The 67,515-nt window shown below is 47.4% G+C and overlaps 3 long non-coding RNA genes across 4 annotated transcripts; all 3 read right to left on the reverse strand.

Annotated features, from left to right (window-relative positions):
• Positions 1–42,815: 42,815 nt before the first annotated feature.
• On the reverse strand, positions 42,816–46,328 carry LOC116553759. Its single transcript, XR_004269896.1, has 2 exons — positions 44,249–46,328; positions 42,816–43,662 (listed from the first exon to the last, which is right to left on the reverse strand). It is a non-coding gene; the product is annotated as an uncharacterized LOC116553759 (long non-coding RNA).
• A 339-nt stretch (positions 46,329–46,667) lies between these two features.
• LOC116553678 lies at positions 46,668–48,866 on the reverse strand. Its single transcript, XR_004269861.1, has 3 exons — positions 48,413–48,866; positions 47,786–48,316; positions 46,668–46,897 (listed from the first exon to the last, which is right to left on the reverse strand). It is a non-coding gene; the product is annotated as an uncharacterized LOC116553678 (long non-coding RNA).
• Positions 48,867–54,034: 5,168 nt separating this feature from the next.
• On the reverse strand, positions 54,035–57,983 carry LOC116553760. 2 transcript variants are annotated; one of them, XR_004269898.1, is made up of 3 exons: positions 57,872–57,983; positions 55,942–56,022; positions 54,035–54,764 (listed from the first exon to the last, which is right to left on the reverse strand). It is a non-coding gene; the product is annotated as an uncharacterized LOC116553760 (long non-coding RNA). The 2 variants fall into 2 exon arrangements; XR_004269897.1 differs by lacking the exon at positions 54,035–54,764 and having other exon boundaries at positions 55,866–56,022.
• Positions 57,984–67,515: the final 9,532 nt, after the last annotated feature.

Genomic DNA, 67,515 nt, shown 5'->3' on the forward strand with positions numbered 1-67,515 from the left:
TTTGGGAACCCCATACATTTTTGAGGGACTTTTTGCATCACATATGAAGTAAATCTCATTCTACCAGCTTTGCCTCTCCCACCGAACAGGAAACTAAACTGGTTTCCAAAGCTTCCATTGAGGGTGGGGAGCATAGGAGCCATAGACCGGCACCTGGGTGCTCTTGAAACACTCATGTGACACCTCAAGCCTCAGCTGCTCATCTGTAGACTGTGGTGGCTGTGACACCCACCGACCTTACCTACTGGGGACATTAGGAGGTGCAGGCAGAGAAAATGATGCCCATGTGCTTTGGAATCTGAGAGGTGGAGTTTAAAAACTCTGACACCATAAGATACCCCGGGCTGCACCAGGGGTCAGATCACTTCCCGCCCCCGCAAACAGCAGTTCTATTTCATCCTAGACATTCCAAAGCTGCTGGAATAACAGTCTGCTCTTCAGAAGGGCCATTCAATAGCTGTGGCCCTGACTGCTGGCTCTTCCCATAAGAAAACAAACAGGAAGGCAAGTTGGCAGTAAACAGAGTAGGGACCAGGGGCCAACAGGCAGCCTCAGGGGGTGCTGATGAGCCAGATGTGGAAGTGTTACTCCAGGCAACAGATGACCCGGCTGAGCAGCCGGGTCAACGAGTCCCCCAGGAAGGTCACCGGGAGGCCAGGAGCTGTGGCTTTGCCTCACAGTGGACTCAGAGAGCATTTCCTCTCTGCCAGATGCCAGGTAACAGCATGGCTCACGTGTGGGTTTGTGTCCACCTTGGCCCTATTTCTGGAGCCTGAAGTTCTCAGGTCACCCCAGGGAGCTTGGTTAAACAACTTCTTTTCCATCTGGGAGCAGGGCATGCCCCAGCCTGGCCCTGTGGCCCCAGCTCCCAGACAGCTGGTCTCCCAGCTGGAGCAGGCAAAGGTGCCAGAGCAGCAGAACCACTCAAGCAATTGATTTTAAAGAGAGAACTGGAGGTTATGCGCATCCCATATGTACCCCTACCCCCACCCGCCACCCACCCCGCAAGCTGTTCCCTGTAGCCAAACATCTCAGCTCAGGGGAGTGCAAAGCTGATAAAAATAGATTTTAGCCAGAGCAGCAGAAATGGGAGGAGAGGACGGGGGCTCAGCACCCCCCTCCTTCCTGAAAAATCAGCACAGGCCATGTGCTCTACCCTGGGTGAGAGGCAGGTGCTCCTTACCATCTTCCATCTCCAAAACCACCGTTTGACAGTACCCAGGCCACGGTCCTCATGCAGGGAGGGACAGCAGGGTGAAGAGGCTTGTGTCCAGAAGGAGGGGTATGTCATCACTTAATAGAGGGCGAGAGCTTGGCTGTCAGGAATAATAATAGTGATCATGGTAATAATAGTAGTAACAGCTAACGTTTCTTGAGCTCCGGCTGTAATGTTAGGTACCGCTACATGTATTATTTAATTTACTCCTCTTCGCGAAAGTCTAACAGTTATGGTGTCATCGTCAGTTTAGGTCACCATAAAAAGATACCATAGACTGAGGGATGGGGGTTGAGGGCTTATACATTTAGTTCTTGAGGCTGGAGGGTGCTGGCAGAGGATGCTCATAGAAGGTAATGCTCTAGATGTGGACAGCTGACTTCTCATTGTGTCCTTGCATGGTGGAAGGAGAGTGAGACAGTAGCTCTCCGGGGTCCTTGGAGAAAGGCGTTTGTCCCACTCACAACGGCTCCATCCTCATGATGTAATCATGCCCCAAAGTCCCCACCTCCTAATGCCTTCACATTGGGGGTTAGAATTTCAACAGATGAATTTGAGGGGAAACAAGCATTCAGTCCATTGCATTTTGTCAGCTCCATTTCCCAGATGAGAAACCAAAGCTGAAAGAGAGTGAGTTCCCTGCTGGAAGCCACCCAGCTGCTCTGTAGCAACGCCAGGATTCAAACGCAGGCCTGTCCAACAGTGGTGCTCACATGCCTAGCCATGGGGCCGTGTGGGAAGTGGGCCTGCCTGTGGGGCTTGTGGATCCAAGAAGTGCAGAGGAGAAGCTGACCAGCCAGGGGCTCTGGGGGACAAGGGCACTGCTTAAAGCAGTGGGGACTCCCCGCACCCTTAGAGTAAGTGCAGACTCCTTCCGTGGCTGTCGAGGCTGCGTGGCAGAGCCCCTGGCCATTTGACCTCACCCCTCCAGCTTCCTTGTCCTTACCAGGTTCTATCCACGTTGCCCTTCTTACCTCTGAGCCTCCAAACGTTGTGGTCCTTCTGCCCTGATGGGTTTCCTCCCAAGTGTGGTGGTCTTTTCTATCCAGTCCTAAGTGATGGGAACTTTCTCAGACAGGCTTTGGACCCCCTATCTGAGATGGACTCCCTCACCCTCTACTCCCACAGTTGTTTTCCATCTCAACTCCTTGCTCTTCTTTCAGGGCTCTCACCAATATTCGTAATGTTTTGCCCCCACCGCTCCCAATAGACTATGTACTCCATGAGTTCAGGGACACGTCAGGCTTGTTTACCTGTGTATCCAAGTACCTGCCATTTGGTTGGCACTTGATTGTATTTGGGGTGGGAGGATGTGGGGAAACTGCTTCAGAAAAATCTCTTTGGAAACTTTCTGAAACATTTCCTTTAACATGGACAGTGATGGGAAAGTAGGGAAAATCCACATCACCTCTGGTTTTGCCGTCCAGGTCTGAAAAAGATAATGGGGTGGGGAAGAGGAGGTAAGTTCTCTGTGGTGCTGAAAAAGATAAAATAAATAAATACAGAAACAGTTAACAGGTTATCCTTCCTCAAGGCTTTGCTTCAAATGCCACCTCCTCCAGGAAGGCCTTCCTGATCACCACCTGCATTGGCCAGTTGGGCGTGATGGCTCCCACCTCTGAATTTGTGCTCCCCCTTTGGTGTGTCCTCTGTGGTGCTTATCACACACTGCCTGGATTGTGCTGGGTTGTGTGTGCATGTCTTATGTGTTATATATGTGTTTGGATTCTTCAGGATGCTTTTGATTGCAAATGACAGAAACTCAACTCAACTAGCTTAACCCATGAGGGTTTTATTAACTCATGTAGCTAGGAAGAAAGAGGCGGTGCTAGCATCAGAGGCGCTGGATGGATCTGGGGCAACTCTGGTGAGAGCCCCTCTCTCTCTCTTTTCCTACCTCTGCTTTTCCCCACTCCCCATCACTTCACCTCCTGGCTCTTCTCATTGTCTTCCATCAAACAGTTCTCTGTGTGGTAGGAAATGTGACCACGGCCCGGCTCCAGGTTTATCACGTCACTGGTCAGTACCATGGCAGCTGAGCCTCTCTCCCAGTCCTCGTAGCAGATCTCATGGGAGTGTCCCACTCTGCCCTGCTTGCTCATATGCCCAGCCTTGGGCCCCTCACTCTGAATGGGAAGGAAGATTGCCGAGGCCTCGTTAGGTGTCCATCCTCTTAACCAGGACACAGACCACTGTGATTGGCAACCTCACTGGAATCATAATTAGAGAGAGGGAGGAGTAGTTGCCAAAAGACAGGAACATGAGAAAGGGGTGCTGGGCAGATAAACATAATAGAAATTTACTAACTTATAACAGCTTCTATTTTTAAAGTACCTGTGTGTTAGACTTGGTGTAAGACCTTTTCCTTTTAATTGCCAGTCAGGGTGGGTGTGTTAGGCTGTTCTTGTGTTGCTATAAAGCAAGCCTGTCCAACCACGGCCCAAGGAGGGCTTTGAATGCAGCCCAACACAAATTCATAAACTTTCTTAAAACATTATGAGGTTCTTTTGGGCAGGTGTTGTTTTTTGTTTGCTCATCAACTATTGTTTCTGTATTTTATGTGCGGCCCAAGACAATTCTTCTAATGCAGCCCAGGGAAGCCAAAAGATTAGACACCCCTGTTATATTTCTTATACCTGAGACTAGGTGATTTATAAACAGAAGAGGGCCAGGTTCAGTGGCTCACACCTGTAATCCCAGCACTTTGGGAGGCCAAGGCAAGAGGATTGCTTGGGTCCAGAGATTCATCACCAGCCTGGCTAACATGGCGAGACTCCATATATACAAAAAAAATACAGAAAGTAGCCAGGCATGGTGGTGCTCACCTGTAGTCCCAGCTACTTGGGAGGCTAGGGTGGGAGGACGGATTGAGCCCAGGAGATCAATGTTGCAGTGAGCTATGATTGTGCCACTGCACTGCAGCCTGGGTGACAGGGTGAGACCCTATCTCAAAAAAATAAATAAAAGAGGTTTAATTGGGTCAGTTCTGCAGGCTTTACAGGAAATGTGGCGCCAGCATCTGCTCAGCCTGTGGGGAGGCCTTAGGAAGCTTTTACTTATGGTAGGAGGGGAAGCCAGAGCAGGCCCATTATATGGCAGGAGCAGGAGCAAGAGTCGGGGTAGGTGATCCCCGAAACACCAGATCTTGAGAACTCAATCACTATCATGAGGACAGCATGAAGGGGATGGTGCTAAACCACTCGTGTGAAATCTACTCCCATATCCAGATACCTCCCACGAGTTCTCACCTCCAATACTGGGGATTACATTTCAACATGAGGTTCCATGGGCACGTATATTCAAACTAAATCAGCGGGTACTATGCATCTCATTTTTAAAGATGAGGAAAACAAGTTCAGAGAGGCTAACTTGCCCAAGTCACATAGCTAGTAAGTGGCTAGTCCAGGATTCAAACATGGGTGTGTTTATCTCCTAGGCCCAAGCTTGTCCCACCACACTGACATTCCTGGGGACAGAGATAATCTATTACTAGAAGTAAACAGATGGATGATCTCACATATTCATTCTCACTTGGGAATTGTATCAGTCAGGATAGGCTTGGTTAAGATACAGTAACAAACAGCCCCCAAGCTCAGTGGCTTAAAAACTACAAAGTTTTCTTTCTTACTCAGTGGACATGTCCAGGATAGGTCAGTAAGAGACCTGTGCTCATCACAGCAGCCAGGGAGATGGGCTGCGGGAAGAGCAACCATCTGTAATGTTGCCAGTCATCGTGCCAGAGGGAAGAGGAGCTCTGGAGGGCCCAGAACCTTCCACTCACAACTTGCTGCACATAAGTAGCCACACAAACTTGATCCACCACAGGGGCCCGAAAAAGTACAAATCTGTCATGAACACAGAAAGAGGAAAACCGGAACAATTTAGAGAACAACGCTAATACATTTTTAACAACCATTTTGTATTTTTTGTGGTGTGTAATAGAGTGATTTTTAAATGTAATAATGTCATTTTAGATCAGTATATTATGATCGACTGTAAGGTGTATTCTCATCACTCTTTATTATAACCATAATGCATAAAAATGAATTTGAGCGTTTTGCTCACTGAGGAGGTGATAAATCCTATTTAATTTAATTATGCAAAAAGGGGATTTCCTGACAGATTTTAATTTAATATGTTATATGTTTCACTTGAGGACCAAATTTATTTTAAAATGCAAGTTGTAATTATAAGTTATAGCATAAAAATGCTTTTAGGAACTCATATTTGAACTTAATGAAATTTTTGTATTTCAAAAAATTAAGTTGTTTTTCTAAATGTAAAGGATTTTCTCCCATTGGATATTGAGATTAAGAATATGAAACCTCTATTTTTGTTTTGTTTTGTTTTGCTGTGTTGTGTTTTGAGACAGAGTCTCACTGTTTCCCAGCCTGGAGTGCAGTGGTCTGATCTTGGCTCTCTGCAACCTCTGCCTCCTGGGTTCAAGCAATCCTTGGGCCTCAGCTTCCACAGTAGCCGGGATTACAGGCGTGCGCCACCGCACCCGGCTAATTTGTATATTTCTAGTAGAGATGGGGTTTCACCATGTTGGCCAGGCTGGTCTCAAACTCCTGACATCAGGTGATCTGCCCACCTTGGCCTCCCAAAGTGCTGGGATTACAGGCATGAGCCACTGCACTGGGTCAGAAACTGCTATTTGTAAGCATTTCTCAAAAATACATTACAGGAATGGATCATCTTTATTCTTAATAAATAAAAATGCCAAATTGCCCATAATTGCTGCTGTGTTTTCTCTTTTCAGCATTGGTTTATGGAGTACTAGAAACATTTTTAGAATTATTCTATTTTTTATGTTCCTCATTAACTTGATAGTGTATTTGCATCTCAGTGTTCCTTATGCTTCTTGTCTTAAACCAATGGCCCATCTATCCTGGGTGTAAATTAAATTGAGTATGACTAAAAATAAAAAGAATTTAATGCTGCGTGATGGTGAGACCCATCTGGATGGTTAGCGGTGTTCGGCTGAGCGCCGAGCCAACGGGCTGGACACTGAGTCACTGCCAAACTGAGCTCCACTCCCAGCGAAGGTGTGCTCTCCTGGCATGCCTTCAGAGCACTCATGCCCTTCCATTTAGAAAAGTAACTATTTTATTATTGATTTAGAAGATAAATGGAAACATACTCTCATTGCCTTGAAGCACGCAGATCCTTGCAATGTCTTCAGGAGCCCTGGAGGATCACAAATAGCCCACTGGGAAATGTTTCACAACACCAGCTTCCACCGACTGTAGGTGCCTGGGGATACATCCGAACTCAGTCATCTCTGCAGGTGACAGCCTCATGGTGCCCAGCCCAGTGGGTTTTGCATAGGCTTACATGCTTGCTATTTGTAGATTGTTGCTGATATTGCTTGATATTTGGAAGGGCAAAGAAAAATAAGGAGAGAAGAATGATTACCTCCTCTTGAGTATATTCTTCTTCCCAGTTTACAAGGGGGCTGACTGCACTGCCCAGGTCTGGATCGTGTCTAACACAGCCCGAGAAATGAGAGGTGGTGGTTGGCAGGATGTACGCAGGGCTGGAAAGAGATGCAGACATCCCCCGGAACCAGTGTGTGAACTCTCCAGCCGAATCCTCCCTGCACCATGAAGAGCCGAGATAATGAAGACAGAACAAGTTCAGAGCAGGGCAGAGAAGCGATCCAGGAGACATGACTTACGGGAGGAGAGTTTAATTGGTTTAGCCTAAAAAGCCCATTACGCTCTCTGGTGGACACGGTAATGCTATAAATATCCACAAGGTGACAACAAGGGAGAGAGGATGAAATCCGTCTCGCTGATAGACGGTTAAGACCTGAGGCTCAGAGGGGAGGCAGGACCCGCTGGGGGCTTGAGCCCATTTCCGGGGCTTGGAGATGTTTTTACAGTCAGAATCCTTTGTTCAAATGAAAGCATACACAGAACTCTGTTACATGAGACAGATGGATAGCAAAGCTTCTCTGGGTCATTCTCTGCCCCAACCCCTGCAGATACCTCATCCCACCCTCCCCCTGGCATCTCCTCTGGGCTTAGTTGGAAAAAACTCTAGGTGAGCTACTCAGAGGCCCCCACGTCTGACAATCTTTGCTGGGGAGTGGCCGTATCTAAACAGGAGATGAGGGTGGGGCACCTGAAAAGACAGGCTGAGGGGCTGCAGCTGAAAGCAGGGGCCCTGGGTGGAAAGGGGTTTTGGCTGGGATGAGATCCTGGGAGTGGTGAGACAGTACCCATCAAGCCTCGGGAAGGATGGAGCTTATTAAATCACGAGTTTAGCTCACTGGCAGCTGCAGTCTTGGGAGCAGGCATTGGCAATTGGACCTTGTGAGCAAGCGCATGCCTGTGGGGGCTCTCACATGGTCCGGAGGGGAGCTCAGCTTTCAGGGAGCATCTCAGCGGGTGCAGGTGGGAGGGTGTTAGGGGGAAGGAGGCAGGGTGATGAGCACGGGAGTCCCAGACCCAGAGTGTGGAGGCTGAACTCCGATCCTACTCTCTAAATCTGCCATGTGACCTTGGGTTGTTTGACTCTCAATTTCCTGATCTGAAACACAAGGTTGGATAAGAGGGAGTGGGACGGAGACAGAAGCTGCGGCCACCCATTATCAGCCCTCTTCCGCCCTCTTATGGCCACCCCTGAACCAGCCTTTGCTCAGACACTTCCCAGGGCCTCCAGGGCCTGTGAGCCCAGCCTGGGAAAACTGGGCTTGGCAATGACCCTGGCAAAGGCACTCTGGGCCCTGGCTCCTGGATAAGAGAGACAGAATGAAATCTGCCCTGAGGGGAGGGGAACTGGGAGAGCTCCTTTTCCAAGGGACCATACCAGGGGCCATCCTTTAACCTCTTTCCAACGAGGAACAAAGACTGCTCCACAGAGGGACTCCCCTGCTCAGAAACACAGCTCTCTGCTTCCTGGAAATCACAAAAAGATGCCGAGTGATAGGGGAGCCCTTCTACGCTCTGGTTCCCTCCCAGTTTCTTTCCTCCCAATTTCTCTCCTCATCCTCTACGCCTCTATTTAGCCCTCATGATGTGACAGTCCCCAGATCTCTGCTGGATGCCTCCCTTTACCTGAAATGCTGGTTCCTGCCTCCTGCCCCCAACAGGGAACAGGTGTTCACTCCTTTCTCCCTGTGAGACACAAATTAACTCTGACATACATTTTGAAATGTGAAAATCAGCCACAAAGCAGGCCGGGCATGGTGGCTCACACCTGTAATCCCAGTACTTTGGGAGGCCAAGGTGGGAAGATTACTTGAGCCCAGCAGTTTAAGACCAGCCTGGGCAAAACAGCGAGACTGCATCTCAGAAAACAAACAAACAAACAGCCACAAGGCCCAATACTCATACCTGTAATTCCTCAATAGGAGCCATGGTGCACCTGGCCTTTTGTTCTTGGTTTTTCGTCACTATATATTTTTTCCTGCTGCGCCATAATCCTTATGAGAGTAATTTAGCGGCTGCATAATTCTTCATTATACAGACTGGTGGCTGTCAATCTGGGTCTAGGGGCTGGCCAGGTGATGGTATCCAAATGCTCCTTTGACCTTTGACCCCAGGAACTCTGCTTTTCCCTTTTTCACAGCATCATTGTCTTGTTGTCACACATTGGGGGTTCAGGAAAGATTTTATTTGGAAAAAACTTCTGTGATTTAAAACACTTAAAAATCATGGAGGTAGATTAACAAACGTGCACATAACCAAATGCATCATTTCGAAGACTGATTTTGCACATGCAGTCTTTCCCTCTCTTAAAAGTGTCTTGTCGGCATTTTTTTCTCCCCTGCCTGGTGTTGTCCTCTGGAGAATGCGTTTGCCTCTTCCCTTAGATTAGAACAGGACTCGTGAGAGTCAGGGGCTGGGTCCTGTTCATCTCAAAGCCTGGCAAGGTGCCTCGGACACGGTGTGCGCTCACTTGTGGGACTGAGTGTGAAGGTGGCTCCGCAGCGGAACTGGGTGTGCCTCTGATGGATGGGCAAGAAGCTCCTGTTCAGAATTTCTCCACACTCCAGGGAATGGCAGAGGTTCTCCAAGAGAATTTTTATTGTCAGGGTAGGGCCAAGACCACCTCCCTTGCCAGGTGGGGGACTCAGAGCGTGGTTGCCCTGGGAGGGGTTTTGTCAGGAGCAGCAGGTGAAACAGACCACGCTGGCCTCCCTCCAGGGCTCAGGACAGGCCTCAGCCTCGGCCTTCAGCACTGGAGCCTTTCCCACATCCTCCACTGCACACTCAATGGTCTGCGCCCATCACTGCACCTGCATGTCCTGCTGGTAAGGCACCTCACTCTGCTTGGAGGAATAGCCCTGGCCCCATCTCCTGTGTGTGACCCTCCACACCTGACCTCAAGTCATTCCCACAGGAGGAAACGGCCAGCCAGTCTCCAGCAAGGGGGAATAGTGAATCAGAACACAAAGAGGCTTTTGGCTGGGCATGGTGGCTCACGCCTGTAATCCCAGCACTTTTGGAGGCTGAGGCAGGCGGATCACTTGAGGTCAGGAGTTGGAGACCAGCCTGGCCAGCATGGTGAAACCTTGTCTCTACTAAAAATACAAAAATCAGCCAGGTATGGTGGCGGGTGCCTGTAATTCCAGCTACTTGGGAGGCTGAGGCAGGAGAATCACTTGAACCTGGGAGGGGAGGTTTCAGTGAGCTGAGATCGCGCCATTGCACTCCAGCCTGACACAAAGAGGCTTTAATGAGCCGGCCCACACCCTCATTTGTTGATAACCTAACAGGGCACAGGCTGGCTTAAGGCGGGGCCTAAGGTTCCCAGAGCCTTCCTCAGCATCTCAGCGTTAGGTGTGGCTCCTGATGCCTTTTCCTTGCATCTCTCAGTGGACAGGAACCTGAGAAAACCACCACCAGCCTAGAACTTGGGCACTTGGGTTTTTAGAGATCCCCATCTGGGTGAACTTGGAAACAATACCTGGGCCCTCTTTCTGCCTTAGCTTGTTCAACTATAAAGCAAGCGAGTTGGACTAGCAGGTCTCCAAGGGGGCTCCCAGGTATGGCATCTGATCATTTACTGGTGGGAAGTGGGATTGGGAGGGAGTTGCATTTCCTTGGCTGTGGCCCCAGGAAAATGTCCTAAGTCAGTGTACCATGTGAATTATCATCCAACCTGGACACTTCTGAGAGTAAAAGGGAGTTTTCTTTTTCTTTCTTTCTTTCTTTTTTTTTTTTTTTGAGAAAGAGTCTCGTTCTATTGCCAGACTGGAGTGCAGTGGTGTGATCTTGGCTCACTGCAACCTCCGCCTCCTGGATTCAAGCAATTCTCCTGCCTCAGCCTCCTGAGTAGCTGGGATTACAGGTGCATGCTGCCATGCCCAGTTAATTTTTGTATTTTTAGTAGAGATGGGGTTTCACCAGGATGGTCTCGATCTCTTGATCTCATGATCCACCTACCTCGGCCTCCCAAAGTGTTGGGATTACAGGTGTGAGCCACCCCGCCCGGCCAGGAGTTTTCCTTATAAATACATAGGGACAACAGGTGGAAACCAGGCAAACTGGTGCGTACGGGTGCCTGGTGATAGGGTGTAGGTTAAGCTACAAGCACCTACACAGCTCACCTCCTGAAAACCCTGTAGGTTGCTTGCTCACAGGTACAGAACAGCAGCAAGATTAGTAAAGCCAAAGACGACTTGTTTCTCTCTCCTCCCATTTGAGGCATTGGCTGATGCTTCGAGATCCATTCCAGAGAGATGACCCTCCTCCCACGGGGGAGTCCACGGGGAACATCGGATGCCCTGGGCACATCACTGGACTTATTCCAAGAAATAGCACTATGACCGCTTCTCTCTGAATGGCAGCGCCTCATGTTGGTTTATAGTGCTTTCATTGTGCTCTAGCTCATTTCATCTTTATGGCATTCTCAGCAGGGAGCCATCATGTTTCCCACTGTACAGGTGGGAAAACTGATGCTCAGAGACATTAGCTTGTCCCAAATCATATGGCCATGAGTGGCCAAGTCAGGCCCCTGGGTCAGGTGTGTGGCTGGCTCCTGTGCCCCTCCGCAGTCCACCAGACCCTGCGGGCCGTGAGCTGCGGATACACGGCGCAGGCGTAAGTGCTCAGGACGGGAAGCAGAGTTTGGCGATGGGGTTATAAATTATTTGCTAAGACCTCAGGCTAAGTACTAGGCGTTCTGTGGTTTTGACTAAGTGCAAATGCCTTCCCTCAAGCAGAGGACCTCTGTAAGCTGGGCTTGTCAGCCAGGAATTCATCTCGGGATTCTGAAGACAGGTATAGCCTTGATGTTTGTGGAGTCCACATTGTGAGCCCTTCCTTGGCGCTCGTAATAACTGTCCGTTAAAAGTCTGCATCCCCTCTGCAAGGGCCCCTCTCCCGCCTTTTGGGTTGAACGTGTCTCTGTACCTTGTTCAGGGTTTTGGAAATATAACAAGGGAAGGAATTACTAGTGAGGAAGCAATTACCATTTGCAGGATCCATCACTTCTGTTCACTAGTTAAATCCTCAGAGTGAGCCTAGGAAGCATCAAGCTAATTTTCAGGTGTGAAAACAGAGTCTGTGATTTGGCAGAGTCACTCTAGGGAAGGGAGAAGCTGGTTTCTTGAACCCTTGTGGAGCGGGTTGCTTTTCCCTTGCCTATAGGGGTGAGGACCACCAATCTTAGGGAGCAGTTCTCAGAAGCCAGTGGCATCTTAGACAGGACTTTAAGCTACAGTTAATTGAGGCCAAGGTAGAAGCTGTTCCAAGAACTCAGGGACACTTGGGAGCATTAAAATCTCTTTCTAGAATTTCAAGGACAAAGACCTTGGAAAGCTGCTGACAAATGCCCATTAAAGGGGCTGGAGAATTCAATTAAACCCAATGGACTTTTATGGCTGCCTCCTATAAGCCAGGTGCTGTGCCGGGTGCTTTGGGGAAGCAAAGCTGAACAGGCAGGCCTCTGCTTTTATGGAACTCCCTGGATGGCGACACTGGCATTTCTGGCCTCAACACACAGCAGCCTCATGCCACCGAGATGGAAGAACAGAGAGTCCTCTGGCAGGGAGAGTCAAATGTGTTTGCGAAGCGTTGAGTTCTGGAACTTTCTTCTGTAGCCCATCCACATTGGCATTTTCAAAGGATTGAGAAGGAAGGACATTAGTTTAACTTTCTTTAGCGTTTCCTAAACTTATCTGACAATGGAGCCCCCTCCTCCCATGTCCTCTTGCCCCTGGTGGAATATTTGCTAACATGCTCGGGCTATTCCCTGGAACACATTTTGGGACACAGCAGCCTGGGAGGCTAATGGACACATTCTCTTCTTTTAGAATAAACCGTTTGGGGCTGTCAGTGTTTCTTACTCTTTGCTCTCTTGGACAGAAGATGCATCTGCAGATGCTTGGGTTTGGCTTTGGCAGCTTCCTTCAAAGGATATCTTTCAAAATTGGGGATTACCCAGGCCTCTCAGCCTTTTAGCTAAAGAGATCCCTTGGTCCCAGCCTGATCAGCTAAAAAAAGAAAAAAGAAAAAAAAAGAGATCCCTTGGGTCCATATACGAGTGTTTGGGGCACATGAACGTAGTCACAGCTTTCATAACATATGCAAGAGCACAATTTCCAACAGGGGATTGATGCAGCCTAAATTTTAACAGAGAAACACTGGAAAACACAGGGGGAGGGGCCATTTGGCCTCTAGCTTGGGGGCTTTGGTCAACAGAGCTCCACTTTCACCTCTACTGAGGTTGCCCTGCCCACTGGCCGGACTCCAGACTTTTATTTGCAGGATGAAAATGGGTGGGCAGCTGTTGACAGCATCATAGCATCCAAGCCTTGGCCTCGTGTATCTGTGGCCTCTTCTTGGAGGTGACACATTGACAAAGCTGTTTACGTGGCAGAGTCAGGGCAAGGAAGTAACTTAGGTCCCCAAGGCTGTGGCACAATTAAATGCCTTCATGGGTGTGGTGACATTTTTCCTTGGTTGAGAAATAGCCTGGCACCAGGACTGGGGGATGTTCTCCAGTGTCATGCAGGCTTGGCCCTGCCTGGGGCCTGTTGTGCAATCTTTCTGACCCTTGGGCTTTTCTGTAAAACAAGGACAATTCCTACCTTGGAATGTCCAGTTCTTGATGAATTTAAAGGCCCCCTGGGGTCTATCTTTAGGACTAGATGGTCAAGTCAGTGTGAAAATGCTTTATAAACTGTAAAGCTCTGTACAACTGGAGAAGATTGCAGCCAAACTTTCCTGAGTACTCACAGTTTGGCACGGTCTGTTCTCAATGAGTTACATGTATCATCTCATCGAAGACTCACAACAACCCTACAAGGTCAGATACTATGATTCTCCCCGTTTGACAGATGAGAAAACTGAGCCAGAGAGGTGGAATAATTTGTCTAAGGTTACATATGATAGAACTGGGGTTTCCTCTCAGGTCTGTTTCCTTGCAGAGCCCCAGACCTCAGTTCTGTAATCCTTGCTGGAGAAGAAGTATTCTCCTACTGGGGGCTGGTGAGGGGAGAGGAGGGGTCTGAACATTCTGAGGGAGCCACAGGATGTGGCTCCAAGTCCTTTCCTGGAGTCTTTTATGTCAGGTGCCCCCAGAGAGAGGAACAGCCTTCTCATCCCGGCCCCTGCGGGTAAGAATCCTTCCTTTTCTCCTGGTGATGAGGTGGGAGATGGTGAAGGCACTGCTTCTGCTGCTACTGTGATGTTACTGGTAACACGGACAGTTCTGGAACCTTTTATCTTGTTTCATCCTCACAACAACTATGAGGGAATGACAGCACAACACCTCACTTATAGTTGGAGAAACTGAGGCATTGAGAAAACTTGTGCCTGGTAAGCTCCAGAGCTCAGACCCAAACCCTGATGCTGGCTCTCGAGCCTGAACTTCTCCTCCCCTAATGCTGGGGTCTCAGACCCTCTGGGAGGCTCCAAGAGGAAGCACCTCCTGTGGTCCAGTTCCCAGGCCAGGCGTGGAGAGAAAGAGGTGGGCTCTCCACATATTTCCATCTCACCGATCTTTGCAACTAAGGTTCGTTTGACTGTGCTGATTTCACGGGTGAGCAAAGGCAGACTTAGTGAGTTTACAGAGATGTGTCCAAGGCCACCCAGCTAGGAAGGAGTGCCAGTCTGCTGGGCTCCAAAGCCCACCTTTGTCCCTCAACATCTCAGTCACCCTTAGGAACCCTTCTGCTCTCTGAGGTTCTCGTCCAAGCACACTGTGCTTCTCCGTGGGGCATCCATGGGACGAGGACTCTGGGCATATTTACTTTAGGCCTCTTTCTTGGCAGCTCAGACCCAAAGGCAGGTGGTAAGAAGAGAGGGGAAAACATGGTAAAGGGGGGATCCAAATTACCCATCTTACCCCTGTGATGGCCATGCCCATAAGAGTCTCTGCAGGTAACTTTGGCCTCTGGATGGACATTTCCCTGTTTAGAAATCATGACTTGCTCTTCTCCTCCCGGAATCACACACTCCTCAAGGCACCAGGACCAGGGACTTACAGCAAACCTTAGGCACAAGGTCTGAGCCACGGTTGCAAGATCCAGGCGCAGAGTCACTGTGCCGTAAGTGCTGATGGCGGGAGGGGTGTCTGCACAGGCTGAGCTGGGGCAAGCAGGGACAAGGCATGCATTTATTTACTTCTTCATTTCACTATGCTTTATCAAACACCTACTGTGTGCCACGCACCTTGATGAGTGCTGGGATAAAGAACAGAGGCACTGGATTGGACTGAATTCAAATTCCAGCCGCATCCCTGGGCAAGTCACTTAACCTCACTGCTCATCAGTACCCTCAGCTACAAAAGGGAAACCGTGGCAGCGCCCCACTCACTGAGCGGCGATAGGGATTAGATGAGGTGATGTGTGTTAAGTTCTTTTAGAAGTGCGCGGCACACAGTAAGAGCTTAATAAATGGTAGCTATTAGTGCTATTATTATCTCTGTCCTTGGGAGTTCACAGTCTGGTGAGGCACAGGCATTAAAAGAAACAGATAATTTCCTAATGACTTGGGCCAGGAAGTGAGTTACACTAAGTAATGGTGTTAGAATTTCCTGCCTCCCTGCTCTCTATGAAATGCGCTGAGGTCACATTCTGTGCTTTGTTTCAGGCTGGGGTCTGACTGGAAGTACTCCCTCTGCCCTGGGCTCTAGGGCACTGGGGTCCAGAAAAGGGGTCCTTGCCATCTTCTCTTGTTTGGTTTCACCTTCTGAAAGGAAAGAAAAACTGTTGGGATTGGAAGGAGTAACCGAGGTACCTTACAATTCTGTACTGCAGACAAGACACAATGAGATGGAGAATCCAAATGGCCAAATGAACATATAAGAGCAGGGAGTTTAACAGCCTTCGTGACAAGCAGCACATGAAATGATAATCCCCTGGCAGGTGACAAGCATTTTGGAAGCAACAAAGCAGAAAGGGATTAGTGGGGTGAAGTGAGGGACCCTCACTCCCTGGTCTGGCGTAATGTCTCTGGGGGAAGGCGGGCCCACGTCCACTGTCTGAACTTTGCAGGGGGGCTTTGTCACCTAAAAGGATCACCCAGAGGCCTACTATTCTCAAGCGTCACCTACTTTTATTATACTCATGAACTTAAGGACAATATTTGCTCCGGGACAGAAGGAGCTAGACTTTCCAGGGGCCCCAGAAAGACTCAGTTTTCATCAAAACGCTGATCACCTTCCTCTCAGATCCTGAATGTAGAACACACACATTTTATTTTGTTCTTTTGTATTGTCAATTTCGTACCCTAAAAATCGTCTCTCAGGAGCTATCTTTAAAAGGATTTTTAAAAAAATTGATGTCTCAACTTAGAGTCAATCATAGTCTGGACAGAAAATTCTCTTTCCAGGATGTCAGGTGGGCTGATCTTAGGATGAGATAGAACTGAAGCTAAATGTGCCTCTGAGGTTTGCCAGCTGGTGGGGCCAGTCCTTGGGGTGGTTGCTGATAGAGTCCAGGCAGGTTCGAGGCCCCACAGTTACATTAAGCCAAGACTCTGGGCAAGAGTCAGACTGAGGAAAAGGGACCCCCAGAGGAGGGATGGGCAGGTGAACCAGCATCATCCCAGGTCATGAGACTTCCCACTCGGGATGATCTTGTCTTTATGGGTATAATAGTGGCCCCCAGATATGTCCACACTCTAACCCCCTGGGACCTATGAATGTGACCTTATTTGAAAAATGGTTTCTGCAAATGTGATCAAATTAAGGATCTCGGAGGAGATCATCTGGGATTATCTGGATGGGCTCTAAGTCCTTATGAAAGTCAGATGGGAAGGGGCCATGTGAAGACAGGCAGAGCTGGAGCTGTGAAGGCAGAGGCAGAGCGGGAGTGAGGCAGCCACAAGCCAACAGGTGCTCGGAGCCACGAGGAGCTGGAGGAGGCGAGGAAGGAGTCTGCCCTAGAGCCTTTGGAAGCGGGGAGCCCTGCTGACACCTTGACTTGGGCCCTGTGATATTGATTTTGGACTTGTGGCCTCCAGAATTGTGATAGAATAAATTCTGTTGTTTTCAGACCCCACGTCCGTGGCCATTTGTTATGGCATCCATCAGAAATGGATCCAGTGGAGACAGAACTAAGAGATGAAAACATCCATTGAAGAGCTGAGCCTGTGAAGACCGTGGCTAACAAACAGGCAGGAGGCCCAGGGTGGGCTGTTGGAGAAAGAGAGGAAGAGGGGTCCAGAACCTCTCATCCTCATCCTTGGCCAGCAGAAGCTCAGGCCAAAGATGAGCTCATCCCGAAGGCCCCGGGCAGGCACCGTCCTGGGTGACGTGGGCGGTCGTGGTGCCTCTCTCCTTGAATCTTGCACCGACAGTTGTGATGCCTCTCTCTTTGATTCTTGCGTTTCCATCCTTCCCATTATGCCCACTGGCATGCCATGGTTACAAGGAAGAGATCTGCCCAGGTGATTTAAGAATGCATGAGAACATGCGGTCCAGGGATACCATCTCAGCAGCAGCCAAAGTCACACTGGAATCCAGCACTTCAACCAGATGCCAGTGGCTGCTGGGCTCAGTCCCATACTCCTCTCTGGGACACTTGATACCAGAGTCCCACATCTGGGGAGCTGGAAGGGGCTTTCTGAACTCTCATGGACTGGATTCCTACACACAACGGCTCAGTCTTCTCACCCCAGATCCCTAATTTTTGATACATACTGGTCCTCCAGTGCTGGGCAGCCTTAGGAGTCCACAGCACGAATGAACAAGCAGCAAGCAGATGCTAAGAGAAACTTTGCACGCAGCCAATCTCAGCTTGGCAGCTTATTATTTTTTTTCTAGAACACGTGTGTTTGTGGTTGTGATATTATATTGCACACATTAATATAGTCATATTTTCTGCTAGTAAAATTGTTCCTGGCTCATATAATGGGATTAAATATATCAGTATTTCATGGTGCTCCACAAAAAGCCCCATAACTTCCAGATGCTCAGCCACATGGGCAAGTTTGAGAACCACTGATCTATAATAAAGGGTAAAATCATTGAACACGTAAGTAAGCAGGAGGTTTGAAAGAAGCCATTTATTACCAATCCGTCAGCATTCTGGGAGGTGGTAATTATCCACATGTACAGGCAAATTGATGAATGTTAAGTTATTTAAATTTTTCAAAAAGTATTTGATTATACTTTGTGTCTAACAGAATCGCTACGAAACACTGAAGACCTCTTTTGGCTTTCAGGGCCAAACCAGAAAATCAGCCTCATGACTGCATGAAATAAACATCACCTTGTGATTTCATGGCCACACTTTGATTCGTCCATTTCATTCTGTCCACGCAAATGGAGGCTGCATGTGTAAAAGCCACATCACAGACACTGGCCCAGGCCCCAGAGTTCATAGGGTCCGCAGCTCAATCAGTTGACTTGCAAAGCGCCCTCAGGAGAAAGGAATATCCTGCATCAGGGCCATTGTCTCCCGAATCTGCATTGAATCCTATTGAGCTATCAAATTAAACCTATAAAGGGTCTTCGAGTCCCTGCAAACTATTCGCAGCAATTATTTGCAGGAAGACATTCTCTAAACGCCAGGAAGCCTGAACGTTGTTGGCCTCCTGCTAGAAGACATCACAGATCATTCCGCTTCTGGCGGAACCCAGCAACGGCCTGGCCCCGGCTGGAGCGTGGAATGCATGTTAGTCACTGGGCATCCTCGAACTGGACACGGTTTAGAGAAGGCTGCTGAAGACCCAGGGCGTCATGAAATAAAAAAAAGAATAATCATTCAGTGGTAATAAAAATAAAATAAGCCTCTTTTAATAATAATGTAGTAATATCATATGATAAGGATGAGAAAGAAGAAACTGGCTCAGAAAAAGCAGGTTAAACCACCGATGCACGTTAGGCCTGGAAAGCGTGACTCCGACTTTGGCAAAAGGAAATGTGTCTTTGTAAGATGGAGTTCATGATAAGAGAGGGTAGCAGAAAACTTAACGAGAAAAAAACAGATGTAGCAAAAGCCCCCTTTGTTGGATCCACAGCTGGCTCTTAAAGAAAATTCTGAGTTCAAGGCCAGGAGCTGTGGCTCACGCCTGTAATCCCAGCACATTGGGAGGCCCAGGTGGGTGGATCACCTTGAGGTCAGGAGTTCGAGACCAGCCTGACCAACATGGAGAAACCCCGTCTCTACTAAAAATACAAAATTCGCTGGGTGTGGTGGTGCATGCCTGTAATCCCAGCTACTCAGGAGGCTGAAGCAGGAGACTCACTTGAAACTGGGAGGCAGAGATTGCAGTGAGCCAAGGTCACACCACTGCACTCCAGCCTGGGCAGCAAAAGCAAAACTCTGTCTCAGGAAAAAAAAAAAAAAAAAGAAAATTCTGAGTTCAGCTGCATGTTGTTCATTACGTGATAATCTACTCAGTCCCTGTCCCTACTGTGTGTTAGGCACTGGGCTGGGCCCTGCAGAAACAGCTGTTCAGAAGATAGCCACTGTCTTGCCCTTTAAGGAATGAGCTCTTCAGTGAGGAACCCATTAACACAGATGGTAATTACAATGTTAAGTGATAAGGGCTATCGCTAGGAACCCAGAATCTGATCAAAGGAGGGGCATCTCCCCCAGTTCAGGGGAGCGGGGAGAAGGGTGGCCATCCCTGTGTCTCTGCTACAGAAGGAACCTGGCTTACCCAGCTCTGGGCAGTGTCTCTCACACTAGGACACATCACACTCCCTGGAGAGCAGCTGCCAGGAGCACAGATTGTTTTGAAAGCATTTTAATGACTGGGTCCATTCATAATGCAGCTGCTGCAGCCCCAGAAACTCAGACAATGGGCAATACGATGGAGTCTACACTATTATAAATATTTGATCTCCTAAAACAATATTACCGTAAATATTATTTGCTGCCCTGAAAAGCTTTAAGCTCATAGTTTAAATTTCCCCCATTAGGAGCCTAACGAAGAGGATTTCAAAGTGCACTCTCTGGGGACAGGGCTTCCTGGCAGGCTCCATGCTAGGCCCTGGGGAGGGAGAGTAAATGCCGGCCAGGTGGTGCTGGCTGTGGGTGAGGCAGTCAAGCAGGCTCAGAGGGAGGAGTACTGCAGGTGTCAGTGGATGAGCCTGCACTGGGGCCCCTGGGGACCTGGGGGACCCTAAGGGAAGGCTGCACTTTATCCAGGGTCCCAGGGAGGAGTATGGGACTGCGGCTGGCTCTGCTTCAGATTCACTGGGTGGCCTCAGGCTCGGTACAAAGTCACCTCATCTGCAAAATACAAAGAATACCCAGCTCTACCTTCTAGGTTGAACGTGTGGGAGAATGTGTGTACCTGGCACAGGGCTCTGCACGAATTAAGTGCATAGGAAATACCAGCTGTTAGCACTGCAGTGAGCACAGCTCCTGCATTCTGCCAATACTGCTGCTGCGAATGGACAGCCCACACACCCTTCAGGTTACAACCCAGCCCCATCAGCATGGCCCTGCAAGCTGCTCCTCTATCTTAACCTCCTCTCTGCTGAGACAGGCCCCAGCAGACACTTGCTGTTGCCCCTCATGGCACTTGCCCTCCTTGCGTTTCCCTTGTTGCTTGCTCTCTCTGGCTGGAACACTCACGTCCCCCTCCGCCTGGCCAGCTCCTTCAGGTCTGTGATGCTTTCACTGCTGATGCCTCCTCCATGGAGCCTTCCTGACCCTCTGGCACCTGGGAGACCTCTCCTGTGGGTTCCCCGAGGGCCCTGACCCTCTGTGATAGGAGCTTGCTGGCCAACTCCCTCTCCATGCAGCCACGAACCTCTGGCAAGCAAAGATGGAGCCTCACTCATCTTTCTATTTTGAGGGTCCAGGAGAGTGCTTGGTGCATGGGGCTCATAGTTGCTTGTTGAATGAATGAATGTATTACACAGAGATTTACAGTCTCCAAAGGACTTTCATACCTGCTATGCGTTTGCTCCATGAAAGTTCCAGGAGCATCGTGGTGCTTCTCAGAGGCTCAGGGAAGCTAAGTGACTTGTCCAGATATACTTAGCAAGTTAGGAGGCTCCTCCGTGGATTGTTCCTGACCCTCTGGCACCTGGGAGTCCTCTCCTGTGGGTTCCCCGAGGGCCCTGACCCTCTGTGATAGGAGCTTGCTGGCCAACTCCCTCTCCATGTGGTCACGAGCCAATGGCAAGCAAAGATGGAGTCTCACTCATCTAATAGTAACTCAGGTTGCATCTATACCCTGAGCCCAAGGTCCGCTGAGTGATTACAGGGTGTCTGGGGCCTGGGTTGTATGAGTGGATGCAGCATCTTTTTCTGACGCTGACTCATTTAAGAGGTGAAGATTCCTACAGAACTATTATTCCTGGGTCTCCTACAGTTCCAGATCATTGGGGGTGAGGTGGAAGTGGAGGGGCTCTTCCTGGAGCTAGAAGCCATCAAAGTTCTCAGAGTCATCAGCTCCTATGACAGGCCTCTTGGAAGAGGAAACTGAGGCACAGAGAAGTTGGTTTACCTGCTCAAGGTCACACAGCTAGTCAGCGGTAGAACTTGGCAAGGAGCTCAAGCTCTTATCCACTGTTCATTTCCCTAGGTCTTTGACACAGAGATCACTCCAGGGTCTAAAACAAATCTAGCCCCCAAGATAGCTGGTGCTGATGATTTAAAGAGCCCGGCAGTGCTTAATCTTTCTGCCCGGCTCCCTCATTTTAGAAAATGTTGAGATTTAAGAGCTCATAAAACTGAGCTATAACAGTGCCCTGCCAAGAACTCTGCACAGGGCTTTCTATCCGGGGCTGCCCAGCCCAGTGGTCTCAGTCTTGTCCCCAGTCACCCTGGGAGAGTTCTGTAGTTGATTACAGCTGCCGGGCTCCTCGGGCCCTCAGGAGGCCCATCAGGTCATCTCTGCCCTTGCCAGGCTAGAATGACACACGGCGTGGCAATGTGCGCAGTGACTGGCTGAGTTCATAAATTGTTTGGGACTCTGGCAGCAGTGGCAGCAAGGCTGGGCACCAGGGTTCAGCCTGTCACCAAAGCAAGTGAGCACTGATAAGTGTTTACACAGGGACCACCACCTTTCTGTGGCCACAGCAAGGCAGAGGTGACAGACGCCCATGGAGGCAGCTCTGTGGGCACGTGCATCCCTCCTAATCCATTTCGATGGTGGTTTTCTTCTGGTTGAAACCCCCATCAAAAGTCTAGGGCTCATGTCACTAATATATACATTCTCCAGCCATGCTTCCAGCACTTAGCATGGTCCTGTCCAATAGCACATATCCAATCAATGTGTACTGGGTGGAAGGATGGATGGAGATAAGGAAGAGAAGGAAAGAGGAAGGGAAGGATGGTAAACTGATTAAGAAAATGACTCCATTTCTTCATGTATCTGTGTATCCACACCGCTTGCAATGCGACTTTTCAGCTCCCTGCATGAAGAAGTGGAGGGCTTTCCCCCATCCCTTAAATCTAAGTTGCATTTGTGACTTGCTGTGGCCTGTGGAATGCAGTGGAAGTGACAATGTACCAACTCCAAGCCAAGCCCTCAGGACCTCTTGCGTACTTCTGCTGTTTCTCTTGGCACCTGGCCAAGCCAAGAACTGACTAAGCATGAGCTGGCCAAGTGCATGATGACAGGCACATGGCCTGCCACCCCTCCACCCCTCCACTGCGGCCTGTGGCTGGCCATCCCCCAAGGCACACGCGTGAGGGGACTCAGGCTGCCCCAACAGCTGACCTTCAGATGCAAGAGTCCAGTCGAGGTGAAACAAGCCTGGTTTATATCTTCCCTGTGGAATCACAGTCTCATGAGTGATAATAAATGCTTGTTGCTTTCAGGCTACTTAGCTATGGGGTGGTTACTTCTATAGTGACAGCTAACTGATACCATGTAGAAATCTTGGGAAACTCTACTCTCCGGGTTCAGCAGAGCCCCAGTGTCTCCTTTTCAGAGGCCTCTTCCTTGTCCCCTTTTGTCCTTTGCCATCACCTCCTGCCACATCCAGCCAGAGCCTTCCATTCCATATATTTGGAGTTTCTTCTTCTAAGTCCATATCTAAGATGTTGTTTAAGCTCTTTCAATTCAATTCAGCCAACATTTATGGAGCACCTGCTATGCAAAAGACATCATACCAGGTGCTGTGGAGATGGGGAAGAATAACACACGACTCTTGCTTTCAGTACATTCAGTGGCCATAACAGCAGCAGCACTGACGATAACTGAGAATTTGCACAGTACTTGACACTAAAAGCGCTTTCACATGTTATCATGTATTTGAACTTATGATTTAGGGGGTGACACAGCAGGTCAAATGCAGATTCAGCTATTACTGAGTAGCTACTGTGTATGCAGCACCCCGACAGATGCTGGTGAAAATGAATGCCTCAGGGTCACTGTAAAGCTTCGAGCTTCACTCAGTGCTGGAGCGGTTATGGCCACTCCATTTTAAGCTGTATCGCCGCTTGTAGAGGAAAATTGAGATGCAAACCAAAGACTACAAGGAACACATGTAAATCTCCACCTTGAGGTTCAAAAAATCAATTTTGCAAGTGCAGTTAGGGGATCCATGGCTTAGCATCAGTCCCTGTGGAAAAGATCCGAGAGAGGTTTTAGTTGTCATAGCAACTGAAAAGCCCATTCTGTTTTAGATTACAGAATGAACATGGTAGTCATGCTCTAGGACTCTGGCTCATGCTACATCCAGGCCCAGGCCCAGCTCTACATTCTTTTTTTTTGAAACAGAGTCCCACTCTGTCACTGATGCTGGAGTGCAGTGGCGCGATCTCAGCCCACCGCAACCTTTACCTCCCAGGTTCAAGCAATTCTCCTGCCTCAGCCTCCTGAGTAGCTGGGACTACAGGCACATGCCACCATGCCCAATGAATGTTTTGTATTTTAGTAGAGACAGGGTTTCACCATGTTGCCCAGGCTGGTCTCAAACTGCTGAGCTCAGGTAATTTGCCTGCCTCAGCCTCCCAAAGTGCTAGGATTACAGTCATGAGCCACTGTGCCCAGCCCCAGCCCCGCATTTGAAGGAGGCTGTTAACTAACCAGAGTGTGGTCAGAGGGAAGACTGGGATGAAGAAGTGTTAGGAAACTGGGTCTGGGATGTTTGAGGGAATTTGGGATATTTAGCCTAGAGAAGAGAGGGTCCGAGAGAGATGGGAGGGCAACTTTAATTGTTTGAAAAGCCTGTTGTGTTCAAGAAGGCTAGACCTTCAGATTGCTACCAGTGGAGAAAAAAAAAAAATAACAAGGCTAGACTTCTCCACTGTTGGCCAGGAGAAAAGAATGAACAAGGTGAGAGGTGGAGGAACTGTAGAGAAATAAATTTCAGTTCAACTTAAGAAATAACTTTCTAATCTCTGGAACCATCCAGCAGTGAAACAGTCTCTTCCTTGCGCGGAAGATCTTCAGTATCCATTGACTGAAGGTTGCTAGGCTTGGTAAGAATTTGGGTTCAATGACTTCTAAGGTCTCTTTCACTTCTGAGTTCCTGTGAAGAGCTCTGCAAATGTGGCTTCTGAGCGCCCCGGGTTCAGCCACATCCTTTTGTAAGGACAGCTAAAAGGAAGGCTAATTGGAAGAACGCTTCCATGAGCACGCTGGGCTCTGGTGGGTGCTGAGAACGTTTGAGAAATTGGTCTATGCCAGGAGACTGTACGTTAGCTTTCCTATAGGAAGCCATATAAAGATTTCATCTATGTAACCGTTCATATGTATATGTTATGAAAATGTGTCCTAAAATTATATAGCTACATGGCATCTATATAAATGTGCTGTTTAATTCTGCTCTGAAGAGATGGGAGTGAAAGCCTGGCTGGGCCCCTCTTTTCATAATGATGAGGAGCTCCTCTCTGCCAATTAAAGGGTACAAGAATATGAAGCCACAGTGTTAAGCAGAGGGAGCAGGAGAGGAAGGCAGACAAGGGAGGGAGCTGACAGGGAACACCAAGCCAAAGGGGTGGTCAGATTGACAGATGAACTGTGCTGCGGCAGGAAGACACATCAGCTGGGTGAGGGTTGAGGTGGGGCTGCGTTCACTCGCTTCCTGCATGCAGGTTTGGGATGTTGCTGTTGTGTGAGATGGAGTCTCACTCTGTCATCCATGCTGAAGTACAGCGGCGCGATCTTGGCTCACTGCAACTTCTGCCTCCTGGGCTCAAGTGATTCTCGTGCCTCAGCCTCCCTAGTAGCTGGATTACAGGAACCCGCCACCATGCCTGGCTAATTTTTGTATTTTTCGTGGAGATGGTGTTTTACCATATTGGCCAGGCTGGTCTCAAATTCCTGACCTCAGGTGATCCGCTCACCTTGGCCTCCCAAAGTGCTGATTACAGGTGTGAGCCCCCCAGCCCGGCAGATGATTTTGTTGATGACAATAGTGCTAATAGTTGACATTTCTCAAGCACTTACTGTATACCTGGGACTGTGCTCTACACAGCATCTCATTTAAACCTCACAACAAGCCAGTGCCGTAGGTGCTCTATTTTAGAGAAGAGCAATTAAAGTACAGAGAGCTTAAGTAACGTAGCCAAGGTCACACAGCCAGGAAGTGGCAGAGCTTGCATTTGAACCTAGATTGTCTGACTAAAGCCTGCACGTTTAGCCTCTTCCCAGTCACATCTTGTCTGTCTCTGTAGTGCTAGTGGAAGGTTGTCCATCTGTCTTTCAGGCATCTGCAGTCCCTAGGGTGTGATAGGACGGCATCAAAAAGCAGTTCAAGAGTGCCGAGCAATCCCAGCACCTCAATATATTGATTCCTCCTCTGCAATGAGACAGGAGAGAAAGATGAGTTCTGCCTGGTGGCATAAATTAGCTCCATGCCCTTGAGGCTTTGTCTCACCGTGCTGCTGCCTTGCCGTTCAGGTGGCAGGCCGGCCTGCAGCAGAGCTGTTGCTAGAGCGATTTGCGGCCGGCACATGGCAGGTGCCGGGACAGCAGCTTCCACGTTGAACCTGGACAAATGGCAGAACAGAGCAGAGGGCAACGCAATTTACAAGGAATCTTAGCAACCAGGCAAGGGGCAATAAACCAGAAAATCACTGAGGAAACTCAGCAGAGCATGAGCTAAACGAATTGCAGGATTTGTGAACCAATTTACACCCATCAGAGGAGGGGCGAGAAGGGTATCGGGCGGCTCCGAAAGCCATGGCTGGAGAACTGCCAGGCTGTCACCCGCAGCAGACTTGCTGAAGGGCAGTGAGGACACACAGTCCCTGCTGAGGGACCACTGGGCAGTGGTCTCTGGGGACATTGTGAGAGGACCTTGGGCTGCCCTCTCTGCGAGAGACCTGGGGCACCTCATCCCATTGTGGAGGGATGGATGTCAGGGAAGGAAGAAAGGTGTGAATGGAGAGACCCTGTTCCTTGCTCCCAGAAAACTGATGAAAGACAGATGAAGTGTTCTGGACCTGAAATGAAGCCCGCCTTTGGTTTCCATTCTCAGAAGTAAATCCTCTGGGAAGTGAACACCATTTCTCACATGAGGCGCCCCGATGGGAGGTGGGAAGAGGCTGGTGAGGACGTGGAAAACAAGCAAAGCAGCAAGCAGCACTTCCTCCTCCCGGTGACGGTGGCACACGCCTGCGCAGAAGCACATTCCCACCTGGGAGAGCTCTGGGAGGGACAGATTCAGCTGTGCCTGGACCTGTGCAGGAAGGAGGGCACAGGAGGAGCCAGGTTTTCCCATATAAATGTCCCCACCTAGTTATACCAAAGCTCCATGAGAACATGTGAGGCAGACGTGTCCCCTTCAACCACACAGGGTCCAGGACCAGCTCTGGGCCCTTGGTGGCCTGGCATGTTCAAGACCCAGGTGAATGAACAAGCACTCTAATAGTAATAAATGTGCAAGACGCAGAATTGGTATTAAGGGCTAGAACCTCAAGCTAAAGACAACAGTGTATAGATAGTTTAATAAGGAGACCAATACATGGCCCTAACCACGTGACTCTCACTGACACTCCTGGGAATGGTAGTTAGACACTGCATTGCAAAGAAACAGGCCTCAGTCTCCCCATTTTTAAAGCAAGTTGGCACCTTGAAACCAAAGCTCTCTAGGGCCATCTCCAGCTCTGCGTTGCTATGTTTTTGTGATTCTCAGCAGCACCAGGGGACGGGACTTTTCCCTGGAGGAGCAGTATGATCCAGTCTTCCCACAAGCTGCATGGTGCTCCCTGCAGAAGCTTCTGGAAAGCCTCTCTGGTCACCCCACTGATCCCCTTCCTCTGACTTCTCAGCTCCACTGGCCACAGAATGGCTCCCCAAGGCTTCTCTGCTGCTTAGCAGGACACAGCACAGGGACTCTGTCCTTTTCAGGTTCCTGCCACATTTCCTGTCTAGGAATCCACCTGCAATGTGGGGCCTGGGCTGGCGGGAGGGAGCAGTGGCAAAAATGGCAGCCACCAGTGACCCAGGACCTATCTCTCTGGCCCTGAGCACAGATGGGGAGAGAGAGACCAGCTGTGATTGAAATCACCTTTTTTGCCAACCCAGTGTACAAGGCACTGAGTGATTCACACAATTTAGGTCAACACAGGGCAGTGGCATGGTGTGGGGTCTGGAGCCGGACATGACTGGGTTTGAGCTTTCCCTCCACATGGCTGTGAGGCTCAGGAAAGTCCTCTGAGGGGCATCAGTCTTTTTGTGTGTACAAGAAGCCTGTAGAGTACCCAAAATAACACACATGGCTCCTTAGTCAGGGGTCTGGCACATTGTTAGTGTATGCTCAGTAAGTGTTAGCTATTTTTAGTGTCTATAACCCAAATCCCAGTGACTAAAACGTGCATGTTCTATTCCTACTTGTTGTTAGGGCATCCTAGAGATTCTAACCCTATGGGACAAGCTGGAGGCCCAGGACTGTCACTGAGCTGAGGTCCTTGGCACAGGCTGGGACTGCACATAGGAGTGGAGGCTAATTTCCAGAGGACTTAGGAGCTAGCTGAATGGGCCAAAGAATCAAGACCAAATGGATAAGAATCAGTTCTTCCAGGAAGGATCTGTTACAGAGTGTATCAGTCAGCTTTTGCTGCATAACAAACATCCACAACATCTCAGTAGCACACAACACTAAGCATTTATTTTACTCATGAATCTATGAGTTATCTGGGGAAGGTCTGCTTCATATGGCCCCAGGCTGAAGGAGCAGCAGCTACCCAGCAGAAGCTGTGCTCACAGCTGTGGCAGAAGCATGAGGGAGGAGGCAGAAGCTTGCCAGAACACTTAAGGTTTAGGCTTGAAGCTGGCACACTTATTTCTGTTCCATTCTTGGAAAGCAAGTTACTGAGCCAAGCTTAGAGTCAAGGAGCAGGAAAGCGGCTGGGCACGGTGGTTCATGCCTGTAATCCCAGCACTTTGGGAGGCCCAGGCAAGTGGATCACTTGAGGTCAGGAGTTCAAGACCAGGCTGGCCAACATGATAAGACCCCATGTCTACTAAAAATACAAAAAAATTAGCCAGGCATAGTGGCACATGCCTGTAATCCCAGCTGCTTGGCAGGCTGAGGCACGAGAATCACTTGAACCTTGGAAGGCAGAGGTTGTAGTGAGCCAAGATTGCGCCATTGCACTCCAGCCTGAGTGACAGAGTGGGATTCTGTGCATCCCCCCCCTTCCCCCACAAATAAAAGGAAAATATACTCTGCCCATGTGGAGGCTACAGCAAGGATGTAGTTACAGGGAGGGGTGAAGAACTGTGGTCTCTAATTTGATCTTTCACTTAAAGAGTGGGCCCTGGTGGAGAGGAGTAGACACTGGAGGCAGGGAGATCCCCAAGGAAACAGAGACCAGAGAAGGTCTGAGGTGGGGCTTAAGGAAATGTTAAGTGGGCAGAACTGCTTCAGGCAGAAACAACCGTGTCCACTTCCATGGGTCCTAGTGCGCTACCACAAAGCCCCACTGGCCAGAGCTCTCCATTTTACTTTATCAGTTGCCAAATGGGCTGGCATAGAAATGGAATGGCTCACATCCTTGTAGGGAAATTGCCCAGCGTTATATCAGAAAGAGACTGTATTTGATCAGAGACTTATCAGGATTTCAGTCATACAGGAGAATGGCGAAGTGACGTCGCCGCGTAACAATTCATTCCTTAAAAATTCCATTCCTTTCGGGCAGGCCGAATGTGCCCAACTGCATCTTAAAATGGCTTTGAACTTACGCTTGCCTGAAAATGCCAGGAGAGAACCTGGTATTGGTGACGGGAATCATTAATTACTAAGGCAGGCATGGCTTTAAAGAGATGGCCTAGGGGTCATGCTTATTTTTTAATTTATGATTCGTATTCCTCTTAACTTCCAAACAAATTCGAGATGACTGACAATTAAAAATATGGGCCCCAGGACAGTGAGATTAAAGATAAAATATCCAAAGTCATAGGGATGAAGGGAAGAAATGATTAAACCAGAAACCTAGCAGAAGATAGTTACTGCAATTGCACATTAAATTGAGCTAAAGCGAAAGGGAAAATATGGTGAGTTATTGGATAAAGGGAAGTATAGCTATTTGTCAGAAGAGCCAAACTTTTCCCTGACACTCAATGTGAGCACAGATTTATCATGAGAATCTCAATAGAGGGGGACAGTGAGGCCCATGCCAGACACTCTCTTCCAAGACTCCTGCAAGATGCAGAAGCATTCTTCAGATGGTCGTTTATTACATCGACCCTGGATAAAAGCTGAGGTCTTCGGGATGAACCCTTCTGGATTTAATATAGGCCCGGCTAATGGCTTATAGATTGTTGAAGAGACAGGCCCGTTAGAGTGTTAGAAGGTCAGCCTGGAGCAGAGGGCAAACACTGGGAGCGATATGTGGCTTTCCTTCTGGAGCCAGGCCGAGAAAAGACTCCCAGATGGGCACTGCATGGCCCACGTCCTCTTGGAAGCACGATTGCTAAGCAAGGCAGAGTCCCGAGTGGGTGAAGAGCAAGAAAGCCCTCGGTATAGGAAGAAACATGGAAAATCAGACTGTGAAATGGACGACAACTATCTCATTTCATTTATGTGGACAAAACATATATGCAAAGAGAAAACACTAAAAGGAAATTCACCAGCATGTTAATAGTGGCAAACTCTAGGTTGTGGAAACTTGGAGGATTCTTTCTCCTTATAATTTTCTTTACTTTTCAAATCTTTTAAAGTTGATTGAACTGGTATAATTTTATGAACAGAAAAAAAAAGAGAAAAAAGATTTCTTTTATAAATCCTGTTTCTGAGGTCTTCAGGTTGTAGAGAGGAATCACTAGCAATGGTCCATGTCTTCCTGGATGGACGTTCTTCCAAGCAGGTGGGAATAAGATGCTCAGAGCATGGAAGTCTTCATTCCTGTCTCTGCTTCTCTCACAAGCTACTAAACCTAAGCCTTCCTTTCTGCATCATGTGGTTTCACAGAGAAGGAGGATGTGGGTGGAGCTTGGCAGCTCTGACCTTTGATCCTAAGAATGTTTTGCTTTATTGGCACAACCTCTCTGCCAGGAAAACCGGCAATATGTGGCAAAACCTTAAAAATGTACCTACCCTTGCTACATTGATTTTACATATGGAAACTTATTCTAAGGAAATACGGCCACATGGGAAGATTGAGCTGTGAAGATATTCCTTACCACATTATCTGTATAGCAAAATGTGGGGAAACTCACTCCACATTTAGCGAACCTAAATATTCACCATTAAGGATGTAGTTCAATAAATGGTGGTCCTAAGGAACACAGTACAAGCTTCACAGAGGACAGTCTGGGAGGATGCATAGTGGCAAGGGGCTGTTTTACGGACCTCTGTTAAATAAAAAGTGTAGGTTTCAAAAGCTCATGTACAGGACCACTCTATTCTTGGAAAAAGGAAAAATGTGTACATCAGTAGGATTATAGATGATTTTCCTTTCTCCTCCCTATTCCTATTTCTGGTCTGTCTGCATTTACTAAAATTTCTATGATGACTATTTCTTTTGGTAATTAAAAAACGATCCCAGCACTTTGGGAAGCCAAGGTGGGTGGACCACAAGGTCAGGATTTCAAGACTAGCCTGGCCAAGATGGTGAAACCCCGTCTCTATTAAAAATACAAAAATTAGTCGGGCGTGGTGGCAGGCACCTGTAATCCCAGCTACTGGGGAGGCTGAGGAGAGAGCTGCTTGAATCCCAGAGACGGAGGTTGCAGTGAGCCAAGATTGCACCACTGCCCTCCAGCCTGGGTGACAGAGTGGGACTCCATCTCAAAAAAAAATAAAGAACGAAAACGCACTTTTGTTTTGTTTTCAAAGTAGTACTATTTCATAGTTCTGTTTTCTGAGGAAAGATTAGAGGAATACCCATAATGTCGGGCTGATCTATAAGGATCCTACTGAAAACAGGCTTGCCCTGGTTTCTGGATAGGACGTTGGAGCTGAACAGAATGAGGCATCTCTGGGCCATTTGTCTCTTCCGTCCTTTCCTTTGTGTCCTTCCCTGGGTTTGAAGCAATTCCGTGAGAGCGCAGCAGGTCCGCCCTTCCCTGCTCTTTCTCCCACTCCTCGGGTAGGAGATGATTATGGGGCTTGCTCTGAAACAGTGGCTTGTGGGTGATGCCCCCTACTGGAGGTGGAAAATGCCGGGAAGCAAGAACAAGAACAATCGCTAACCCTGACGCCAGGCTGGCTTTTGAAAGATAACATGTTCTTTTCAGGGCAGACCCGCTTTAAGAGACAGGGACCCAAAGCAGTGCCCCTGCATCTCATGTGTACCCTGCATGAGATTTGTGTGGCTTTTTGCTATTCAGTTCAGCCCTTTGGAAATTCATCCCGGTTCAATTTCTTCCCATGTTGCTCCTCTTTGCGGACAGGCTAAGACAGATGAACATTTTTCTTCGTGGTCTCCCTAGATTATAAGTCACAAAAGTGAAGGGATATGTCTTCAAGAGAAAAGACTGCATTGCACATGTCACAAATGTTACCCAGCCTTTGTGCCCTGAGATTAAGGGATGTCTGGTTGAAATAAAGACAGGTAGAAAAAAATGTCATAAGACTGAAGGAAAGAAATCACAGGCGACAGGAGACTTGGATTTGAAGAGACCTAAATGAGGCTGGTGACATGTCTCCTTGTTAGGATGGTTTCTACAGTGTGGTCTGGGGATGTGGGTGGGACATGTGAGTTCTCCATGTGTTTTATAGAAAGGAAGGGAACAGGTCTATATGGAGGTCTTCTGAATGCAGGATGTTTTGCACGTGCAATCTCACCAGGCTTCCTTCAGCCATGGGAAGTAGCTGCCGTCCTCCAACCCCACAGGAGAAGAGACCAAGGTTTAGAAAGGCTGAGTAACTTGAGCAAGCAGCTAGAAAGTGGAGGAGTCTGAATTTGAACCCGTCACTGTCTGACTCCTGAGACTGAACTCTTTCTGCAGTACTAGGCCTATCTACCTCGGTGTCAGTATTGATAACATGACTAAAAGAGATGAAAATGCTTAGCCTAGTGCTTTTAGCCTTGGCGTGAAACAAACAGCTCCGACTGTTTGCCAGAGGCACTTAATTCTAAAGTTTTAAATGCTTTCTGTTTCTGGCATGAATCAGTTGTTTGCTTTTGAGATTGTAAACAAAGGGTTACTTTATAGTGTCTTACCAAAGCAGTATCAGGTGCTCATTTATTCTCGTGGGAGACTTTAAAATTTATTTTATTTTGCTTTGGTGTTTTGCAGCAGTCAGCAGAAGAGGGGGATGTGCTTGGTTCACTGAAGTGGATAATGGCTAGAACTTTTTAAGAGGCTCTGCTCAAACAGGGGAGAGGAGCTCCCTGCTCTTTATCAAGAGTCTGGTGGGCATGGATAGCAATTCCAGCACTTTGTGGTTTTATAAACACGTTTTTAAATTTTTTTGAGATGGAGTTTCACTCTTTTTGCCCAGGCTGGAGTACAATGGTGTGGTCTCGGCTCACTGCAACCTCCGCCTTCCAAGTTCAGGCAATTCTCCTGCCTCAGCCTCCCAAGTAGCTGGGATTACAGGTATCTGCCACCACACCTGACTAATTTTTGTATTTTTAGTAGAGATGGGGTTTCACCAGGCTGGTCTTGAACGCCTGGCCTCAGCTGATCTGGCCACCTCGGCCTCCCAAGTGCTGGGATTATGGGAGTGAGCCACCGTGCCTGGCCATAAACACATTTTTATCATTGATGTTGAAATACTTTCAAACTTACAGAAACATTGCAAGAAGAGTCCAAAGAACTCCGATATCCATTTATCCAGATTCCTCCGTTGTTAACATTTTACCCCAATTGTTCCATCATCTTCCCTGTTCTATATACATCTACCTATTAGCATTAGTCTCTAAATTTTGAGAGCAAATTGTGTACCTGATACCCCATACCTTTAAATACTTCACCTCATCAAGGACATCCTCCTACATAACAATCACAAACCTTCCAAATCTGGAAAAGATGTTGACACAACATGACCATCCAATTCACAGAATTCATTCAGAATTTGCCAACATTTCCCATCAGTGAATTTCCCATCAGTTTCTTTCCCCTTCCTTCCTTCCTTCCTTCCTTCCTTCCTTCCTTCCTTCCTTCCTTCCTTCCTTCCTTCCTTCCTTCCCTCCTTCCTTCCCCCTCTCTCTTTCTCTCTTTCTTTCTTTTCGCATGGTTTCAAACCAGGACCACCTGTTCCTTTGTCATGTTTATTTCCTTTCAATATGGGACAGTTTCTCAATCTCTTCTTGTCTTTCTTGACCTTGACATTTTATGAAGAATACAGATTTTTCATGGTTTTTCCACTGTTTCCAGTGCCTTGTGCTCAGGCTGTGCATTTTGACAGGAACATCACAGAAATGAGGACTCTTCTCAGTGCATCTCATCAGCGGGCACGTGATGCTGACCCTTCACACCACTGGGATGTGATCCTTGAAAGTCCACCTGGTCAGTGTCTGCCAGCTTTCTCTACCATAAGCTCACCATTTCCTTCTTTGTGATTGACAAGTATTTGGTGGAGAGATGTTCCAAGCCTACACCAGTATCAGGGGCTGGGTGGAGGATCGATGAACATGATATTGGCAGAGCCTCTGAGTATCGCCCCACCTACTCCTATGATTCTTAGTGCCTTTATTTACAGCCTTGGTGATTGTTGCCAAATGGTGAGAACTGGCTTCCACCATTCCTTCTGCATTTATTTGCCGACATTTCATAGTAAAGAAGAGCCATCTCTTCTGATTTACTTATCTACCTACCTACTTACCTACCTATCTATTCATGTCAATATAGACCAAGCTTGTCCAACCCATGGCCCACTGGCCACATGTGGCCCAGGATGGGTTTGAATGTGGCCCGAAACAAATTTGTGAATTTTCTTAAAACATTATGAGATTTCTTTTTGCAATGTATTTTTTAGCTCATCAGCTATCATTAGGGTTAGTGTATTTTATGTGTGGCCCAAGACAATTCTTCTTCCAGTGTGGCCCAGAGAAGCCAAAAGATAGGGCACCCCTGGTATAGAAAATGAGTTGTAATCCATGAATACCATTATTTATTTTGGTGCTCAGTGGTCCCAGATTTGGCTAATGAGCCCATTCAAGCTGCCTCTTCTGTCCTTTTGACAGGTCTACATCATTCTTTCTTTGACACAAAGAATATCAAAGAACTTTCTGGAACAAGATGCTCCACGCTTCTCTTGTACTTTCCTTGCCCCAGCTCTGGAATCAGCCATTTCTCCAAGAAGCTCTGATTCCTTTTAGTAGAGGGTGGTGTTTAGAAGCCAAACACTGGGTGCTCCCTCCTCCTGGGGTGCTATTGTTTTCTAGGCCCGCTTGGTAGGCACAGCTAGGAATTACATGTGTGTACATGTGTGCACACACACTCACTGTGTAGTATATATTTTTATGTATGAATACACATAAACACATCTATCTACCTGTCTACCTACCTATCATCTATCTACTTATTTCTCTACCTATTTATCTATGTCTACCTACCTATTTATCTATCTATCTATCTGCCTATTTACCTATCTATCTCTCTATCTACTTATCTACGTACCTATCTGACCACAAGGTGACACTGACATTCCAATTACAATCTATCACCTCAGGATTCTTTCTGTTTTCCCCCTTTCCATATTTGTAAATCCCTTCTCCAACGGTCAAAAACCTGACTCCGATTAACCTCAATTTATTTACTCCTTCAGTCAGTCTCCCTAATGAAACCCATGTCCTGATGATACCAGCTGCCTCTAAGTCCCCGCTCCTGCCACCACCATCCAGCCCACAGCCACTTCCGGGGCCCTGGCCATGTGCCACCTCTAAGAAAAGAGAAAGGAAGAGGGAGAGGAGGAGGAAGAGCATCTTGAAGTCTTGATCATTTTCTTTGGGGTCTTTCTGTCTTGTTTTTTGTGTAGTTAACACAATCTAGAGTGCCCGTTGTTTGGGACCACCCTTACTCCCAGGCTACGCAGAGAAGATAGACTTTTTTTTTTTTTTTTTGTAGACAGGGTCTTGCTCTGTTGACCAGAATGGGGTGCCAGGCTCAAGATATCCTCCCACCTCAGCCTCTCAGGCAGCTGGAACTATAGGCACATGCCATCGTGGCTAATTAAATTTTTTTAAGTGACTGGGTCTCTCTATATTGCCCAGGCTGGTCTTGAACTCCTGGGCTCAAGTGATTCTGCCTCGGCCTCCCAGGGTGCTGGGATTACAGGTGTGAGCCACCATGCCTGGCCTGGACCTATTTTTATACCAAAAGATTGCCATCCCCTCCACTCTTCCAGGTCACTGAATAGGGGGCAGTCAAGCATTGGTAGGCCAGCAATTGGCTTGATCCTTTCCATCAAGGATTTGAGCTGAGGGTGGTAGAGACTCTAGGCTTAAGTGAATGGCACGTAGTCTGGCCTGAAGCAGCCACTTCTGCCACTGCGCACTGGAGGAGAGACCCCTCTGCAGAGAGAACAGAGGCATGGCACACAGAATGGTGCCAGGTTTTGTGGGCCCTGAAGCTTGTACAACTTGGGGATCCTCTCTAAGAAAAAGAATGTGACTATGAGCACATGAGCCTGTGGCGTTTAGATGCCTTCTGCTCTTTCCACACTGTTTTATGGAAATCAGCCCAGTGGCTTTCTACTGCTTGACCAAGAAGCTACGGCACCAACGACAAAGCAAACGCTAGCTGTTTTTTCCCCTCTTAATTTTGAAGGCAAAGTCAGCTCAACATTTTTGTCCCTGAAAAATGTTCCTCTTAACTAGACCACTGAATTGCCAGATAAGATGTGGGATTTTGCAGCAGTAAATAAAGAAAAATCAGAAGTTATAGTTTTGGCATTGCCATCCCAGGGTGTTAGTCTGGTTCACAAAGATGCCTTCTAAATCAAATGTCTGGGTGTCCTTCAGGATTGCTGTTGATTCAACATTCCCGGGCAGGCTTTACATCCAGTGCCAAAGAACTTTGGAGTTCATATCAGAAAAAGTTTGCAAATCCACTAGCTGCAACTTTTGGAAGTGAAAGTTAACCCCTTTTCTAGGAAGTAGTAGAGGGCAGATGAGCAGAAGGCTGCTAACTAGAGAGACTGCTAGGGTTAGAGGGCTTGCCAATAAGGGGCACTGTGCCCCTGGGGGTCCGTTGTGCTCAGCCCTCTCCACTGACCCCCAGCAGCCAGATCAGCAGGAGCAGTGTGCCACAGGGAAGCACCTTCCTGCTTGTCCTCACCTCCACATCCTAGCCAACAGGACAGTGTAGAACAGGGGGTCCCCCCTGCCCACTCCCCTGCTCCTTCATCCTTCCCTGTAAATCCAAGAGTTAAAAGGGATTTGGAGGACCTTTTATGAAGGAGGCTACAAAGTTATCATCATTGATGTCAAGAAGAAAGACTACAGAGTACTGGATCAAGAGGAGACTTTTTCATTATTCAGTCAATTCCTGGCTCAAGTTCTAGCTCTGTACTCTCTAAGCAAGTTACTTACACTTTTCCAAACATTAGATCCCTCTTCTGTAAAACGGAGGTGAAACTAACACCTAAAGTCCTTGTGAATAGCAAAGTTCAGCAACAACTCTCCCACAGCTAACAGATCTGTATGACCACCAGGCTCTGTTCTGAGGGCTTCGCTTACACTGTTTCATTTAGTTCTTGCAACAACCATTTGAGTTAGTTGTTATTTTTATCCCATTTTACAGTAGAGGAAAATGAGGCACAGGGAAGTTAGGTGATTTGCCCAATTAATTAATTCATTGTTATTTTTATTAGGTCTGGAGAAACTGTATGATTGAAGCTCAAGTTCAAGGCTTTAGTCTGATTAAAGGCTCCTTTGCTCATTTCAGAGGGGAATTAGCAGCAGGTCCTTTCACCACTAAATGTGGAAAGAAGAAAGTGGGATCATATTTGGAGACTTACCGGGTGTGGGCCAAACCAGCCTGTGGTTCATTAAGAGAGAAAGAAAACCTTCTGTTCCTCCTCTAGGTTGGGTGAAAGCACCAGGATGTGGAGAAGGCATGAAGGTCTCAAAGAGCCTGAAACTTTCTCCCTTGGTGGGAAAGGAACAGCCCTTGTGTCTGTGAGGCCCAGAGGGCCAGCATCAGTGGCACTGACCTCATAGGGTAGCCCATTACCTTGGCTGCCTCAGGTAGGGTGCCAGCTGCGACTCTTGCTGAGAGGAGCCAGGCACTGAGGGGCTGGCTACCCGGATACAAGCAACCCACCTGTCCTTTAAAAGTATACAGCTCACGTGCCTGTGGCCCCAGCTACTCAGGAGGCTGAGGCAGAAGAATCGCTTGAACCCAGGAGGCGGAGGTTGCAGTGAGCCGAGATTGCGCCACTGCACTCCAACCTGGTGATAGAGCAAGACTCCATCTCAAAAAAAAAAAAAAAGATAAAAGTACACAGCTAAAGCCGGGCGCAGTGGCTCATGCCTATAATCCCAGCACTTTGGGAGGCCAAGACGGGCAGATTTCTTGAGGTCAGGAGTTTGAGAACAGCCTGGCCAACATGGTGAAACCCTGTCTCTACTAAAAATACAAAAATTAGCCTGGTGTGGTGGCACCTGCCTGTAATACCAGCTACTTGGGAGGCTGAGGCAGGAGAATCGCTTAAACTCAGGAGGCGGAGGTTGCAGTGAGCCAAGATGGTACCATTGCACTCCAGCCTGGGTGACAGAGCAAAACTCTTGTCTCTGTAAAAAAATAGTATACAGCTAAAAGCCCAATGCACCTTTCAAACTTTCAGTGACTCCTAAGTTCAAAATGATACATTGTAATTATGGGACATTAGCTGGCTTTCTATTTAAGACCTACAAGCTTTGACTAATTTGGGAGACAATTTGGTGACTTTCCCCTGAAGAAAGTCTTATAAAGAGATATTGCTTGGGGAGTGTCTAGGTCTCTAAAAGGATATTTGTCTAAAGACCCTCCCAACTCAGTCATACAGCCGTTTAGCGGTACAGCCAGAACAGAATGCTTCCTCGGATTTAAGAGCTTGGGCTGTGGCGTCGTTTTGACATGTATCCAACCCCAGCTCCACTGACCCACTCAGGGAACCTGAGCAAATTGCTCATCGTTTCTACACCTCCTTTTCCTCCTAGGGCTGAGTGAGGATTAAATGAGATAACGCACAGAAAGGCACAGCACGTACCTGGCATCGTGCTGAAGGGAACTATTCTTATGGTCTACTGATCTTCCTAGGACTCAAGCAGGAATAGCACCACCTAGCGAACTCGCTTTTGGAGTAGACTTTCTTTTTCCCAGCTTTGTTGAGATATAACAGACATACAATAAACTGCACACATGTAAGTGTACAATTTGATGAGTTTTGAACGAGGTACACACCTGTGAAACATCATCACAATCAGGATAATGAACAGATCCATCATCCCCAAAAGTGTCCTTTCCCCTTTTGCAATCCCTCCCTCCCTTCTGCTTGTCCCCCAGCAAACATGGGTCAGCTCTCTGTCACTATCGTTAGCTTGCATTTTCTAAAATTTTTATAAATGGAGGCATACCATATGCATTCATTTTTTTGTCTGGCTCCTTTTACTTAGCATAATTATTTTGAGATTCATCCATCATTGGATGAATTTCAACTTGGTTTCTGTTTCTTTTTATCCCCCTGCACGTGGTGGATAAAGTATTTCCAAACGAGAGACACAGGCCAGTGGGGTCCTTCTCCAAGTTCCGGGCTGGGTTTCCTAGTCATAGACCTGCAGCTGCCTGGGGTTCTAACACGTGTGTTTTGAGCACTCTGATGCTCCCTGTGTCCCAGTGTGTGCAAGTGTATCTGGTTCGAAAGCCACAGGACTTACCAGAGTCCACACCAGAATCTTGGATGCAACTTTTTCACGTCGCGTGTGCCCAGACTTTATCGCCAGAGCTTCGAAGTTCTGAAGTGTGGCCTGGTGTGAAACTCCATTTTGAAGTAATGCCACTACTTTCTAAAACTCATCTGGGCAAGGAACACTTAAGCAAAAGGAAGGGAGTTCAGGCTGGGCGTGGTGGCTCACACCTGTAATCCCAGCACTTTGGGAGGCCAAAGTGGGCAGATCATTTGAGGTCAGGAGTTCAAGACCAGCCTGACCAACACAGGAAAAACCCATCTGTACTAAAAAGACAAAATTTAACTGGGAGGGGTGAAGTGCACCTGTAATTCCAGCTACTCGGGAGGCTGAGGCAGGATAATTGCTTGAACCTGGGAGGTGGAGGTTGCAGTGAGCCGAGATTGTGCCACTGCACTCCAACCTGGGTGATAGAGTGAGACCCTGTCTCAAAAAAAGAAAAAAAAAAAAAAGGTTTTAGGATTATAAATCATTCTACTATAAAGATACATGCACATATACGTTTACTGTGGCACTGTTCACAACAACAAAGACTTGGAACCAACCCAAATGCCCATCAGTGATAAACTGGATAAAGAAAATGTGGCACATATACACCATGGAATACTATACAGCCACAAAAAAGGATTAGTTCATGTGCTTTGCAGGGACATGGACGAAGCTGGAAACCATCATTCTCAGCGAACTAACAGAACAGAAAACCAAACACTGCATGTTCTCATTCATAAGTGGGAGCTAAACAGTGAGAACACATGGACACAGGGAGGGGAACATAACACAGTGGGGCCTGTCAGGGGTGAGGAGCTAGTGGAAGGATAGCATTAGGAGAAATACCTAATGTAGATGATGGGTTCATGAGTGCAGGAAACCACCATAGTACATGAATACCTACGTAACCAGCCGACACGTTCTGCACATGTTCCCCAGAACTTGAAGTATAATAAACAAAAAAAAAATGGCAGGGAGCTCAGGTAGCACCTGATGGTAGGAATCACATTCCTTAGAAGATGTGCTGTGGGCTGCTCTGTGCAGCTTGAAGTACCTTGTAAGACATCTGTGTGCCACGGTGAGTGCGGACCTACAGTTTGTTTTGTTTGTTTGTTTGTTTTGAGATGGAGTCTCACTCTGTCACCCAAGCTGGAGTACAGTGGTGTGATCTCGGCTCACTGCACCCTCTGCTTCCTGGGTTCAAGCGATTCTCCTGTCTCAGCCTCTGGAGTAGCTGGGACTACAGGCATGTGCCATTGCGCCCGGCTAATTGTTTGTATTTTTAGTAGAGACAGGGTTTCACCATGTTACCCAGGATGGTCTTGATCTCCTGACCTTGTGATCTGCCTGCCTTGGCCTCCCAAAGTGCTGGGATTACAGGCGTGAGCCACCACGGCTGGCAGGCACCCACAGTTTTAGTGACCACATGTGAAAATAAGTCTGCTCCCTGGGTTTATTTCAGCACACATGACCAGAGAGCCACTGTGTGTTGTGTACATCAGGAAATAAACAGGGTGGTGCTGTCACCTGCCTGCCCGTGCAGTTCCAGAAAACCACACTCAAGAGGGCACGGAAATCAATATTGAAAATGAGACACTCAAGTTACCACAAAGAGCTATTTTTGCTTATTCCAAATTGCTCTGTTTCTCTAAGCAGCTATTTTCAGTCAGCCTCTTCTCTGGCTATGTATAGGGATGGCTCAGGCAATCTAAAAAAGAAAGAGGAAAAAGAAAGGAAATCTGCAAATAGGTTCACAGCCCAGGGATAAATCTGGGGCACTTGCAAAGGTGGTAGGAGTCAGTTATTTTCCCAAATACCCAGCCTCTCCAAATTCTACCCGTGGGTTGAAAACCATCAAGAAATAAAAACCTAGGTACGTTAGCGGGTCACTTTCTAGTAGGTGCTCAGGGTTTAAAAATAGAGATTTAAAAGGAAATGTCTCCTTTGCCTCTAGCAGGGGGCAGCTCTCTGCTCTGTCTTTTGCTCTGTTGTCCTGAGACCGCCTTTCGGTGGCAGGTGAGGGGAAGCGCGCATCTATTTTTAAAGCTTTCTGCTTCTCTGACTGTTGCCAGGGAGAACTTGGACAAAAGAGCAGTGTGGTGAAGGGAAGGAAGATCACTGTGAATGCTGGCCCAGTGAGTCACTCAGCGATTGCGTGCTGGTTCTACCGCCCCCAAAGACATGGGATGTCCCCCACTCAGCTCAATTGCCTTTGCTGCCACCTTGTCTGGGTCACTGTTATTTTTCACCTTGGCCAATGGACTTCCTGTTCTTACTCCTGGCTCTTCCAGTCTGGCCTCTACCCTGGAGCCAGAGAGAGCTTTTTAAAAGTGCAAATTGGACTGAATCACAGCTCACATTAATATAAATGCATAATAAAAAGTCTGGAAGCTGTTAATAGTGGCTGTCTCTGGGATAGAGGCGAAGGGAGACTAGAATGTTTTTACTACGCCTGCTTCTGTGTGGTTTGAATTTTATACCATGAGCTTGTATTTCTTTCAAAATTTTAAAAGAATCTCAAACGTTTAATTTAGTCCCTGCACTCCAGGAGCTCTTAATCTTGCATTACAGTCCCCGACACTAAAAAGTCTAGGAATTATGCTTGTTCATTACGGCCTTAAGGAGCAGAAGCCACCATCACCAAGTGGAAGCTATCAAAGTGAGCATTAAGAAAGAGTGTGCTGATAAGCAGAGCTGCCTGAAGGTGGGCTGCTGGGTCAGCGCAGGCAGTGTGCCAGGGCCAGGGAAGATGTCCCAGCTGAGGCTGGTGCCCTTGACCGGGAAGTGGTCACTTGCCCTTGGGGTCCCTGCAGTTCTGTGACTACATGGGATGCCCTGGCGGATACTTTTTTTTAGCCTGATGGATTTCTTTCATTTCTAACTCTAGTTTCTTTTTTCTTTTTTAAAAATTGTTACTTTTACAGATTTGGGGGCTACAAGTATAGTTTTGTGATACTGACGTATCGAGTGGTGGTGAAGTCTGGGCTTGTAGTGTAACCATTATCCGAACAGTGTACACTGTACCTATTAGATAATTCTCATCCTTCATTCCACTCCCCCATTCCACCCTTCTGAGTTCCCAGTGTCTATCATTCCACTCTCTATGTCCATGTGTACACATTCCTTTGCCCACTTATAAGTGAAAACATGCAGCCACCTGAAATTCCTTTTCTTTTCTTTTTTGAGACAGAGTCTCACTATGTTGCCAGGCTGGAGTACAGTGGCATGATCTTGGCTTGCTGCAACCTCCGCCTCCCAGGTTCAAGTGATTCTCCTGCCTCAGCCTCCCGAGTAGAGTAGCTAGGACTACAGACGTGTGCCACCACAAGCTAATACAAGATAATTTTTGTATTTTTAGTAGAGATGGGGTTTCACTATGTTGGCCAGGATGGTCTTGATCGCTTGACCTTGTAATCCACCTGCTTTGGCCTTCCAAAGTACTGGGATTACAGGTGTGAGCCACCTCACCCCGCCAGCCACCTGCAATTTCTATCAGACAAATATAGACCTGCAAGTTATGACTTAATCTTGTAGTTCCCTGTGTCCTGAAGGTACGGACAGCAGTTCTTCTGCAAGAAAAAAACACACACGATCTATATGGAGTCAAATTGGATACTATATTTGGAAGGAGGAGGAGACTCCAGGAACAGTGGCCAAGGAGGAACCATCAGCACGAGCATTCCCAGCTAACCTTCCCCTGCAGCTTCAACTCTAGAAGCCACTTCACTTGTAAGTCCGGCCCCATGGGTTTCCCACCCATGCCTGCCTCCCCCCCTCTGCTTTCTGGTCCCCCCACTCACTCCCTTGGGCACAGTGCCACCTCTGGATACAGCTCATTGTTTGGATTTTGGAAGACAAGTCATACTGCTGTCCAAAGGGGTGACATATCCCTCCAGATGTCATTATTCTTATTGTGGAATAAATAGAGATATTAGTCTGATTGGACAAGTATTTTATGGAACCTACCTTGTTCCCTGGAGTCTCTCAGACGTTTACAAATTGGTTGAACCATGTTTTTATTTTCTCCACCACCTCAAGGCCATACCATTTCTCTTTTTAATATACAGACTATGCCTTGCACAGAGTAAGTGCCAATAAATATTTTTTGAATTGATTTTCCTGTTCAGAGATGTGGCAGAAAGACCCTCTTGCTTTGTGTGCATAATTCTTCTGTGCGGCGATTGCTGAATTCCTTTCTCGTGGATACTGGTCACATCGGCCAGTGCCAGGCCAAGTCTCAGGGCCTGAGTTGAATATTACCTGGGTCAACAACCACAAAGGCGACCCTAGGCTGAGTACAGATTGTGGTGGGGGAAGGGAGCCCAGAGGGGGTAAAAGGAGAACAATTCCAGTCTCTCACGGACAGGGATGAATATGTGCTGTAGGCAGGAGTCAAGGTAAGAGGTTCAGAGACCATGAGATGAGGAACGGATGAAGGAGTGGAGAGCAAAGTGGGATGATGTGATGAGTTCAAGGCCAAGGTGGTGAACAAGGGTGACCAAGCCCTCATCCTGGGTTCGCATCTTCATTCACGCTGGATGCCACCTTGGACAACTCTCTTAGCTCCATGGAGCCACATCACCTCCGTCTCCGTAAGACCAGGGGGCTCATAGTCACTGTGGGGATTTAACAAGGGAACTAATCTTTGAAAAAACACTGTAAACTTGGAAATGGAAATGGAAATGGAAATAGAAGGCACATTTGCAACATTTGGAAACATCTCCTATCTTTAAATAATTTTTTGCATGTCTTCTCTGTTCTCGTGTTCCTCTTGAAGGTTTATTCCCAGGAACCCGGGGTCTTCAAGCTTGATGGGATCTTGGGGTTCACTTGGCTCATCCCTGTCCTGTCGCAGACAATGAAATAGGCTCAGAAGGCTAATGAAAGTTTCCCAGGGCTAATTAAAGAGCACATCAGGCTGGGTGTGGTGACTCACACCTATAATTCCAGCACTTTGGGAGGCTGAGGTGGGTGGATCACCTGAAGTCAGGAGTTTGAGACCAGCCTGGCCAACATGGTGAAGCCCTGTCTCTACTTAAAATACAAAAACTAGCCATATATGGTGGTGCCTGCCTGTAATCCAGCTACTTGAGAGGCTGAGGCAGGAGAATTGTTTGAACCTGGGAGGCAGAAGATGCTGTGAGCTGAGATCACACAATTGCACTCCAGCCTGGGCAACAGAGCAAGACTCCATCTCAAAAGAAAAAAAAAAATAGCACACCAAAGGCCATCCCACCAATCACAGGTTCTTTGACTTGGATCCCTAGTTTATATTTTTATTTTGCTTTTTACTCCCCGGTTTTCATTTTACTTTCCCGACACATGTCATTTTGAGGATACTCATGCTGCTCACCGTAGACCAATATGGCCTAACTGTTGAGTGCACAGTGGGGATGCTCATTCAGTTGCCCCCAGACCCTAATAATACTTACCACAGCTCAGAGCCTTGAATCTGCTACTAGGACCAGGCTACTGTGGAAAAGACGACCTTCTGCAGGGTCCGGATCCGGCTGGCGAAGGTGGGAGGGAAAATGGAAAGCCTCTGCTCCTGTCTGTCACGCCGCTTCTTCTTACCTTCCCTCACAAAGTTAGTCTCCTTCACATCTATTTGGTTCCTTGTAGAGAGCCTGCTTCCCACTACGCCTCTGTCTTAGCTGGTGTCTTTGGCAGAGCCCTGAACCATCTCAGTGTCAAATCCCAGGGCTCCGCTATTTGGCCCTGGTCTAGGTAACTGAACAGTTCCTGCAAACATGAGGCATTGATGTATGTCCAATGCAGGTATGTCATGAAGAGGTTCCACAGCAGAGTGACCAACGAACCAATCAGGAGATGAATTAAACATGTCCTGTGTAGGTTACTCAAAAAAAGACTAATAGTGAGAAACTTGAAGAAAGATGGGTGCATTCTTTTTGGGATTGTGCCTTCTTGAACAAGTGGTAGAAAGAGGGCCTGAGAGTCCTTCAAGGGCACAGCTGCCAGGGGAGGTGTTGGGTGATGGAGGCAGAAGCATTTTTTGCCCCTCATTTAGCAGACTTTCAAACACTGCCGCCTCCTCCTTCTCCTCCTCCATGGTTGGGAGGCGCCACGTTCTGCTTCCCCCAAAGCCCCAGGACCCGCTGCCCCAGCATGGTTGTTTCCTACAGCTGTTGCCATGACCCGACCCCAAGTCCCGGCTATTGACCGAGGGGCCACTTGACCTCCCCAGTTGTCTCAGTCTGCACTTCCTGATGTGGAAGCCTCCCCCTGCTGTGCGGCAGGGCCTCTGGGTGCTGGCCAGCCTCTTCCTGGCTCCCTGTGCCAGCATCCTCCCTACAAAGGCTGAGATGTAAGATCTGTTTTCCAAACCACCAAAACCACCACATAAATATATGAATGCATACATTTGTTAAAAACGGGCAGACAATACTGCTAACGACCAAACCAGAGCTGGCTTGGGAAACGAGGGCAAGCCATCAGCAAGCTCGTCAAGGTGTGGCAGTGAGGCGCGTGGAGAGCGGCTGGTGTCAGAGGCTGGGTTCCTGCACATTCACTGGCTGCATTGCTGCTAAAATAAGTCGCAGTTTCCTCATTTGCAAAGTGGGGTAAATAATCAAAATAATGTCCATCCTATTTACTTTACAAGGTTCTCGTGAGGATCAGAGAACATAAGCCCTATGAAACTGCTTTTGTTTTTTAAGAAAGCTATACTTGTAGACAAAACTATTTGTTTCATAATTAGCAAAGTGCCTCGCTGAAAATAAGTGCTCACTAGACTTTAGAAGTGTAGTCTGATTGTGAAAGAAAATGTGATTACTTCATGGCATTTCCTACCTGGCAGTCTTCTTTGTTTGCCTGTCTTCCCTGCCTCCCCCACTAGACTGTAAACCCTCTGAAGTCAGGAATTCTATCCATCTCACTCAGAGCTATGTTCCTTGTCCCTTGGGGGGATTGGAACAAAGAAAATATCATTAAGCGGTTTTTGAGGGATGAGTGGCGGCCTTATGGCTCAGAAGAACACAATATAGGGAACAGTTACAACAGACTTAATTCTGGGGAATGCAAGCTTTTTTAACCAGAATTTGCTGCTGGTGTAGAAATGGAATATATCTTAGAAAGTGACCAGGTCATCTTGGAGATTGAAAAATGGAAGGAAACACTGAGTGTGAAGATCAGATAAGATCAGATATTGAATAGGAAGAGATTTGTTCTGTCTTCTAAAAAGCTGACTCCTTTTGTATTGCCCCAGAGTGTAGAACAAGGACCTATGGAGAGATGGGGCTTGTTTCAGTTAAAGACACTTGAAAATAGAATGGCTGGCTCAGGAGGTGGTGAGGTTCTAGACAGAGGAGATATTCAAGAAGAGGCTGGATGAATTGTGGCACTAATGTTGTAGCTAAACTGAGGAACTATGGTAGTAAATAAGGTATAATAGGGCCTCCATGACCCTAGTTCATTCTAATCTGCAGGGTTCCAGAGGCAAAGTTCAAAATAAGTTAATTAACCAATTAATCGATTTACTAATTAATCAACTAATTAATTAATTAAGAGAAAGGGAAGGGCCGGGCGCGGTGGCTCACGCCTATAATCCCAGCACTTTGGGAGGCTGAGGCGGGTGGATCACGAGGTCAAGAAATCGAGACCATCCTGGTCAACAAGGTGAAACCTCGTCTCTACTAAAAATACAAAAATTAGCTGGGCATGATGGTGCGTGCCTGTAGTCCCAGCTACTCGGGAGGCTGAGGCAGGAGAATTGCTTGAACCCAGGAGGCGGAGGTTGCGGTGAGCCGAGATCGTGCCATTGCACTCCAGCCTGGGCAACAACAGCGAAACTCCGTCTCAAAAAAAAAAAAAATTAAAAAAAAAAAAAAGAGAAAAGGAAGAGGGAAGGGAGAAGAGAGGAATGATCTGGGATCTCTGCCACTTCCCTTCCTTGAGAATCCTTTTCATTCTCAACCCAAGACCTTTGATAAAGAGCATCAGACACCACCCACACCCATCTCAGAACAACTCATGACTTGCATGCTCCTTCTCCAGCCAGACTATACCCCTCACTGGGACACATGGCCTCAGCTCCCATCGTCTCATCCTCAGCCAGGCATTCTCTCTTGGTGGAAGGAAGACCACTGTTTACTCCGTGCTGAACTGGATCCTGGGGCTCTTTGTGGATGACCTCTACATACCATGTGGAACAGGACGTGGCATCCCATTGTTATGGGCTGAATGTTAGTGTCTCCCAGCACCCCCAAATTCATATGTTGAAGCCCTACCCTCAGTGTGGCTGTACTTTGAGACAGGGCCCCTAAGGAAGTAATTAAGGCTAAACAAGGTCACAAGGGTGTGGCCCTGAGTGGATAGGATTAGTGTCCTTACAAGAAGAGACACCAGGCTGTGCTTGTGCTGTGTCTCTCCCCTGTCTGTCACAGAAGGAAGGCCATGTGAGGGCATGGCAAGAAGGCGGCTGTCCACAAGCCAGGGACAGAGTCCTCCCTAGAAACCAAATGGACCAACATCTAAATCTTGGACTTCAAGCTCCCAAAACTGTGAGAAAATAAATTCCTGTTGTTTAAGCTGACTGGACTGTGGAATTTTGTTATAACAGCCTGAGCTGAGTAAGATGCCCTCTTGGTAAAGAAATTTCAAGGAGGAAGCATGATTTGGATGCTTATTCTGCCACTTGCAAGCTGAGGGGCCTTGGGCGAGTTATTTTTCTCTCTGAGCCTCAGTGTGGTCATTGGTAAAATGTGCATCATAACATCTATTGCAAAGAGCTATTATGAGGATCAAGTGAGAAGTCTGTGTGTGGGTATCTGGGGCACAGTAAAACACTTGGAAAAAGTTAGATTTAAAGAAAAATATCTACATCTTGAGACTAGAACATTTCTCGTTGTGACTGCCTGTGCATGTGATCACCTGATAAAACAACAGCAGCCTGCCCACTTCGAGGCTGCCTCCTCTGGACAGCGGATTGAAGTCCCCATTTGCTTATCAACCTTCTGGGCTGGTAGAAGATCATTCGTCTCTCAGCAACACCAGCCTCTCCCGGATCACCAGGATTCACATCCCAGAGCTCCCTGTGCTTTTCTCCACAGAATTTTGGGATCACAGCTACAAGAATCAACCAGTCTGTTGGAACATTTAAGTCCTCCTGCCCTCCTGAGATCTGCCGACACAGGTAACAATTCCATCTGCAAAACTTTCAAGTAATGATGAGTCCTCTGGGACCATAACTCACACCCTGAGGCCACCCCTGAAGGACGGCTGGAGGTACCCCACCGAGGAGTCATCCCGCCCACTGGTCCCAAGAGTCATGCCCCCTCATTAGATCAAATCAGAGGCAGCCAGAGATTTACAGCTTCTCTCAAAACATCTGGACCGGCAATGTCGATTCCAGACCAACAGCAGGAGAGTGTACTTGGGGCCACATTACAAGCCTTGCTTCTGAAGAGCAGCTGCCCTGAATGTTCACCTCGAGCACATCTCAGCATGCTGCCTCCTCAGAGTGTGCACATCTGGACTTGAAACTAAGAGAAAGAACGATACATTTTTCTTGCTGTTGAAATATGGCTCCCCAGGGACCCAGCAGGTCGGGCCTGTACATACACTTCCCGCATTCTGACCTCAAACAAGCCCACATTCTCTAGGATAACCGAAGGGAACGCTTCCAAGTCTGCAGGCTGCCATCAACTAAGAATGCAGGCATCCTCACTTCGTGCTGAGAGGAGGCTCTTCAACATCACTGCCTGCGCTGAGCTTAGGGGAGAAGGAAGTAGAAAATGTGATTAACATGTAACCATAAAATGTTGCAGCCATAAAAAAAGAGAGAAGTTATGTGTAAGTTATGGCTGCGTGAATGGCCACATCAAGCCACTTCCAAAAGCCCCATCTCACTAAACAGCAGTTAGCTTGCTCGACAAGTGGAAACCGCTTTGAGACATTTCAAAATTAGTGATTTTCTGCCAACAGCTACACTGACTGCACCAGAGATCCTGACCACAATCCTTGCTAGAGTTTCAAACACACTTGCGTTTGACTTTTTGTATTTTTTATTTTTTTTGAGACAGAGTCTTGCTCTGTTACCCAGGCTGGAGTGCAGTGGTGCAATCTCAGCGATTTTCCTGCCTCAGCCTCCTGAGTTCAAGTTATTCTCCTGCCTCAGCCTCCTGAGTAGCTGGGACTACAGGCACCCATCACCAGGCCTGGCTAATTTTTGTATTTTTAGTAGAGGGGGGATTTTACCATGTTGGCCAGGCTGGTCTCAAACGCCTGACCTCAAATGACCCACCCACCTCAGCCTCCCAAAGAGCTGGGATTACCGGCGTGAGCCACCACGCCCAGCCAAACAGACTTGCGTTTGACTTTTAAAAAATATGTTGCATCTTGCAGAAAAAACCCACGTGGGCTGGTTCTCAACCTCAGGGTCGTGATCAGGTGTGATGTGTTACAACTAATTTGTTTTGAAGGTAAAGTAAAGAAGTCATGCTGTGAAGAAGAGAAAGGTGGAGAACACTGGAAATGATTGTGGTAATAAATGGCATCCTCTCACACGGATTCTGAGGAGAGTTCCTGATTCAGAGAGAAAGAAATTGTTAAAGAAAGACAAAGCCCACAGTAGTGATCAATAGAGAGCTGAGACCATCTGCTTGCTTTGCGAGAGGACCCACACAAGGGAATGTTCACCGAGCAGCTATAGGGCCACAGAGACTAGGGGATCTCATGTTCTAGAAAGGGAAGTTTTGCCAGAACACAGAGGCTCACACCTGTAATCCCAGCACTTTGGGAGGCCAAGGCCAGAAGATCACTTGAGCCCAGGAGTTTGAGACAAACTGGGGCAATATGGTGAAAGCCCATCTCTATGAAAAATTTTTTACAAATTAGCCAGGGGTGGTGGCACATGCCTGTGGTCCCAGCTACTTGGGAGGCTGAGGAGGGAGGATTGCTAGAGCCCAGGAGGTTGAGGCTGCAGATAATACGACTGCACTCCAGCCTGGGTGACAGAGTGAGACCCAGTCTAATGAAAGAAAGAAGAAAGAGAAAAAAGGAAGGAAGGAAGGAAGGAAAGAAAGAAAAGGAAAGAAAGAAGGAGAAAGAGAGGGGGAGAGAGAGAGAAAGAAAGAGAAAGGGAGAAAGGTGGAAGGGAGAAAGGGAGAAAGAGAGGGAGGGAGGGAAGGAGGGAAGAAGGGAGAATTTTCTTATCATTATGCTGATTAAGGGTTGCACATAGAGCCTGGGTAGGGAAGAATGCAATCCCTAGGTTCATGCTATGAATCTTAAGCCTATACTTAGCCTGCTCATGATGCATAATGACAAATCCCCCTTTTCACTCTGCAGGGGAGTCTTTCTTTAGGTCAGCATGCTGGGGTAGCTAATAGTTCCTTGTCCTTTTTCAGTTTGGGCTGGTTAGAACTAGAAGGCATGAAACACAGCCTCCAGTTTTAGTATCTCTGAAACAAGTGCCATGGCAAATGGAAAGTTCTTCTTCAGAATGAAGTAATGGAGATGGGAATCGAGGCAGGTACCCCAACGTTGTTCTCTGTACAACATCATTGCTGTGGTGGTGGGAAGGGGATGGAGGCTTGCGGGAGCTGGGAGTGTCTGCAGCTCCTTCCAGAGCACACCTGCTGAGTGCTTTGGTTTCCTTCCAAATCTCATGCTGTGTGGCTCTTACACTCACCCATTTGCTGTTTAAGCCCCTGACTCACAACTCTGGTTAAGCCCGCCCTTTTTTGCTATCCTGGAGAAAACATTCTTCTTGCTTGATCTTCTTACAAATTCATTCTCTTGTTTAGGGTTGATGCTCATCTTCTCCTTAAATGATGCTGTGTGCAATTATCCGCCGCAAACCACTTTCCACGCTAAAGCTTTGTTAACATGAACCAGTTTGTTGATGAAATCAGATAAGACAGATGTGAGGATGATATTCTTCTCGAAGGGTCCGGCCCAGCTTGATACCCAACAAACCTAGACTAAAAGGGTCCTCCAGACCCATGTGCAGAGCAGGTACATGGTGCTTGGCTATGTCATGGAGATGCTAAGACACCAGCTTGAGTCCTCTGCTCTTGCTACCCATGAGAATGTGGGTGAGAAACGTGACCACCCAAAGCCTCAGTCTTCTGATGTGTGAAATGAAGATAATTAGAGACGCTATTTCCTAGGGTGTTATAGGAAGAAACAAAATCATGCCTAGCATGGTACCTGGAATACTTCTAGGATCCAATAAAAAGAGTAGCTATATTCCTTGTAGTGATGAGATAGTTCTGTATCTTGAGTGCAGTAATGATTACACAAATCTGCGCATGAGAGGAAATGGCATAGAGCTACACACACACTGACCTGGTGTCCAATTCCGGGCTCTGATTTTGTGTGACGGTTATTTGCTTAACCACTGGGCAACTTCGTATGAACCTATCATTATTTCAAGATTGAAAAAAAAAGACCAGGAAGGTGAAAAAGGAGGTGTGGTGGGAATAGCCGTGGTAGGGTTAGCATTGTTTGGAGACTTCATTCCCTTTATTGCTCTGCTGTATGACTGCAGGGAGCTGACAGCAGACCCTGCTGCACTTTCACGGCTGCCCCGGTCTTCAGGTTCATTACCGTCTCGCAGACTCTCGAGGCATCAGCCTTCACTCTGGCTCTGCTGGAGACTGCCCCAGAGCTACATTCCCCTGGGAATTCCCTGGTGCCTCCCTGCCCCAGGCAGCTCCACCACCCCCGCCCCACCCCCAGGAAGATACATGCTTAGCACATCCTGACTTCTCCGGCAAGATCAAAGCAAGAGGAATGGCTGTGCAGGGGGAATCTTGTATTAAAGGGTGTCCCCGCTGTGTGAGCAAGGGCTCTCCACAGGTCCCGCACGCCTGAGGTTTTGCTGGTGCCCGCAGAGTGTGGATTGTGGCGACGTGCCAAGCTTGTGAGTATGAGCCCAGGCAAAAGTCCTGTCCTGAAAGATGTGATGGCTCAAGCTATGGAATTCTGTTCCAGCAAGGATGAGAAAATGTTCGGTGTCTGTCCAAACCAAGAAGGAAAGCATCAAGTGTGGATGGTTTTAAACTTTGACAAGCTCCAGAGGCTCAGTGATAAGAACCAGGGAGAGATTCCAGGGGGTGGAGGCATTCAAGGGACATGTCTAAGCCCAGGAAGAGAGGGGAGGTGAACAGCAGGCCCCGGTTACCAAGGCGTGCATGTGTGAGTTACAGCATGGAAGAGACCTCCATGTGAACCTGATAGGGAGTATTTTTAAATGCTCATAAAGGAAAAGTAGATCCTATCTGTGGCATATTGTGAAATGCAGGGGCTGCTGCGGTCTGCAGAGAAGATGCCTCAGGATTTTGATCAGGTTGGAGGATTGGGGGAGCATCCTTAAACCAGCTGCCAGAGGACCCCCTGATCCAAGAGGGAAACTTTGATCGCAGACAAGCATATGGAGAAGCTCTAACTCCTTTCTTTCCTCATCAGTTGTCTTCCATAAGGAAAAGAAGACCTGAAGCCCAGGACCTCAGGAAGAAGAAAAGCAGATACCATCTTTCCTTTGCAGGAATAACAAACAGGTGGCCCAAACCCTACCCTTCCAATTTTGGCGAGCACGTGGAGACAGACGTACTCCCAGACCTGACGGTGGCGGTGTGCACGGACAATGTTTTTTGGGAATTCAGTTTGGAAGATCCACCCGTGTCTGCAGCTGGGTCTTTGTGGAGAAGACTGCATCTTGCACATCTGGGGCTTTTGCTGGTAAAGACCAATGAAATGAAAGGAGCGGACGCTTCTGAATTGCAGACACATGCTGCATGCTTCTCCCAGTGCCTCTCACCAGTGGGGAAACCTCGGGAGTCTCTGAGCCTGTTTCCCTTGCTGTGAAATAGGGATGGAAGGATAAAATCTCTTTCTGGAGTTGCTGAGGAGCACTTAGAATGGTGAACAGGCTTTGAATGTGGAACCGCACCTCTGGAATGTTACTGAATGTTGCTGTTATGTTACGTGAAGAGGCAGAGGTTTTAGAGTCTGGGAGCATTTTCCTGGAGAGGGAAGGAGTAAGGAGGCTAGGGAGGTGGGTCATCTACAGTCTTCCATTTACCTAGGTGGCTGGAATTGCTGTACAGGAATTAAAATCAACAAAGGAAGTAATTGTGAAAATATGCACAGACATGAGCTCTGGACAGAACAGGTTCAGGAAACGGAGGAGATGCCCAAGAAGTCTTCAACGCACAAAAAAGAAAAATGGAAAGTATGAATGCGGGAACCTGTGATTAAAGAAGAAATGAAAGAATAAATAGAGAACTACAGTTCTACAAACAAGAAAGGGAGGAGGAGGGACTACAAGTCCTTCCTTCATCAGGCTGTAGGAAGGAGGGAGTGGATGGCACAGCAGCTCTGAAGGACAAAACAGGGCAAGTCACAACCACATCACTAGTGAGATAATGAGAGCTTAATAAGAGCAATTTCCAGATTTGTCAGCAAACGTGGGTGTGACTAAAACTGGTACACGATTTGGGGGTCCCTCGTTAAGAGGCTGTTGATGGAAGGGGAAATGGGGAATTTAAAGCAGAAACATTGCCCAGGGACACAGAAGCCCTGGAAGGGGACCCCCACTTCCAGAATGTGTATGTTCATTGAAGAATTTTCTGCTGGCAATGGACTTGTCATTCATAAAGGAAGAGAGGCGGAGAGAGAGCGAAGGCTGGCCACGCTGGCAGTGGTGGGTGTCAACCCACACTCACCTGCTGGGGTCAGTTTCCCTGTCTGCATCCCTTACAGCTGGAAAACCCAGTTCCTCTGTCCATACCATCTTATATCTGCAAGGACTTTTATTTGACACCAGGGCTGGTGTTGGAATGGCATTACTGTTAGTGGAGGGAGCTGACAGAATGACTCAAGGCACAAATATAGCATCTGAACAAGACTAGAGCCTCATTGCCTCAAAGAAATCAGTCACTGGCCGGGCGCGGTGGCTCAAGCCTGTAATCCCAGCACTTTGGGAGGCCGAGGCGGGTGGATCACGAGGTCAAGAGATCGAGACCAACCTGGTCAACATGGTGAAACCCCGACTCTACTAAAAATACAAAAAAATTAACTGGGCATGGTGGTGTGTGCCTGTAATCCTAGCTACTCAGGAGGCTAAGGCAGGAGAATTGCCTGAACCCAGGAGGCGGAGGTTGCGGTGAGCCGAGATCGCGCCATTGCACTCCAGCCTGGGTAACATCAGTGAGACCCCGTCTCAAAAAAAAAAAAAAAAAAAAAAAAAAGAAATCAGTCACAAGTGAAAAGTGACAGTGGCTGACCACGAGTCCTTGGACAAGGACTTATCTGCTCTGAGTGTACTTGCTGAATCTGTTTCAACTATAAAATGGGAATGACACGACCTCCTACGGAGGATGATAAAGACCACCTTAGAGAGAAGGTGGAGTGGCCAGGGTTACCCTAGTACTGCCCTCAAGAAACAGTTTCCTTTCCCTTGCAGTGAGGGAAAGCCAAGGTGTCTGGAAGGAAGCAGATAGAAGCTTCATTTGTGGTTGCGCAGACTGTCGCTACCATTGTCATTTAGATGTCAATGCAAGCTCAAAGAAAGCAGGTCTGAGATTTATCCCTTTATTTCTCTCTCATCTTGTCAAGCCCAAGAATGCCTTTTAAAACACAGGAAATGCCAAACACATTAAGAAGAAATGCCAAGTGCCAGGCCAGAGTCGTGGTGAGTGGCAGGGTGGGGGAGAACTTAGCAGCCCCTGGGACTCACCTGCATCGACCCTGTCTCTTCCTGACAGGCCCTGCACACTCTCCTCTCGATCCTGGTGGCTTCTTTCCTGGTTCCAGCCAGTTGGATTGTCCTGGACTTCATCTTGGCCCATCTGTTCTGGTTGAGCCTTTCCTTTAGGAATTCTTTTCCTGCATTCTGTTTTTGCAGTCCCAGAAGCCTTGGCTGCCTCCTGATGTCCAAAGTCTTCCATCTTGCCTCGGCCTAGTGGACTGCACTAATTTACACTGAGGGGTGAATGGGGCTTAATTAGGGAACGTTTGCAGCCCAGGAGTACAGAAGGGGTGAGGGAAGGAGAAGTCACGGGTGGGGTGTGGTGGGGGGATGTGGGCAACACCCATCTTCAGTGTGATTTGCTCAAGAGCATCCCCTAACCTCGCCCCACACATTCTCCGGTGCTGTCAAGGGAGAGAATAAAAAACACCAAATGGTGAGTCAAATGGTCCTCTACCTTTGGCAGCCTCTGCCTTTTGGATGAGGTCAAGGATAGAGTCCCCATGTGTGAGGCTGTCAGTCACCAACCAGAGACTCCACTTCGACCTCCACAAGTCCCAGGGCACAGACTCCTCATCTGACAAATATGATCAAAGACCTAGCTGTGGTGAGCTCAGCATTTTGTTCCCTTGCTCTGACATATTGGTAATGTTGGTATTTGAGCTGTGAGATCCCATTAGCTGTCCTTGGACCCTGAGGCTTTAAATTTCCCGTTGAATTCATTTTAACCCTCATTTATTGGCTGTGGACAAAGCTCTGGGCTCAGCACAGTAAAGAAAATGGTGAATTGGCCCCACAGGGAGATCATGATGTAACAGAAGCAAACCTGTGGGCTCTGGCTTTCACTATAAGGTGGGATACACCGGGGGGCTAGAGGGCAAGAGGGCTGGGATAATTTATTCCTGGGTTGGGGTCAGGGCAGTGGGTGTGTGGCTGGCTGGAAGGAAGGTGAGATTTGGCATGGGCCTTAGGAAACCGTATTCAGATCAAGGGAACCTCATGAGAAGAGGCATGGAGGAGCCAGTGTGGGCAGGGTCTATGATGGGCAGGTAGGAAGAGCCTGGAGAGGTCAGCCCAAGCTACAGAGGGAGCTGGTTAACACTTGAACCAGAAGGCCAGAAGTCTAAGGGACTTCAGGGTCCATGACTCCTCAAATTATATGCAAATATCTGCGTGCAAATGTATTTTTAAAGAGGGGAGTCTATATATTTCTTCAGGGTCATGACGAGATCCAGAGCCATCAGTGCTGATATAGACCATGGGGGACCCACTGGAATATTTTTTTTCATGTAAAAAGTTATTTATTATGTAATAAATATTTTTTTCAAAAACATAAAAAAGTTATTTATTATAAAGATTTCCAAACATACCAAAAGTAGAAGTAATACTGTAATGGACTCAGTGTTCCACCTTCAATACTGATCAATTTGTGGCTGGTCTTGTTCCAGCTGCATCTTCAGCGCTCCCCACCACCTCAGGATCGATTTGTTGCTAATCTCAAAGAAAATATTCAGTACGTTTCTGAATTAAAATATGAGATTTTTTAAAAAGCACACAACCACAATACCATTAAGTCATCTAAAATGTTTAACAATACTTCCTTAATAGCATCAAATATTCAGTCAGATGTTCACATCTCCCTAATTGTCTCTTTACTTTTTAAAAAATGATTTGTTAATTTGATTTGGAATCCATATAAAGTTCATACCTTGCTTTCTTTAAGTCTCCTTTAACCCATAGAGTCCCTTTCCATCTATTGTTTCTGTCATTTGTCCTGTAGAATTTCCTGCAGTCTGGATTTTGTGAGCTGCAGCTCGTGGTGTCATTTCACACGTGCCTCTATCTGTGTGTTTCCTATAAATTGGGAGTTGGAGCTACAGATGTCATTATATTCAGGTTTGGTTTTTTTTTTCAATGCTGCTTCAAGAGGTTCATAATGCCTGGTTGTCCCTCTTCTTTCCATTACAGTGATTTTAAGCTTGGGAGATGTATTAGTCCATTCTCACGCTGCTATAAAAAGTACCCAAGACTGGTAATTTATAAGGAGAAGAGGTTTAATTGGCTCACAGTTCCACATGGCTGGGGAAGCCTCAGGCAACTTACAATAATGGGGGAAGGAACCTCTTCACGGGGTGGCCGGAGAGAGAATGAGTGCAAGCAAGGGAAATGCCAGATGCTTATAAAACCATCAGATCTTGTGAGCCTCACTCACTATAACAAGAATAGCATGGGGGAAACTGCCCCCATGATTCAGTTATCTCCCCTGGCCCAGCCCTTGACATGTGAGGATTATTACAATTCAAGGTTAGATTTGGGTGGGGACATAGAGAGCCCAACCATATCCGGAGAGAGGCGTAGGCATTTCAGAAAGGTCAGTCTGTGGTGTAGGGGCTGAGCAGAGGCAGGGACCAGAGGCAGGAAGACCAGCTGGGAAGCTGCTGCAGTGGTCTAGGCAAGTTGCCGCCTTTCAGCTGCACAAATGAGCCTGTATAAATGAGAGGTGCCTGTGTGCTTGCATGTTAGAAGGCCCCCCGGAGCGGCAGGCAGCACTCTGGCACTAGATGCTTGTTTCTGTGACCTGGGGGAACTTGACAGCCACATGAAGACCATGAAGTGGCTAAATACAGCAAAATAAATGAGACACTTTTATGAACATATTTGCTTTTTCTGTATCTGCCTGAAGCTTTGCTGGGTGCATTAGGTTTCCAATGTGTTTCCCCTCCCTAGAAACATAAAGTCCCCAGGGGTCAGGAAGTGCATGGAAATGACTGCAGCACAAGGAGAACCCCTGGCCTGTGTGGTTTCATCTGTGTGTTGTAAAGGAGGAAAACAGCAGCTGTTTTTAATGGGAAATGCTTAAACAGTGAAAAAGCCCCAGATTGCAAAATCTCACCCTCCCCAAGAGGTACAAGAAATTTAATGTTTGAAAATGGTTTTACATTTCTTTGAGGACCAAAACTATTACTCTTGTTTCTAATGCCCATAAGTAGTCTCTGACCCTCCTTGAAATTTGAGAGGGGTGGGCAGGGGGTAGAGAGACAGATGTGTTATACTTCCTTTTGGAATGGGTACACATAAAAGTGTTAAGTAATGTAATTTTTGAATGTATAACCAGGCTTATTTTCTGATAGTATTGAGTCATAAAATTATACCTTAATTTTAGAAAGCATTCTGATTCTAAGATGTAATAAAATCATATTTAATACTGTGAAACATTTTAAAGTGTGTTTTTAAAGGAAATAATATTTTGGATAACCATTAAGGGGCTCAGCTCTTCAAAATAAACTATAAAATGCAAATAAAATGTACTTGGGTTATATTTTGAAGTTTGGTACAATACCTTAGAAATCTGCTGAAGTGACAGGGTGTGGTCACTCATATCTGTAATCGAAGCACTTTGGGAGGCCAAGGCCGGCAGATCACCTGAGTTCGGGAGTTTGAGACCAGCCTGGCCAACATGGAGAAACTGTCTCTACTGAAAAAACAGAAAATTAGTCGGGCATGTTTGTGCATGCATATAATCCCAGCTACCTAGAAGGCCGAGGCAGGAGAATCACTTGAACTTGGGAGGCGGAGGTTGCTGTGAGCCGAGATCGCGCCACTGTACCCCAGCCTGGGCAACAAGAGCGACACTTCTCAAAAAAAAAAAAAAAAAAAAAAAAAGGAAAAGAAATCTGCTGAAGCTACGAGAATGGTAACTGAATCCAACAGATCCCACTGGACCTGTCTGCCTTCCCGGGATCACTGCCCAAATCCTGCAGCTTGGTCTAGTGTATCTCACAGTCTGATGGCTCCATGGCCTATGTTTCTGAGTGTTTTGAGGATGCTGACTTTAAGAACAGCTAGCTTTGTGTGGCATGGAGAGGGCAGAGAAGGAGGCGAGGCTCAGCCCGGACCTGCATGTTCAGGAGACTGTTGAACAGCAGTCGGTGGTGGAGAGGCAGACTTTAAAGTCTGATGAACCAAGGATTTAGAACTTGACTACCACTTCCTGGCTGAATGACGTTGGATGTGTCATGTAACCTCTTCTGTGGTTTTTTTTATTAATAAATGGGAGATTTAAAACTCCTTGTTTTAACATCCAATAAGTGGGGCTTAAAAATAACATATGGGAAAATTGGCTGTGTGTTAGGAACTAAGCTGTTGCTCAAGAAATAATAGATCTTATTACGAGAACACACGAGAACATAAACCATTAATAGAGGAATAAATTAGCTAGCCCTTAGAGCTGAGGGAATATTTGTAATCGCATGTGGTTATTCAGTAAAGGTAATATCATCAACTTTCCCTGATTAACGAATATTGAAAGTCTGTGGCATGGAAACCAGCTTCTAAGACGGTGCCCGATTATCCTCTTGGTCTTCATGATCAGAAAGAAACATGTGGTTCTCAACCTCATTATAACAGACTTGGCCTATGTGGCCAATAGAATATGGCAGAAATAATGGTAAGTCCTTTCTGAGATTAGGTTATAAAATACATTGTGTTTTCATGGAAAAGAATAAAGTTGGATTCTTATCTCACACCATACACAAGAATTAACTTAAAGGGTATCAAAGACCTATTTTAAGAGCTAAAAGTATAAACTCTTAGAAGACAACAGAGAAAATCTTCATGATTCTGGATTAGTCAATGGTTTCTTAGATATGACACCAAAAGTACAAAGAACAAAAGACAAGCAAACTATACATCATCAAAATTAAAACATGCTTCAAGGCAAAAGTCTTGGTCAAGAAAGTGAAAAGAAAACCTAAAGAATTGGAGAAAAATTTTGCAAATTATGTCTAATAAGGATCTCACATCTACAGTGTATAAAGATCTCTAACAACTCAATAATAAAAAAACTGAATAATAAAACAACAGTTATTTTAGCCAAATAACTAAAAACCAAACAGAGGATCTGAATAGACATTTCTCCAAAGAAAATATACACATAGCAACATACAAAAAGTTGTTCAACATTATTGACCATCAGTGAAATGCAAATCAAAACCTGGCAGATACCACTTCATAGCCATGCGGATGACTGTAATAGAAAAGACGGATAATAGCAAGTGTTGACAAGTATGTAGAAAAATTGGCACTCCGTCTGAACAGTGTTTGAGGGGGAAAGAAAAAAGTAAAAAAAAGAAAAATTGGCACCCTTACACGTTGCTGATGGGATTGTGAAATGGTCCAGCAACTTTGAGAAATAGCCTGGCAGTTCCTGAAGATATTAAACATAGAGCTGTCATATGACTGTGCAATTCCACTCCTAGGTATATATCCAAAGCAATAAAAATGCATGTGCACACAAAAAGTTGTCCGTAAATGTTCATAGCATTACTTGTGATAGCCAAAAAGAGGAAACCACCCAATTGTCTATCAACTGATAAATGGATAAATAAATCATAGTATATTCATTCAATGGAGTATTACTCAGCAATAAGAAGGAATGAAGTACTGTTACATACTACAAGGATAATTTTTGAAAACATTATGCTAAATAAAAGAAGTTAATTATAAAACACCACATATTTTATATGATTCTATTTATATTAAATGTCCAAAATAGGCAAATCCATGTAGGCAGAAAGTGGCTTACTGGTTAGTGAGGGCTGGGAGGCTTCGGGAGAAACAGGGAGTGATTGCTAATGGTTATGGGGTTTCTTTTTGGGGTGATGAGAATGTTCTAAAATTAATCATGGTGATGGTTGCAGAACTCTGTGAATATACTAAAAACTGAATTGTATATTTTAAATGGGTGAATTGTATGGTACATAAATGACATCTCAATTAAGCTGCTTATTTATTTATTTAATTTATTTTTTTGGAGACAGAGAATCTCTCTGTTGCTCAGGCTGGAGTGCAGTGAGGCAATCTTGACTCACTACAACCTCCACTTCCTGGGTTCAAGTGATTCTCCTGCCTCAGCCTCCTGAGTAGTTGCGACTACAGGCACTCCCCACCATGCTTGCCTAATTTTTTTTGTATTTTTAGTACAGACGGAGTTTAACCATGTTGGCCAGGCTGGTCTTGAATTCCTGAGCTCAGGCAATCTGCCTATGTCAGTCTCCCAAAGTGCTAGGATTATAGGTGCGAGCCATCACGCCATCCTGAGGCTATTATTTTTAAAAATCACATTGCAAAATAAAATATTTTTTTAAAATCATAAATAAATTAACAAAAATCACATTGCAAAGTATAGCAGAGCTCTATCATCTGGTCTGAACTCTAATGTCAAACATTAAAATCTAGTTTGTCAGTATTACTATGTATGGTTTTTAAAAATACCAAATAAAAGATCATGAGGAATCTGAAAATATTTAAAAAGATATTATGGCTTTTGCATTACTGTCTCTCTCAGAACACTCCCTCTGGGAAGACGCCACCATGTCATAGAGGGATGCCCCATGGTGAGGAGCTGAGATCTCCAGGCAATGGCTGGCAAGGAACAAGAGCCTTCTGTCACTTGAAAAGAGCCCTGGGAGTGAGCTTGCAGAAGATCCTCCAGCCCCAGGCAAGCTCCTTGATGACATGATCCTGGCTGACAACCGGACTGCAACCTCATGAAACTCCCTAAGCCAGAACCACCAGCTAAGCCACTTCTCAAGTCCTGACTCACAGCGCTGTGATATAACAAACGTTTTGGAGTCATTCATAACACAGCAAGTGATAATGAAGACACGTGGGTTGAGCGGGGCTTTGCCTAACATGCCCTAGTGCCTCCTGAGAGTGAGTTAGGCCAGCTGGGATGGCCAGGCGCGGCCCAGAGAGCTAGGGTAAGGCCACTGTGTGCTTTCCTAAGGCAGTGAAAGTAGAAAGAGGCTGAGATGAGCATCTTCAGGAGGGAAGGAATGTGTCACCCGGGAAAGTCACATGCATCTGGTTTGTGGGGCTCTGGGCCCCAGGGGCAGGCGTCTCTAGGGATAAAGGATTGGAGACAATGTCCAGAGGAGGAAGTCCCTTCTCTGACAGCCTGGGGTCAGGGAAGGCAAAGCTTTTATTGAGAGGCAGCTCCCTGGCTTGATCGGAAGAGGAATGTCAGCTGGCTTCTGAGGACTGAGACACCAGAGCATCTGAGGCAAACTGGGGTATAGGAAGAGTGAAGTCTCCGGAGGCACAGAGACACATTACTGGAGCCCTGGAGATGGTGGTCATGGAAGCCACTAATCAAAGATGGAACTTTCTGGAACACTGGTATTTATCATCATCATCATCTCTTACCCTCATGCCAACATTTATTTATTTATTTATTTATTTATGACACTCCGTTGCTCAGGATGGAGTGCAGTGGTGCAATCGCAGCTTACAGCAGACTTTACCTCCAGGATCAGGTGATTATCCCACCTCAGCCTCCACAGTAGCTGAGGCCACAGGCATGTGACATTATGCCCAGCTAATTTTTGAATTTTCTATGAGACAAGGTTTTGCCATGTTGCCCAGGCTGGTCTCAAATTCCTGGGCTCAAGTGATCCGCCAGCCTCAGCCTCCCAAAGTGCTGAAATTACAAGTGTGAGCCACTTTACCCAGGCCATGTCAACACTGTGATGCAGGCAATTGTTATCCCCATTTTAGCGAGGAGAATATAATATTGTGGCAGGCCAAGTCTCACTAACACAGGTCTCCGTAACAACTGTTTCAGTACTGACTGGGTGTTTAAGTTAAAAATTAAAAGCCAGTGCCTTTATACAAAGGCCGTGATGTAACAAAAGCCCACCAAGGGTTTTGTCTAGGCCTTTTCTGGGCCTTAAAGCATGACAGAATAACGAAGGAATTCTTAACAGGACCCATTTAGGATTAAACACGTTTATTAGGGGTCTGGAAGAACTCCCCAAACCTGTGATTTAGCAGGAAACAAGATAAGGGTAATCACCCCAGCACCTGGATTCATTTAGAGTAAGTAAGCTTACTGAGGCTCCAGGGGAAGGTCTTCAACACTCAGACATTAGTTATAGATTAAAAGAAGTTCATCACTTATGCCTTTAGGTGAATGCACCTTTACACATAGACATACAGCATAGCAGGTGCTTAATAAATGTCAGTTTCCTTCCCATGGTGGACTGATGATAGAGAAGGCCGCAGTTTGCCCCCTGCCCCCACACCCTTTGGTGGTGCCTCCCACACTGACTCTGGACTTGGCCTCCCACACGGGTGCTTTGGCTAATGCGACAGTAGCAAATGGGAAAACCAGTACCACGTGGGAAGTGAAGAGCCCAGCGAAGCACAGTAAATTATTTTAGGACAATAGCTGTAGCTCCTGGGAGTGCACAGGAGGCTTCTTTTTATGTGACACCACTGGTTGGTCCTGGGGCAATGGGTCCTTGGCTTTCCTATCACCAGAGCCTCCTCCAGGCCTGGCTGAGCTTGATCTCAGCAGATGAGTCAACCGATGGGGAGTATGAAGCATTGATGATCTGCCTGAGGCCGGGCTAGGGATTAAAGAGCAGGCTGAGGCCCCGGCCTCAAGTGGCTGACACGCTGCCTCCTGGAAACCATGACAACCAGAACCAGAAATGTAAGTTCAGAGCAATACATGGAGAAATAAGTGTGAGCCAAATAGTTCAGTACATATTTCTGGAGGAGAAAGCCATGAGTCTGGCCAGGAGAAATGATTAATCAAAGGATGTGAGGGCAGGGAGCAAACAGTGGTCTTTACTATCATCAGTCAATCACAGGAAGGAAACTGATCTTTATTAATTACCTGCTACGTGCGAAATGCTTTACTTTTCATCTTATTTAAGCTTCACAACAGTTCTCTGAAGTGCTGGCATCCCTGTCCCTGGATGAAGCATAACTCAGAGACGTGGGTCACTGGCCCATGTGGCTAGCAAGTGCTGCAGTGGGGATTCATACCTGCCGAGTTAGGGAGCTGGGCGGAGCCTGCCCCTGTGAGAGTGACTCTGAGTGTGACGTAAGCAAATCGCAGTGAGAATTGCAGGAGATCCAGCACTTGAATGAAGCTGCCAAGTGGGTCCTGCTCCTTACTTAAGTGGGCATGGCCTCTCTCCGGGCTGACACGTGTCACCAGTGATGATATCCTCTGGTACACCTGGTTCTCTATTCCTCGCCACAGGAGATGAAGAGAAAAAGGAGGGAGAAGGGGAAGCGGTGTGATGCAAGGGACCAGAGTCCCAAATACTGACGGCCTCAGCGATAGGGGTGTGTGAAAAAGACCTTTTTCTTTTTCCCTTTCCAATGCCAGGCTTTGCCCTCTGAGGGTTCATAGGCCACCCGAACCCTTTCCATGCTTTCAGACACAGTTGTTGTTTTGTTTTGATATTTAACAATTTTGAAAGTGCTTTGGTAGAGACACAGTTTTAGATGGGCCACATGAAAGGCCCTATTCAGACAGCTCTTATCTGATACAAAGCCGCAGAAAGCCCCTTGATGTGGCCCAAACGGTGTTGCCCACTTGGGCAGGCGCATCTGAATATACATGCAGTCCCCTGATGGACGCGTCATCTGAGCTGAATTCTGGCTCAGAACAAAGCAGGTGCAAGTCAGGCCACCCTGTCAGAACCTCCGTCTGCCTTTCTGCATAAAAGGCTTCTGCCTCCTGGGTTGTTGGTGGCTGCGTGGAGCCAAGTCAATTGCTAACTGTCGTTTAAGACAAAAGAAAAATGCAGTTTTCCAATTCAGTGGGAAGGGACTTGGCAAGCAGGTGGGAGTGAGAGCAGGAGCTGTCACAGCAGCCGGAGCAGCAGGCTGGGGTCAGTGCAGCCCAGGCCTCAGTGCCAGGCAGCCCTGGTGTCTCAACGGCCAGGCGCCCATGTGCCCCGCTGGGTAATGCGAGGAGGCCTGCACACGGCCTTGGTGACCCCTCATCTCTCACACAGCCTGAAATAGAAGCCAGAGGCATGGCAAGAAAAGCCTGCTCAGCCTCACACCCTGCCTGACCGGAGCCAGCCCGACGAAGCCGGAACTTCCCACTTCACCTGCATCCACCCACCACCCACCTGGCCACAGACTCAGTGCTCTCTTTATCCCCAAATGAAAGGGGGTGGTTGTCTCACTTGGTGCCCAGGGTGCCAGCTTGTTTACTCTTCTTCATAGGGCATATTTCTGGGCCTGTCCTCCTTTTCTCCCAAAGTACCTAAGACAATGCCCCCTTATAGGTCAGGGAAGGAGCATAGATCCTGCTCTCATTCCGTCCTCTTCCCCCAGGGCAAACAGCTTCACCCTCAGCTTTATGAGTTCCTTCCTATTCTTACTTTTCTCGGAAGCTGTTTCTCATCGACCAGTTGACGAAAGCACCATTCCACGTGTCCTGTGTGTGTGTAGCTGACTGCGAACTTGCTGTTAGGCTGAGGCCTTGCCCTGAATGTCATCAGCTTGCTGGTTACTTGCTGAAAGCAGGAGGGTGAAGACAGGAGATGGAGGTGCTATGAGAGAGGGAGAGATGAAAGAGGAGAGGAGAGAGGGGGTGGAGAAGGAGGAGGTGGGAGATGGAAACAGAGGAGGGAGAGGGCAGGGGGCAGAGCTGATAAAGGAAGGAGGAGGGAAGGAAGGAAGGAAGGAGGGAAGGAAGGAAGGAGGAGGAAGGAAGGGAGGAAGGAGGAAGGAAGGAAGGAAGGAGGAAGGAAAGAGGAAGGAAGGAAGGAAGGAGGGAAGGAAGGAAGGAGGAGGAAGGAAGAGAGGAAGGAGGAAGGAAGGAAGGAGGAAGGAAGGAAGGAGGAAGGAAGGAAGGAGAAAGGAAGGAAGGAGGAAGGAAGGAAGGAGGAAGGAAGGAAAGAGGAAGGAAGGAAGGAAGGAAGGAAGGTGCGACAACATGCTGGGTGCTATGCTGGGGCCTGTATATATCACCTTGTGTAACCCTTACAACACACAGATGACATTCGCATCATCACTCACATGTTTGGTGAGGAGACTGAGTTTTCAGAAAGGTTAAACAGTTTGTCAAATCCCTCAGGTATGATGTGGCAAGGACTAAATTCAAACTCAGATTTTTGGCTTTGATTTCAGGACTTTTTCCTTTCTAATCTTTTGCTCCCCCTAAGAGGGGACTAGAAGAGAAAATGAAGGGAAATAGAAGAGAAGTGGAGACCATCAACTGTTCTCTGGTTGCAAGCAACAGAAACTGATTCTAGCTATCTTAGATGGGAAAGAGTTTGATTGGAGAGGTGCCAGGAGGCTTTCAGAATCCAGTGGACTATAGGAGAGCAGGGTCAAGAACCAGAGTGTTCTGGGGTCTGGGCAGGAGAAATTAATTGACAGCTTACTTGGGAGTCTGCCCCTGGAATAAATATCCTCGAGCCATTTCCCCCTCTCCCTGTGCAACAGAGAATCCCAGGATTCATTGTATTGGGGTCACTTGCCTACTCTTAAGTCAAGGGAGCTAAAAATACCAAGATGTCATGTGATGGAGGAGAGAGCTCTAATTCCCAATGCGGTTATGACATGCATACTGAGCATCCAAACCACAGATGACAACCAAGCCAGAACTTTTCAGGTGCTGCCTGCAGCTATTAGGGGCTGATTCTGTCCGCCCCAAACTGCATTAGGGCTGAGCCCAGCAGGCTGAGTCTTTCTCATGACATTGGAATGGCCACCATTATCACCGCCATCCGGCAGAGATGGGCTGGGCCCCACCTCTTCCAAACCTGGCTTCTGGGAGGAAGGTTTCTCCTTCTCTCAGGAATTAGTCCTTGTTCAAAAACTCAATGAAATAAGGTTACAGAACAATGAGCAACTTATAATCAACACTTTGGACACACTGTCTTATAAAAGCCTCCTCCTAGTGCAGGTCTTCAGAGTGAAACTTTGTGAGTTGGAATTCTAACACCATTGCCGGCTATGAGACAGAGAAAACACCCACTTGCTCTCTGAGCCTCCCTGTTCTGTAGCACGGTAGGGGGATGATGTGTACCCCACCTCCATCTGTATGCTGTTCCAGCAAATGAAATAAAAATTGTCATCCGCTTGTAAACAGTGAGATCCATACAGATATGAGAGGCATTGTTGTCCTTTTTGCTGTTACCAAGGGAGGCTCGGCTGCTCTGGGAGTGTGGCTGGAGGCCAGGGGCGGCTGCTCGCCTTGGTAACAAGAACGGGGGCTGGGGGAAGAGTTGAGGGTGAAATCTGAGGAATGGGGTCCTCAGGCTTCCAGCCTGGTCTCTACTTCAAGCACTGGGAATAAATAAGGCCCCACCCTGTCCCTTTGCGCACTCCAAAGCCAAATGGCCCAAGGGCAGAGTTATACATTCAACAGGTAATTCTAAAAGCCCTGATTTGCCTCATCTAAGCTCTGTCTTCTTTACTAAGAGCCCAATGGCTAAGCCTTTCCTGGCAATTAAGCTTCTTGAGGCTGAGCCTTCACAAAGCTGGGTTGTCTCCAAGTTTCCCTTCTTTTCCTTCCACAGGTTGGCACTGCACAGAGATGGAACCTGATGAAACGGCCCCATTGGAGCGCCTGCTGTATGGGTTGGCTCTGCTTCCTGCAGCTGTGCTCCGAGATGAGCCTTTCAGTCATCGCTCCCTAACAGCTCCATCCCCCACAATCCGGAAGGACGGATTCCTCTCCTGGCTCACATGCCCCACTTCAAGCCATCTGCACACTCTACAGGGGACTTGCCACCTAACATCCTGAGTGCAGCCCCATCCAAACCCTCCGCTGGAATCCACTATTTGTGCCACTTACGCCCCTGAAGCCTGAAACAGGAAGGCCAGCCCTCATCTCTTTATCTAAGTGTTTAACACAGATTCCGTGGACCTGGTCCGTAGCAATATGAATGTGGTCTTACATCAGTCCTTTCACTAATTTCTCATCGTCTCCCTCATCCTTGTCCTTTAGATTGTTCCAGACCTTGCCTCTTTGGTATAGTGGTGGGAAAAACAAAGAAAGAAAGAGAGAGAGAGAGAGGGAAGGAAGGAAGGAAGGAGGGAGGGAGGGAGGGAGGGAGGGAGGGAGGGAAGGAAGGAAGGAAGGAAGGAGGGAGGGAGGGAGGGAGGGAGGGAGGGAAGGAAGGAAGGAAGGAAGGAAGGAAGGAAGGAAGGAAGGAAGGA

The sequence above is a fragment of the Sapajus apella genome, unplaced genomic scaffold, assembly GCF_009761245.1.
Source record: "Sapajus apella isolate SASKATOON/1434 unplaced genomic scaffold, GSC_monkey_1.0 scaffold13, whole genome shotgun sequence".
In the NCBI taxonomy this organism is placed as follows: domain Eukaryota; kingdom Metazoa; phylum Chordata; class Mammalia; order Primates; family Cebidae; genus Sapajus; species Sapajus apella.